Here is a 59,549-nt window from a genome sequence, read left to right on the forward strand (position 1 = left end):
CATATTGAATTAATAGGATTGTTTAAGTTCCTTAGCCTGAGAAGCTTGGCTACAATAGGCTCCAGTCCGATAAATGAGACTCAAACTTTTTCGAACTCTAAAGAAGAATTTCAAATAGGATTTAACGAAGTTCTTACAATGTTATAACTCCAATTACCTTTGTTAAACCTTGCTATGATTGTTTTCGTTGCATAAGTGCATCTCAATTTTGAATCATTATTGTCAGTGAGAGAAGATCTCTAGGACCTGGCACATTTTTACTCAGTTTCACACAGTATACACACTCACACTTGCACTTTTTAGTCAAGGAGAATTCTTTAAAATTCAAGGATCTGACACTGTCAGTGAAAGCTCACGCTTGAGGACCTGACAACCTTTTAGTTCGAGGAGAGTTTTACGCTCAAGGATCCGAACACCCTGACGAATTGCTAAATCAGGCTGCAAAATGAACTGTCACTAGCTTTGACATTCGGATATCGCACTATCTACCAAAATAGATTTGCTATCTAGTTTGCTTCAACCCTCTGCCAAAGAGGGGCATCTGTAGACACCCCATTTTTGCACTCGCCTGATTAATCAACTTGTCAACCCGATCGCAATGATTCCCAATGATGGATGTGTATTCCGTTACTTTATTTTGTTACCAGATATGTTTCAGAAATCCGGATGAAGTATCTCGAACTGACAAAACCTTAGAAACCACGCTACGCTAGGAAAATACAACCCTAGAAACATAGAAATCATCATCTTGCGGACCAAAAAGAAGCTTCACGATAAAAATCACTAAAATTGATCAAATTACTAAAATACCCCTAACCTCAAAACCACCTTAGAGCCTACGTTACGCTTAGGAAAACTCTCTCAAATACATAAAATAACAAATTGAAACCAAATAAATCATTTCACCAATTTTAACAGAATTCGACAAAATTACGAAAATACCCCTCATAAAGTTCACGACCATTTCACACAAAAAATTTCATAAATAACACAAACCAATATTTTCATTGAATTCCTTACGAAAAATCGATTCTAAAACATCCTAGAACATTAAAAACCGACTTAAAACGTGAAAAGTCCTCTTCGGGGGCAAAACGGTAATTTCACAATTTTCATAATTAAAAAATTCGAAATTAATAAATAAAACATTAAATAATTAAAGTGAAACATTAATGAAATTAATTTAAAATTTTGAACCTAAAAAATCGATCAATCGGACTCTCAGGCAAAATTGTTGAGGGTTCGTGGGATATTTCTTTAAGGACCCCTCCATTTGGGGGTCCAAAGAATTAAAGAAATAATGAAGGGGGTTCTCCAAAAATCAAAGTAAATCAAGCAAGACTAAGGTCAAGGTATTAAAGTCAATCAAGTGAGACTGAAGTCAAAATTAAAGTCAATTAAGCAAGACTGAAGTCAAGATATTAAAAGTCAATCAATTAAGACTGAAGTCAAAACATTAAAAGTCAATCAAATAAGACCAAAAGTCATAATAGAATTCTAATTAAATAATAACTCTATCTAATAGAGTTCTAACTTAAAAATAATTCTACCTAAAACAATTTGAATTAAAACACAATTCTACCTAAAACAATTTGAATTAAAACACAATTCTACCTGAAACAATTTTAACTAAAACACAACTCTAATTAAAAGATCTCTAATTAAACACTAACTCTACCCAAATCAACCCCTAAAAACATCTATAAATAGAGGTGCTCACACCCTATTTTCGTATCAAATTATAAACCCTAGGAGAAGTAGGTCTAGAAGCTCCCATAGCCCCCCATAAATCCTAGTTTTGGAGCCCCAACTCCTTAGCTAACATCCCTCCTTCAATTTTAGTCTAGAAAACGCCTAAAAGCCTTCTAAAAACACCCCCGAATCTTCAACGAACTTGAAGAGTTCAGATTCAAAAACAAGGAGATACCTTGCCTCGGAGATCCGAAGTCAAATCCGGAAACAGAACGAAGCAAGGGAGCACGATACAAGGAGTTCTTTTTGTCAGATCTGAGGGAACCAAGTCCTTGCCATCGGAAAGGTAAATTTTTATTTTTATTTATTTTTTTTATCTAGGTTTTAGCAATGTAATTTACTTGGGAATTTAGTAGAGACCGGCTTTGGCCGGGCGGGGTTGGTGCCTAACACCTTCCAACCCCGTAAGTTGATCCCCGAATTCAGATTTTTGTTGCTGAACGGGACCCTTGAAAAATAGTGGCTTTAAATAAAACCAACCTGATTGTAGTGGGTTTGATGACTGGACTAAAATTTTCATCAAATTAGATTCCTGGGACTTGTGTGAAACCTTTAACAGCTACACGAGCTTTGTATCTTTCAACTGAACCATCAGATTTAAGTTTATTCCACTTAGAACCAACAACATTCACATATTTGGGTCATTCTCATTTGATGGGTTGGAAGGGACTGTAGAAACAATACTTTCTTTATTTGAAGATGATGAGTTAATAGGCAAGTCCATAGTGATGGCACCAGGCAGCCCATTACCTAGCCAATCAACTTCTTCGCGTGTCAAGTTTGGTGATATTTGATCAAGGTTCATAGGAGACCGATCAGACATCTCTAAATTGAGCTCAATGGATGTGGCTGAAGCATTGATATTTGAGAAGTCTTCCATTATAAGAGGAGTTTATCTTCAATAGGAGATGTACAATAGGATTGCATGGTCCCATTGTTTGGTTGAAAATGAGATGTCCCTTGTGAAGAAGTGGTAGAGAAGACTTTGTTAATCTATTCATTGGCCTTTGGAAAAATAGTAATCTCTCTTTGAGGCTTAGTAAGCATGTAAAGAGTAGATGGATTAGCAAATGGCAATATGTCTTCATAAAAAAAACAACATATCAAGAGATATACACCCTATTAGAGGGAAGATGAAGACATCTATAGCCCTTGTGAAGTAGACTGGAACCAACAACAAACAACGATACTAATTTATGAGATGAGTAACCCCTAAGATAAGGAAAGCATCTGCAGCCAAAGACCCTCAATCCTGAATAATCAAGTTGTTGTCTATATAAACGAAAATACGATGTCTCAAATTTCAAGACTAAAGAGGGCAATCTATCAATTAAATAAACTATTGTCAAGAATGCATAAACCCAAAATGAAGAGGTATATTAGCATTCAACATCATGGTAAGACTTGCTTCAATTATATGCTTATGTTTTCTTTCTGAAATGTCATTTTGTTCAGGAGTACTTGGGCTTGGGATCTTGGATTTCGGAGAGATTTTAGCAATTTGGAACTCCAAGAAGTTGGTAGACTAGTTGACAACGCTTCACGTATTGAATTTCGCATGGGAAGGGAAGATGTGAGAGTTTGGACGGTAAATAAGGATGGAAGATTTTCGGTACGCTCTTTTTATATTTCCTTGTGCAATAATGGAGACTTGTTATTTCTTTATGTTTCAATTTGGGGTCCAAAAGTACCAAGTAAGGTCGCTTTCTTCACATGGACAATAGCTCTAGGAAGAATTCAAACGGTGGACTTTTTGATGCGGTGGGGTTGGTGCGGGGCAAGTTGCTGTGTGCTATACATGGATAATGGCGAATCATCGGATCATCGTCTTCTCCATTGTAAATTCACATATGAAATTTGGGCTCACTTTTTAAAGTTGTATAGGATCATAACATGTCTTCCCAATCAGTTAGGGACCTTTTTACTTGTTGGTCAACAATTGGCTACTCGTTTGGCGGTACAAAGAGGATGCTGTGGAGTATTACACCATTCGCAATCTGTTTGGGGATGTGGTTTGAAAGGAATAGGCGTATTTTTGAAGGAAAACAGAAAGATTGTCTGGATATAATTATTTTCATTTTGGGTCTTATCTTTTGTTGTTCAAAGTCTATAAGGAGTTTAGGGGATTGTTCTTTAAAGACTTTTTGTACAATTGGGATGGGATTTGTTGTTCTATGCGTGAATAGTGGTTGATTTGTAAGGTTTCGCCAGGTTGGTCTTCTTGATCAACTTGGTTTTGAGTTATGAATGAAGTGCTACTTATAAAAAAAAACAAGAGATATGTCTCTCTATTCCACAGAATTCTAAACGATTAATAAAAGAAAATGACTCAGTCATCTCCACCATCACACTGAAAGATTTCGATTCTTGTATCAAACTGATTCTCAACCATCCTTTGAAATTTAATGAAACACTCATAAAAATCTTATTTGAGCTATAGAGGATAAAATCATGTCAAGCAACTACAATCATCCACAAAGAGCACATGGTATCTAAATCTTTGGACAAATAATATTGGAAATGATCCCCACAAATCACAGTATATTTTCTGTAAGGGAAGTTGAGAAATTTTATTATTTAAGGAGAAAGGTAAATGACAACTCTTACACATGGTATTACCATTGTGTACTAAGATTCAAACCAAGACCGTGAACCAAACATCAAGTTAATTGACCAAAACTTTATCGCTGCGCCAGAATCAACGGCGACAGTGCGGTCAACAAAGAAGGTCAAGCTTTGAATTTTGTACTGAAGTTTGGCGGCTGAACACCATTCGTAATAGACTATTTTTATTATTTTTTGTAAATATGAGATGTCTTCAAAACCCTAATTCCCACAGAAAATCCTAGTCTGGTCTCTTTATAAATAAAAGACCAGACTAAGCGTTGATCAATCTAGATTTTAGAGAATTAGTTTAGTTTTATTTTCTTTTTTTCTTAGTTTTATGAAAGTTGTAAGGAGGCTCTGTCAGTTTCAAGTTAAGAAGCAATAAAGATCATTTCTTTATCTCATCTCTATTTTTCTTTTCATGTTTTCTTTTTTTATTTTTGCTTTATTATTTTTGTGATGACTATTGGCTAAATCTCCGGTAGATCGGTTGAGGAAGCCTGAGCAAGATTTGTCAGTGTTTTATTGTTCTCGTAATGATTTAATAATTTTATTGTGGTATCGTAGATATTTATTATTAGGCTGAATATTAAATGTTTTTAAAGTTTTGATGGTCTCTTTCTTTGATAAGTTCAAGAAGAACCATGTTCTACAGAGAATAGTTAATGTGTACCAAATAATCTCAACCTCTAAACTATTGCATACTTTTGATCTTGTTTATATTTTAACTGCTAGATTTTTCGATTCACAAACATTAGCTTTGTTTAGTGAATCGAGATAAATAAGAAACCATAATTCACTGATAAAGCTTGTAAAGGTGGATCCAATTGATCTACACTTCTCTCTCATATTCTTAAGTTTTTATTTTAGTAGTTTATCTTACATAAACCTCTCTCGCAACTATTTTTAAATCATTTGTTAAAATCGAATTGGATTGAAAATAAAAATACTTTGGATTAACGTTGTCTCTGTGATTCGACCCTTGCTTGCCAAGGTTTTCTTTTGTTATTTATTTTGTCATCATCTACAGTATCGAACAAATTGGCATCGTTGTTAGGGACAATGGTGTAATCCATTATTATTATTTTTTTAATCTAAAAATCCATTTGATTTTCTATCAATAAAAATTTGTATTTTAGAAAAATTAAAAAAAAAAAAATACTACTGGATTCCTGAAGTCAGCACGAACAAAATCCTAAAATTTGAGTCAATTTCATCAAAAAATTTCCGCGCCGCTTGGGTCAACTATGGCCCTGCGGTTAAACCTCGAGATTCGCACTTTAAATTTTTATAGAATATTTTTTAGACTTCTGATTTCAATGAACATTTAATTTTTCTAGAGTTTTAATTTTGATTTGTCTTTAGTTTTTAGCTGAAGGATTCGACGAAGAGCAACATGATTGGAAAATTTTATTCCATCACTCGGATCCGATTCTTTAATGATGAACCATGAATTTATTTTTGTTTAAAGTAGAACTATAGTAGGATTTTCTTTTAGAAGTTTTTAAATTATTTTTAGAATTTAATTTAATTATTCCGAGAAGGCTTGGATTGTAATAGAATTAAGGGAGGACGACAGTGGGATGTAATTGTCTCGACTTCTCGGGTTCGTACATCGAGTTTGGTGTCGAAGGTCCGAGTCGACTCAACTCGATCAACGCTCGTTTATAATGGGAGGTAAAATTCACAACCCCCATGCATCCCTTGCAAGTGAATTTCTGTATTGAATTTGAGTGAATTGACTGCACTCTTCTGATTACACATTTGTAAAAAGGACACCCTTACGAGGATGACACAAATAATATAAGAATCGAATTTCATCACCGCATTCTTGTCCTATTAGGAAATTAATTCACACAAGCCCAAATTTAATTAAAATCTTATTAGACTTGACTATAAGTCCAATCAAGCTCAATGGGCAAAGCAAGTTTGAGTTACACCAATTGCACTTCTTGATCGAAGTAAGTGCCTAAGCGTAATCCTGTCCCGCTGTACCCTACTGTACTAGGGGGATAGACTACGTTTATTCTAGATGAAGACATGACTTAAGAGTGCCTTTCTAAAATCCTGAGTTTTTGATTCGTATCTCGAGAAAAAAATAATTAAATTTTGAGAAAATCTTGAAAGAGGGACTTAGGGGTAAAATTTTAAGATATTTTTGATAATTTTTAATGAAATTTAATCTTACCATTGGATTCAAAATGATCAAAAAACATACTTTAGCCTGTAAGTACGCTCAAATGCGAGTCCGAACATAAAAGTTATAAAATCCTCGATTATCGAGTCGGACCAGACTAAAATAGTGACTTTTTGTTAGAGAAAGAATTATTAAGATTCAATTATATCATAGGATTAGTAACAAAAAATTATTGAACGTAAACTATTTACTTATCATTTTTGGAGTCCAAAAAATGGAATTATCGTCAAAAATGAAAACGACGTCAATTTTAAGGTCACATTGGGCCAAAAATGTAAATTTGTGTTAGAGATAGAATTTTTAAAAATTAACCACACCATTAGATTCAGAATGAAAAATTAAACAAAATAGAGTATTCATTCGTCACTTTTGGAGTCAAAACGGTAAAGTTATTGAAAGCGTCCTCGCTCTGCGGGGTACGCGGATCCGCTTTTGACCTTTGATGTTTGGGAGTTGCCACCTAGTTGTTACGGTCTAGGAACCGAATACTGACTCTAAACGGATAAAAAAAACTAATCTACTAAAGAAAAACTGAATCCGGGGATCACATTACGGGGTTGGAAGGTGTTAGCCACCAACCCGCCCGGCCAATGCCGGTCTCTACTTATCCCGAATAAGACTACATTGCTAACAACAAAACCTAGATAAAAAAATAATAAAAATTTTACCTTCGATACGTAAAGATTCTATTCCCTCAGATCTGATAAAACTGCTCCTTGTACTGTACTCCTTGCTTCGTTTTATCTTCGGATTTGATTTTTTTATTTCCGAGACAAGGTATCTATTTCTTGGGTCTGGATTCTTCGAATTTGTTATGAATTTTGAAGTGTAGGTTAATTGATGTAGGGTAGAATGAAAAATACATATATATCTCGAATTAGAGTTGATGGGATGTAAGATTTATCCCCTCGAGTAAGATTTTAAATTATAAAAGATTATGACAGAGGTTTTGAGGAAATATCACAATAAGTAGAAAATGTAATATTGAATTGAATATTAAGATAGTGCTGTGTTTGCTATAAGACTATGCATTGAGGAGTAATATTCATGACAAATATAAGTAAAATATAATAGACGATGTAATTAGTGAGATAAATAAATATAAAGAATAGAGAAGATGTGAAAGGATTGTTATTGATAGATATTGGTGGGGAAGTGAGATAATGTGAATTGATTGTTATCTTAAGATTATACAAATGATGGATTAGTTGGAATATAAGAGTGATTTGGAGTGATTAATTGATGGATGTATTGGGTTAATGAAAAATAAGGTGACATAAGGTTTATGAATTATAAATGAGATTGACTTGGGACTAAGAATAAAAGATAATTATACATGTCGTGTTAGTGGAATAGCAACAAAGCTTGATAAGGTATGATTTTAATTTCGAGGGCAAAATTTTTATTAAGAGGGGGGGGGGGGAAGAGAATGTAAAAGCCTGAGTTTTTTATTCGTATCTCGAGGAAAAAATAAATAATTGAATTTTAAGAAAATTTTGAAAGTGAGACTTAGGGATAAAAATTTAGGATATTCTAATCATTATTAATGAAATCTGATCTTACCATTGGATTCAAAATGATTGAAAAACATATTTTAGCCTATAAGCACGCTTAAATGTGAGTCCGAACATAAAAGTTACAAATCCTCGATTACTGAGTTAGACTAGGCTAAAATAGTGATTTTTTGCTAGAGTAAGAATTATTAAGATTCGATTATACCATAGGATTCGTAATGAAAAATTATTGAATGTGGATTATTTACTTGTCATTTTTGGAGTCCAAAAAGTTAAATTATCATCAAAAATGAAAACAACGTCAATTTTAGGGTCACATTGGGCTAAAAATGTAAATTTTTGTTAAAGATAGAATTTGTAGAAATTGACCACACTATCAGATCCGAAACAAAAAATTAGGTGAAATAGAGTATTCATTCGTTACTTTTGGAGTCTAGACGGTCAAGTTATCGTCGATCAAAACAATAGGTAAAATACCGATTTCGTCCTAAGATTTATATAAATAAATTTTTTAATTTTTTTTACTATTCACTTTCGTTTTAAACAACCCAAACCAACCAACAAAATTTAAAAAAAAATTATTTTTTTTCAAAATTCAAACTCAGGTCCCTCGTGAACGGGCCGTCGTTGACTTCTGCCGTAGAAGGGAAAAAAATCTGTAGCCTCGACATCTACAAAATTCACTTAAGATCTCTTCGTTTCATCTTCTTTTTCATCCTGTATCATCAAAAATCAGTCGTATATATATGCGGGGATTTCGAAACTTCGACCTCGGATTCGGCCTATTTCGGGGTGAAATCGTCCTCCGCCGCAGAATGAAGAAAAGATGACGGCGTTGAGATATTCAAAACCACCAGGTTAGATTAAAAAATTAGCCATCTCAAAGTTTCAATCATCTTAATTTATGCGTTGATCGCCTCGATTTTCGCACATGTGTTTTAATTCCGTTGCCTAGAGATAGTAAGGAACTTTCAATTTCTATTAGTAATCGCAGATTGTGATAATTGCATTTAGGATTTTATTAAAAATTTGTATTTTTAAAAATATAGAATTCAATTGATTTTTTTTCAAATTCACGCCAGAACTTGCATATTTGATATGTTTAATTGTATTTTATAACAAATTATACACGGGTAGGATATTTCACCGGGTTATTTCCATCAGTTGGGTCATGTGCACCGCTCGGACTCCGTTTTGATTTAAGTTTTGATACTTTTTCAATGTTATTAATAAAAATAAATTTCATAGTTGGAAAAATAATTTAATATTCAATGAACTTAAATTGAGTTGATGAATATCAGAAAATGGATATTTTATTTGAAAGATTGAAAAAGGTAAAAATCGAAAAAAGGGAAAAATGTATGAAAAGGTAAAATGTCAGAGTCACTCCCGAGGGGTGATGTCTGTATTTTACATTGTTGTGTTGTGTGTAGGTTGGTGAACGGATATCCAAGGATAATGTTACTGGTTGCATGTTTATTTACTTTCTATTAGCGCGATGCGCTATTTACTTTTCCGTTCAGTTATTTATTTTAGGCCGGGTAGCCATAGTTGCATGGTAGGAAACTGGATATCCATTCTCAACTTTGTATTGTTAATTTCTTTTTTATTTTCAAATGAATATATATATATATATATATATAGCTATTTTGCGAGTTGTTAAAGAGTTTGTGAATACTTGAAGGGATATATCATTTAGAGTGGTGTACTATCTTGAGATGTACAGTAGGGACCACCAAGCTCATACGTGATATGGGACGCATATGAGAGTGGAGTCACAACTAGAATCCGGGTTTATTCCTCTCTATCTTTACTAGTGAACTTGTAATGTAAAAGTGGTTGTATACGAATAGTTTGTATATTTGGGAATCACATGCACGCCTGATAGGCATAGACGAAGATGATTAGTCAGTGATCACTAACAATCTATAGTAGTCATATATTCTGACACATCGAAAAGAGACCCATTGCTTACGGTTACGTCAAACGGCCAGCCAGAGCCGGATAAATGGTCCTGCAAGTGTGGTAAACATCGATTAGCCACAAAATCAGGAACTAATACTTTATTATGAAACACCATATCCTGACTGGGAGCGATCCATTCGTGAATCCCAATTATCTAATTTCACTACTCTACCATTGTGTATTATATATATGTTACTATATATCTGTTACCTTATTTTGATATATAAAATGAAATGAATGTTTAATGTTTCCACTTGATTAATTAGATTTATATAAAAAGAAAATGTTATAGTGAGTACTGCTGATCGATGTAATGTGAGTTTTAAAATGTTTAGTTGCTCATCCCTGACTATATGTACCAGTTAATCGTATTTCTCTGTAAAACTTTGCATATTTTAAAATGATTCAGTATGTTTATTCGTTAATGTTAGGAGAGATTATTAGCAGAAATTGTTTACTTTCCTACTAGGTAACCATTGTTACTCACCATTTCCTTCTCCATTTTTTTAATTTCAGATTCAGAGCTTAGCGAGGCAGGTATAGAGTACGAATGAGGATCATCTGGTGGGTCAGATAGACAACCAAAGTTCGTCACCTGGTGAGTGTTGAGGCTATACCCCCTAATGGTGTCATATTCATCTAGGAGTATTATGGGATTTTTTTATCGAGTGTTAGGACTTTTGTTAGAGCAAGGAATTTCTATATAATCCTGTATATAAATTTTTTCTTCCTCACTTTGATCTATCGTACGTTATTAAATACATATAGGCTTCCACTAGTATTATATCTTGTATGTATATATGTAGGATTGTATGTCGTTTATCAGGTGCAGGTTTAACATCTTGGAATGTTAACATAAATAGAGGAGACCATGCCAAAATTTCGAAGCTCCACTTAGTGCCTCGAGATCTGACATGGGACTTTGTGTTAGCATTTGGGGGGGGCGTCACAGCCCTTGCTTAACATCGTGCACCACCTCTCATCTGGGGATTAAACTGGTTAATTTCGATTTCAGATAATTGAGTTAGAGACTCGAGCTATCCATTTAAAACAGTTAGGAGCAGTCTAATCTAGTAGGAACTCATTAAGCATGTGTAAAATTTCTCCCTACTATTTGTGTTCATCATTAGTGCATATTAGGTAGGAGATCTCAAAAAAATCCACTTGAACCATTCGATCTCAAGATCACAAGATCTCATCCACTTCAAGGGATTAGAAGAGAATTTGATTCCTCACCTATCTCTCAGCCACCTGAGATGGCTCAACCAATTGCCCCACCTCAAATGATCCAAGAAGATCAACGAACTCATTTTTAAATTTACTTCATTTTTTATTTTTAAAAATCTATGTCTCGGGCTCATTTTTTACAAACTTATAATTTATTTTTAATAATTTTTCGATATAAATCTAATGGTGCTCTTTGATTTTCAAAAATCATTTTCTAAGAAATTTTTTTATTTTTAAGTATCCAAACTTAATCATCAATCAGAATCCCTTGAGATACGTAATAGATTTCTACGACATTACAAACTTAACCCGAGAGGAGTGCATTTTAGAATCCTTCATGGGGCAATGAATGGGTCAACTAAGCTAGGTTGACCAAGCATTATTGGGTCAACTGAGCGTAATAATTTTTCATCTTCTTATCTGGTTTCACCACAAACTCGTCCACCATCCTTTCCAAAGTTCTCTTAATTGTTTATGATCGTAAAATCTAATAGATTTAATCTTTTTCTAACTTTTAGCACATGATTTACACATTAAAAACTAGATCAATGATTGAAACTATAAAATCATGCATGCTTTGAATAATGTGCCACTAGATTGAAACCCAAATCTAGTTCTTTAATGTAAAACGTTTTTTTACTAAAAATTTAGGAACTAAAGCGTAGAAGAAAAAGTTTCTATATGTTTAGCGTCTTCTACAATGCAATGGCTCCGAGATTAAGTCCCAATCTCCCTTTTTGTTCATTTTTTTTCCAACAAAATCATGATCTCCTTGGATCCACACGAAGTCCTTAACGAGAGAAAACTTTTCTTTTCTTTTCTTCCGTTGTGCCTTGAATCTCTCTCTATAGTACTTGAATTGATTTTTCTATCTCTAGGGAAACTAGGGTTAGGGTTGTCTTTGGAGAAGAGATAAAAGTCTGTAAATTCCTTATCAGTGTGGAATTTATAAAGACCTAAGGATGTAAAGATTATTTTTTGAATTTGTTATATTATATTTTATAAAGTAGATCTTACTAGCATGCGCCCTCCCATTCTCCCGAGTGCATAAAGCGGCATCGACTTTACTTGCATACCCTTCAAGTGCGTAAAGCGACCTCGGCCTTTCTCGCATTTTCTACTTATAAATACACTATCCGAGTTCAAAAATTAAACTCAGTGTACTACTTCTTTTTCTTCTTTATTCATTTTCTTTACATAGTACATGTGAGTCATTTTTACCTGAGTAGACTAGCCTCCCAAAATCAAAATCTTCCTTTACCTCCTCGTATATGTGGTCGCGCTTGTCACTCTTTAGCTTTAGGTGCAACTGAAATTATGTAATGATGAAGGTCTTTCTCTTTAAGCCTTGTGAGGGAGTGATTTGCCTTTTTCAATCTTCTTGAGGGAGTGATTCGCCTTGTCTAGGCCCATTATGCCGATTCGAAATGCCTTTGATTGGTTTTGGCAATGCTCATACTTATAAAATTGCTTTTTCTACATTTCTTGGGAAAAATTAAAAATGCATTTGTCTACTCTTTGTGGTTGGGTTATTCGTCTTGTCTGAGTAGGTTTTCCTTTTGTCCTTACGCACTACCATCTTGCCAACATGAATTTTCAAAGATGGGGACTCCACCAACCTTGGTTCTGCCACACGTTCTTGGTACCATGCTCTAGTTGCTAGCGCAATGGTATTGGGAGGTTCTGCTCATTTGTTTTGCGGCTAGTGATTTTGTTGAGACTTTAAACATTTGGTGAGGGTGTGGTTTTCACCTTGTCGAAGGTTATCCCTCTTATTCTTACGTACCACCCCATTGAGGGTGTGGTCTTTCTAAGACTAGAAACCTACCGACTCTAGCTTTATTGCTTGTTTTTAATGCCTTGCCATGATTACTGGCAAAGTAGTCTCCAAGGGTTCTATTGCCTAAGCTATCCCCTTGCATGGTTTCCTGAGTTTTACCACGTGGTTGTAGGTTTAACAAGAAATTCCCACGGACGACACCAAAAGTGTGGAGAGGTTTATTGTACCTTTCCAATTCCTCAAGATGTATTTTCCTTCAGATGGTATTGATGATCTTGATTTCATTATTGATTTCAATCAAGCTTCTTTCTAGTAACCTTCTCTTGTTCACAATGGATGAAGACGAAGGTTAAAGGCTCCCAGAGTAGGGTTTGCCAACATTCCTCTGACAATCTTGTTTGTATGATCATATATGAAAGAAGATAGAGAAGATGATGAATAATAGAGTTACAGAGAGTTTTACTGATGTTTTTCTTATATATTTCTTCCTCTTTTCCCATTATTTTCTCACCCGTCCCTTCTATTGTTTACGACTTGGCTTATATAGATGAAAACTTAGGGACAAGTATTGCCATGCAACTTATCCAGATGTTGTAGGTAAGTCACTTTATTTGGGGCTTACTCGATTGTTTCTGGAGACTGACCCATCACTTGTCAGTGGGATTGAACTTGATGTGTAAGTGTTGTAGTTTTATTAATTGTGAAGAGAAATATCTCTAACCTATAATGTCTTGTCAGTTGGATTCAAATCTTTCTTGAGCTTATCTTCAATATGCTCGATTTTGGATATTACTTCGAGCCTTGTTTTATGTATTTTGTGCCTAGTTGCTGGTGTGCTTGCCGTATGCAATCTGAGATTGATTTATGTAGAATGGCTTTTTAGTCTCTGTGTGTTGTTTTTATGTTCTCATCTACCTAAAGTTCTTTCTTAATATGCTATCTAGATGTTCTCAGTTGATACCGTGCTCTGTGCTCCAAGGATCGATCTACTACTCTTTCTATTTTTGTGTTACTTGTAGTTTTGGAGTCAAGTTTGATAACTTACTCTCCGGCCCATAGGTTTTTAAAAGAAAGATTTTCTAAGTGGGCCTTTAGTTTCTACTTTCATGGCACGTGTCCTTATCATATGGCGTGACTAAAATGACATCCACAATTTGTATTGATGAATGAATATTATGTGTGATTTTTTATTAATAAATATTATGATTACATATAATTTACAAATCCTTTCTAGAAAAAGCATATAACTTTTAGTTTTTTTTTTTTATAACATTTTGTAAATATTTTTTCCGAAAGAAAAAAGAAAGGAAATTCAGTCGAAGCTTATAATTTACCAAAATATTTTCCCCAGAATCTTCAATTTTTATATAAAGACTAAGCTTTGGGTAGTTTAAATTTATAAACCATCTTTTGTCCATCAAGAATCATTAGACTAATCTTTGGGCTCAGTGACAATTGAGATTTTAGAAAACTCAGATGAATCAATCGAATATTTAAGAGATCTTCTATTAACACACTAACTTTTACTTATAACACACCAATTTATCTACAAGCAATTGAATTATTTCAAAGGGATTTTTTTTCCAAACAGTGTGCAACATATGTCCAAATTTTAATTTTGGTACATTGCCACTTTAATTCTCAAAACATGTATTTCTAGTGAATTCTTTACTTTTATAATCAATGAATTCATTGGTATATTTACAAATTCCTAGATATTAAAAGTGACGAACTCATAAATTCGTCGGTTATAAAAATGATAAATGCATGTTTTGAGAATTAAAATAAACAGTGTACTGAATTCAGAATTTTATCATATTCATTGCACAAAATGGAGATTCAGCCTTATTTCAAAGAGTCATTATAATCTAACACCCCCTTGACATACTTGACTCGGATACGCAAGAAACAGATTTATGTGCATCAGGAGAAAAATAATCTACGTTTCTATGATTGGGGTGTATGTCAGATGGAGGCGTCAAAAAATCCTCGTTCTATTTCAAAAGTATTGGTTTATTGTAAGTAAAAGTTGGTGTGCCATTAGAGTATCTCATATTTAGACCGATTGGTGTATAATTAAAGTTCATCTATCATTGGGCCCATGCAGTGCACTTTTGTCATTAAGGTTGACTCTAGGAACAGGTTTGTCGGGCCAAATTCCACGGTGTATAGGATTTCTCCACTCAAAAGTTTCAAAATACATTTGCCACACGAGCTTCATGCTTGCAAGGGTCGAATACCGCCCACGAGATCCTCGTTTCCCCAGTGAACTTTTGTCTGTAAGGGAGATTCTATTACTCAAATGTGGCAAACCAATCTTTCAAAAAATATGGCATCCCAAAGCAAATCCTAGAATGCCACGTAGCATAAAGAACAGATGTACTTATTTGACTGCCAAAGTCCGTGGGTGTATAGGATTTCTCCATTCAGAAAATTCAAGATACACTTGTCCCACGGGCTTCTTGCTTGGAAGGGTCGAATACCTCCCACGTGATCCTCGTTTCCCCTTGAGAGGTCGACTAAGCGATTCTCATCAATGGTGGAACGTAATATATATTATATTTTTATTAGGTAATTTATTCGTTTTTGACTTTCAACTTCCGTTACATTCTCGTTGATATAAAAAAATTTAAATTATTATTATCTCTTTCAAAATTTAAAAACATTTTGCTAAAGGTCAAATTCCTTGATAATTTTAATTTGTTTTTAATTTATAAGTAACTCTTTCAAAGTTTACAAATTCTACGGGGGCAAAGTTTTTAAAGATCTTAAGATTTTTTAATTTAGAAGTAGCTCTATTGAAATTTCAAAATTTTTTTTGGGGGCAATTGTCCCTATTGTAAATCTACCCTGTATATTTGTATTATATTTTTTTTCTTTTCATTATATATGATTCAATCCATTTGGATAAATTCTCCGAATACATTTTTTATTCCAAGTGCTAGGTTTTAGAGTTGGCCCGTGCGGTAGGCATCCTCTTTAAAGGGATAAAAATGAAAAAAAATAAATAAATAAACAAAATTGAAGGGGTATTATTAAAAATCTTTGAGATTAAGAAGGTTAAAAAAAAAAATAAAAAAATTAGAGAAGTATTATTAAAAAGGGGGGAGATGAAGAAAAGACAATAAAGTGAGTTAAAGGGGAAAAAGAGAAAAGATAGAAAAATTAGATGGATATTATAAATGTAAAAATTTACACTACCTCGTGATTCTCACTAGTAAAAGAATTCCCGCCTTCCTATGTTTCTGGGTGTGCTTGTAACAACACCATTCCGACGCTTAAGTCAGGATTTTTAGTATAAGAAGTAGAGTAGGGTTACCTTTCAGTACCTTGCACCTACGTATTTATAGGAGTTTTCTCCTTTAGATCTTCCCAGATTTCTCCTTGATTTACATTTGAACAATTACATCCTTTTAAGGGTTTGCCTTGATTTCAACGAATGAAGTTGTACTCCTTATTTTATGGGGATTTGTGACTCTCGAAGTTTAATTACACATTATCGGAGCTCGATTAAAGGAAAACCTGACATTTCTTCTCCTTCTTTATTATTTTGGATGTTTGGCTGAATTCTCTTGTAAGTTTGACATTCAACTAAATTTTCTCGAGATTTTCACATGTTACTTTTTTGAAAAATATCCTTCACAAATATTATTGAATTATAGGGATACTATTGAAAAAATGATGGGGGAGAAGATGAAAGACAGTAAAGTTGAAGGGAACAAAGAGGAAGGAAAATATAGTGTGTAGAGTGGACGTACAAAACTGTAGTAAAGTGGGTCCTGTAGTTATGTTTCACTTTCATGACACTATGTCTTGTTGTGGATCCCATCATTCACTTTGCCTTATGTTTCGAATCGAAAATAGTTCGTGCAAAGAAAACTCGGCACTAAACTGATAAATCAATGGTATGATGCCACATGTATTGAAATGGAAGTGAAATCCAAGTACGAAATCATTGAGAAATTATCTCTTGCAGTTTTCTCACCGTTAGCCAATCACTATTTCTATTTTCATACATGTGACGTCATACCATTGGCTTATCAGTTTAGCACTGATTTTTCTTAACAATGAATTTTCATTCATTTTTTTTAATGTTTTAGGATTTTTTTTTATTAGCGTGACTAATAATAATTGTTGTGAGGGTGTGAAAAAAATTATTTTTTTATTTTTTGTACATGTGTTATCCTAAGAGGATAATGGACAATTATTAATGTTACTTCGACACCTCAAGATCATGAATGATGAACCATCTAAAAACCAAAAGAATTAAGGGTTATGTTGTTCCAACACCTCATAACACTAATTTCCTTATATTTTTATTATAAAGTATTGGTGTAGTACCTGTCCAAGAGATTCTGATGACAATGTTTTTTTTTTTTTTGATGGGTAAGCTGGAATGACAATGTTAGGTTTACACACAAAATAATGATTTTCTGATGCCCCTTCTGACATACGCCCTACCCCCATCATAGAACTGTAGATCATTTGCCTTAGGATATGCAGAACAATAAATCATTTTTTTTGTGTATCCCGAGGTAAATGATTTACGATTCTATGATAGGGGCGTATTCTCAGGGGGGGGGGGGAGTATTCGTACCTTTGTCTATCTATTTATTAAGAGGAAACCTTAGGATCCTTTTAGATCTTATTATCGATTTGACTCTTATTCGATTTAAAAGGTAGATTTTCACTAGTGATTCAGAATGTATCTAGTAAACATCCGGTTCCCATACATTCCTTCTTTTTCCAGACTTTCTCTCACCAGAATTTTAACCATTTTTTTATCTAATCCCTGATTTTCTCCAATTGAGATCGAACCTATAATTGGTTTGTGACCAAGCCATCAAACTTACCGTCGTATCTCCATACTAAACTTGAATCCTTAGGTGCCACGTGTTGTTCTTTGGAACCCATTGAGAAATATCCTCCACAGGTATCAATAGATGATCCCTCATTTATTTTTGCTAGATTTCTTTGTTTTGGGTTTAAGATTTTATATGAACAAAATCATAATTGTAAATAACCATTGAAATTGTTTGAACGATTGTTATAATGTTTTGTAATGTTGAAATTATAATTTCAGCCAAATATTTGTAATGTTTGAAGAGTGTGTTTAAATCTTTGTTTAGGGTGTGACAAATAATTTAAGAAATTAGGAAGTGTAATAAGTAACAGTTAGTGTACCAATAACATCACTAAAAAACAAACATGGATTAATCTAATTAATGGAGAATTCATAAATGAAAAGAAAAATAAACTCGTTAAAGATAGAGATTTATAAGAACTCTATAAGTAAGATATAGGATTATATATAAGTGATACCTCGAGTTTGTGCTTCAGAGATTGCCATGATATTTTAACTGATTCAACTGAGTTCTGGAATTGACTTGATGAGTTAGCAAGTTGAGTCAATGAGTTGGTTTCATTAAGTTCGTCGGCCAATTCGCCTCAAAATCCATTGATAAATCAAGTCAATTCGAAGAATAATAAAACTAGATTGTTGCTATTGGCACCCAAACTTTTACTTATTACACCTCCAATTTCTTAAATTATTTATTTATGAGTTGGTCCAGAGTGACAAGCTAGAACCTCATATCACATTTCTTATCTCGATAAAAAGCATCTATGGTGCCCATACACTTCCATGTCAAGAATTGCAATATGAGGTTCAGTTAGAGGTCACTTCAGCATTATTCTTTATTTATTTACATTATTCTTTATTTATTTATTACCCCTAATTAAATTTTAAAACTACACCATACCAATATTATAAAAGTTTCCTTCAAGTTATTAGCTCAACGTTGCTATTATGATTAGGCTTATACTAAAATAAAATAAAAAAAGAGAGAGTTCCTATGGCAATTCAACTCAAGTAAAAGTTGGGGTGGCAATAACAGCTCTGTAAAATTATTGTTTTTTCCATATTCGACAAAAGCATGTGTTTAGTCCTCTTAAATTCATTAATGGTTTACTGTAGAGTACAGAACCTATGCATCTGAGGTGGAGGAAAGAAACTCTTCTCCGCCACCTCAATACATGACACGTTAGACACATTTTAATTCCTTGTATTATAATTGACGTGGCATGCGTTGAGAAGTGGGAGGAGGGTTCCATTCCTCTAACCTGGGAGCACACAATCTGGATTCTTTATTTTATTCAAAAAAATGCGTTGTTTGAGTCTCCAACGATGAGGGTCTTATTGTGATTTCAGTTCACAAAATCTACTATAAAACCTCACCATCGCATCCACTATTGCAACACTGAACAATTGATACTTGGTTCACACTCACAAGTCTTTCTCTCTCTTCAAAGGAAAGGAGAAACAGATTGTTACAGTGTCGATGGACCAGTTCCATCCGCTTCTCTCAACCACCACCATTTACATCACCTCTGTTGCATTAATCGTCTCTTTCTTTCTCCTACGAAGTATCATCAACCATCGAAACTGGAGAAATGCTCCACCTGGGCCCACTGGATGGCCCATTCTTGGTTACCTTCCTTACCTATCTGATCGACTCCACGAAGATCTCTTCCACCTATCAAAGACCTATGGCCCACTCTTTAGCCTTCGAATGGGCCAGAAACCAGCCATTGTTGTATCCTCACCAGAGATCACACGTGAGATCTTAAAGCACAAGGACACAACGTTTTCTAGCCGTACGATCACTGAGGCTGTAAGATGTGTGACTTATGATGCGACGTCCCTCGTGTTTGTTCCATATAGTGCCAGGTGGCGGTTGCTACGTAAGATTCTGACTACTGAACTCTTCTCTTCTCGTGCTATCGAGCTCCTACAACCAGCACGCAAACAACAGGTTTGTTGAATGACCACTGACTTGTGATACAATGACGTTCTTGACGTGGCATCTGAACAAAACCATAGATCTTTTTTCTTGTGTATCTCGAAGAAAAAGATTTATGGTTCTTATAAGACACAAATATATATATAAACGTTGAAATAATTACAAAATGATGTTGTGCTGTAAGTAAAATTTGGCGTGCCAATAGAATCTCTTTTCTCTCAATTCTCAAGTAGTTCTAAGGGCGTTTGGGCCCACTAGATTGTCATATTAGCAATCCAATGCCGGAGCCTTCTAAGTTTTAATGAAAAACTCGAATTTAATAAAACATTTACAAAAACAATTGGGCAAAGTGTTGGAAATGGACGGCCAAACTCTCAAAATTTCATGTTGAAAAATAATTTTATTTTTTCTAATTTTTCTTTCTATAATAATTCTTAAAATAACTTATTATATTTCTGATACTAATTTCTAGAGATCAAAACAAGTTTTCTAGAGATCACTTTGCAGAGAATCTCGAGGAGCATACTATGGTGTTGACGAAAGGCTACAAATGTTTTGAGGCTCTTGTTTCTCTTTTTTTTCTCCCATCTAAGTTGAAGTTTGAGTCTGCTACGAAATTCCTAGAGATTCTTACAAATTTCCTAGGGATCAGTTTGGATCATGTCTCAGCAGTTGGTTGCACTAATAAAAAGGAGGCACGTTGGAAAAAAAAAGCCATATCTTGCATAATTTCCCCACGTGTCATTGAATTAGCGTATAAGACATCGATGCAGCATACACGATCCCGAGCAAAAATTTAGAGAATCTTCTCCAGATTGCGCAATTTTATTACGTACGGATGTATGACTAAATATTAGAAAGTTTTCACTCGGGTAATACTCGACAAACGGAACCATCTATATATCTTTTCATCGGGATACACAACAAAATTGTACAATTTAGGGAAGATTCTCGAAACTTTTACGCGCACTCGCAGTGCTGTTTCTTGGAGAAAAAGATTTGTCGTTATGTGCTCTTGCCACGTCATCTGCATACAGATCATGCTGTTTTGCAGGGTTGATTTTTCACGGTTATTTCCTTTTAGGTGTCCGTACGGAAACGCAGATAAAATTTCTCTCTACCATCCGCAGTTGATTGCAAGCCAGCTTACTGTCCACTCCTTTCGTGCCACGCATAATTCCTTTTTTTATTTTAGAGCCCACTTAACAAGAACATTTGACCTACCCACGTGGAATCACCAATCAATTTGATTTTAGATGTAATTGTTTTAAAAGTGGTGAGTGAAATACTGTCATGTTTGGTCCAATAAATTTTATTTGTTGATTAAATCAGAAAATCTTGAATGTTAAGGTGTAATGTGTAAATGAATTATTAATATTCGTCAATGACATCTGCTCCTTTTAAGATTTATGCAATTTTTTGTTATGTATTATTAGGTTCGAGGACTACTCACAACTCTGTACTCTGCTTGGAGGACTGAAACCCCAGTGAATATTGCAGACTCAACATATGTAGTGTCGGCGAACTTGGTAAGCAACCTAGTGTGCTCCAAGAGCTTATTCGATAACTCCAAGAAGGAAGGAAGAGAATTGAAGGAGATGGTGTGGGAGATATTGGAGGTAGTTGGTGCACCCAACCTCGCTGATTTGATCCCTTTCTTAAAGGTACTAGATCCACAAGGTTTGAAGAAGAGAGTTTGGAAAGTTGTGAAGAGATTCGACGAGTTCTTTGAGAAATTAATCGATGAGAGGTTGGAAGAAAGGAAGAAAGGTTTGAAGATGAATGAGAATGGGAGGTTGGACATGTTAGATGTGTTCTTGGATTATAAGAGTGAGAAGAAGGATGATGAGTTGAAGCAATTCTCTAGGGTTGACATCAAAGGGATGCTCTCTGTAAGTCTCTCCATACATACATACATGCATACATGCACAGGGGCAAAACCAGGATTTGGCTCATGTGGAGCAACCAAGAGTAGAAAAATAAATGTGGGGACAATTAAGAGTAATAAAAATAGTTGTGGGGATAACTAAGAGTGAATTTTTTTTTATTTTTTTGTGGGGGCAATAGTGGTAAATTTCTTTATTCGCCGCTAAAATCTGTCGCAATAGCACATTAATCCATAGAATTTGAATACTTTTGTGGGGGCAAGTGCCCCCATGGCCCCCACTCTAAATCTGCCCCTGCATACACACATATGCACATAGTCCAGACTATATAAGCACAACATCCACTGATTGTGAATTATCCTCGAGATAAATATAATTAGGATATGTATCATCAGGATATACATAAAATCCCAATCATATGTTGTGTTTACATGACGAGGATTGTTAGTTCTCGAGTCAATAGAACCAGCAGCCCCCCTCCCCTCTCCTTTCTCTATCTAGGATTTACTACTAACCCGAATCAAATGTCCCATCCAGTTTTTTTTGAAAGAGTCGTGATAATTTGACTCTCTTTTTTCTAGACGCCCCCATCACAAAATCATAGATCCTTTGCTTTGGAATACACAAGAAAAAGATATATGGTTCTGTGACTATCATGCCAGGGAGCATATGGTCTTTTTGAAATTTGACCTATGATCCTTCTAAGTTCCACGGGAATTTGTGATAAATTTGGTTCAATTTGTAACTAGTAAAACCGTCTTTGTGAGTGTTATCTTTTCTATGAAAATAAATGAAGGTAATTTCGAAAAAGACCGACCATGTGAACTTGCTAAGTTGGTTAAAGTTAGTAAGTGTTCATAGTTGACACCACGACTTGGGTATAGAACCAGCCTTCACCAATTAATTAGAGATAATAATTAAATTAAATTTTAAATAGACATTTATTTTTTAAAATTTGAGAAGAATTTGGGATTAAATTTTCAATTGAAAGATTATTGAATTAATCACGAATTTTGAAAAAATTGGCAACTTTGCTATGGTCCAACAAAGTTGAACCAAATCCCAATTGTGGTCAAACCAATTTAACAAATTTCAAATCCAATGATCGGTGAGATTTTAAAGCATTGCTCTCATTCGAACCAGCTACCATTTTACCACTAATAATGCAATTGGATTGGTTTTACAGGACATGTTCGTTGCAGGCACAGATACTTCTTCAAGCACTGTTGAATGGGGAATGACTGAAATCCTCAAAAAACCAGAAATCTATATGAAAATAATTGCCGAGTTGGACCAAGTGGTCGGAAAGAACCGATTTGTCGAAGAAACTGACATCCCTAAGCTAACCTACTTCCAAGCAGCTGTTAAAGAAGTCTTTAGGCTACACCCAGGCGTTCCACTCCTTATCCCTCGCCGCACGAATGAAGCATGTGAAGTGTACGGCTACCACGTGCCAAAGCATGCCATTGTCTTTGTGAATGTGTGGGGTATGGCCCGGGATCCCAATGTTTGGCCTGAACCATATGATTTCAAGCCCGAAAGGTTTCTTGGGTCTGATATTGATGTGAAGGGTCAAGATTTCGAGTTGTTGCCCTTCGGGACAGGAAGGAGATCGTGTGTTGGGATGCCACTTGGTCATCGTATGGTACATTATTCCTTAGCATCGTTACTTCATGCTTTTGAGTGGGATTTTTCCATGGATGTGTTGCAAGATACGAGTGAGAAGGTCGGGATTACTCTCCAAAAGGCCAAATCCTTGGTTGGAATTCCGAAACCTAGATTGTTGGATTCCCTATATTAATTAGAGTATTAGATTATGATGCATTGTAATAAAGTGTGTTGTGATACATCATATCAATATTCCACGTGCTGTTGGAAGGGTTTCCTATAGAAGGATGTTAAATGATAGTAGTTTTTTCTCACTATCTGCGAAGATGATAAAGAAATTAATATAGAACAATTGGTGACTTTTGGCCATTTCACCCATAAAAAGGAAAAGTAAGACTAGTCTTACTAACTAAGTTGGATTTGAAATCTTACTAAGGATCGTTGAATTCACCTTATGGCATCCAAATGCATGATTTGGTGCTATAGGGATGTAGCAAACAAATTTCTATGAACTTCGAAAAAAAAATTGTTTTTCACTATTGAATTTTAATTCTAAGTTTGGGAGGAGGATTGAAGTTCGGTAGTCATTCATTTTCAAAATCTTGGATCAAATCCTAAAAAAATTATTATTATTTATTTATTTTATTTGTTCCGAGCTTTTCTATGAAATTTAGAGAGCTATGGTGTTGGATTACAATTGTGGTAATTCATTTAAGCTCAATGACTCTTAGTAAGATTTGAAATCTTACTAAATTAGTTAGTAAGGAAAGTATTTAAAAAAAAAAAAAAAAAAAATCCTTTATGAAGTTTTCCATGTCTATGGAGCATCACCCACGGACATTATCATCTAAGTAAGCTGGTTAGCACCTTCATGACATGCCCCCACATTATGAGATGTGGTGCATGTTAACTAGTTGATATAAAATTATCAGTTTTAGTAAGTTAAATTGTTGTGTTCTAGGATTTCAAAATTGAGCAACTAATGACCAATAAACCACCTAATGGTAGAAAAATGATTATTCAAATAAAAAAATATTTATAATAATAATAAATAATAAAAAAAATCGATTTTAAAAGATTTGATTTGTGTTCGACGAGATGACTCCAACAAGTCAACTCGGTCACGAGGGTGTCCCTATGAGAGAGATGTGATTTAAAACCATGTTCACACATAAATTGGTTTTAAAACAAAAAAAATACAAAGAGATCCAAATTGAACCGGTTTCGAATCTATTCCAAATCAACAAGAATGATTTATGACTAAAAGAAAAAGTTCAATGTACGAACATGTTCAAACAATACAATTCAACAAGAGACCATGTATCTGCTAGAAATATTCTTACATGCCGTGTAGTCTTCTGACTCTAGAATCTCCATATCGATCAATACTTCAAAGAGTGTGTGACGATCTATAATGGCTGGTTTTGTACATTTGTACATGAGCTCTATAACAGTCTTAACCAAAAGGCTTTCATCGACATATCCAACACTCTTGCGTAGCTACAAACATAAGAACAAAGATGGGGTGAGTTACAAAAATATTACAAAGTCATTATACCATACCCATTAGAGGGTTAGTCCCGATCCCAGATTGTGTAGTATCAAGTCATTTAAAATCATTACAAAGCTGGAAATGTTGTCCTACTCAAAAGCTTTATCTGTCAAAACAAGATCAATGAAAGAGTACTTCGAGACCAGTTTACCCTCTTCAATTGATGGATAAAATTCTGTTATCCCATTTAGAGAGATTTTGGGTTTCAAATGTTTGTTTAGCAGTATGTTAGACGAATTTAATTCCTTGTAAAATATCGGTGTTTCTGTGTCATCAAGAAAATACTTCAACTCTCGAACAATGCCAATGCGGTTCCCATCCTAGTTTTCCAGGGTTCCCCCTAATCACTGTAATACATATAGATTATACTGTAGAGGGGAGAGAAAGCTGCATCTCTCTGAGGGAATATTGAGAGAGAGTATGACAACTCAAAATCCGAGTCTACAACCCGACTCATAACCTGTAAATCAGGATATAGATCTGAATATTGAAGGTCAGAAAATTATAAATCCTTTACAATATAAAATATGTGTGTGTGCGTGTGTGTGTTTTTTTTTTTTTTGTAAAAGTATTTCATAGTTAACACTTTAAAAATTAATTCTATATAATAGTCCATTCTAATAGTAAACATCAACAATCCAAAATGTATGATTTTATTCAATTACCGAGACACCTTGAAATGATGCATTCAATAAATCGTTAGATTCTCAACTGAAGAAAATATGAGAGAGAATTTTAGAAAATGTTGGCAAATATGTGTTGTCCAATTGTGGACAGACAAACCCATTTTAAATATATGATTACTGCGGATTACACGTTTAGTATTTTCACGAACGGTCAGTGGACTTGGAAAGCTAACACATAAACTTAAAAGTTTAGTGTTTTGACAATTTCTATAAAAGGAATATTTCTGAGAGAAAAAAAGGTTAAAACATAATCCATTTGCAAAGATAACAAAAATTTAGATTCTAATGGTTTATTTCAAAAAAACATCTAAAATTTAATACTTATCCAATTTTGATGATTTCTCTCATTTTAAAAAGATATTTTTTCAACCTCTATCAAATCACAATGATGGAATATTGTACAATTAATAGTTTATTTAATAAAATTTAATTTATATATGATATATTCCAAACTTGAAAATAAATAACAATTAAATATAATCTCAATCCATTAATTAAAGAAGTTAATAAGATCAATATTGTAATACCCCAAGTTTTAAATTTGTATCTCGAGGAAATAAAATAATAAAATTTTGAGAAAATTCTAAAAAAGGGACTTAGGGTTAAATACTCAAATTTTTTTCTATTTATTTTTAATAAAATCATATTTTTCAATTGGATTTAAAATGGCTAAAAACATACTTTAGCCTGTAAGCACAGTTGAATTCAAGTTCGGAGGGAAAAGTTATAAATCCTTGATTTTCGTGCTGAATAGGATCTAAAATGGTGAATTTTTGTTAGAGTGAGAATTTATAAAATCTAACTGCACCATTAGGTTCACAATGAAAAATTATAATGAATGGAGTACTCATTCCCCAATTTTCAAGTTTGAAAAGTCGAAATATCGCCAATAATATAAAAGAAAATGCCCATTTTGCCCTCAAGCGATTATAAATTAAAAAAACTTAAAGTTATTTTATTTCACTCTTTTTCTCCAATGACCCAAACCCCTAGCCGATTGAGAATCAAGGGTTTCATCACTCTTCTCTTTTAGATTCATCGAGAAAGAGCCATCGTTGAGCCTCGCCGAAGAAGAAGAAGTTGTTAGCGTCGACGTGCTCTATGTTCCTACCACCTTTGATCTTCGTTTCCTTTCTTCTTCCCCATTCTCCATCGAAAAACCATCCGCATACTTCGAGTTGATTCCTTCACATTCTATTTAAGGGTTTCATAGAACTAAAATTAGACTCATCTTCCATCGAAGAAGGGAAGGAAAACGTCATTTCCAAGATCTTTGCAAAATAATTACAACCAAACACACCCAACCTCGAATTTCGCATATCTAACTTTGACTTTTATTCTAACTCATCATTTTCAACAATCACAAACTTCGGTAAGGGACTCTCGATTCCTATTGGTAATCGTAGATTTCGAAAATTGCATTTAAGGTTTTTAACTAAACTTGTGATATGCTTTAAATTGTAGAATTCTTTGCGTTTATTTTCAAATCCGTGTGAGACCTATGTGTTGATGTGTTTTAATCGCATTTTACAACAAATTATACGTGGGTAGGATTATGTATCGAAGAACTATCGAAAATACCTGAAAAATTGGATGAAAATCCAATTTTGGCGAAATTGTACAGCTTGTTGTTGACGCCGCTGTCAAAATTTTTTTTGAACAGAAATGAAATGTTGTTTTTGTTTTGTTCTCCCCACAGCTTATATGTATTTTTTCAACTTTATTTTAATTAAAAATATTTAAGTAACAATTACTCTAAGTTTTTAATGAAATTAAGGGATTACCCCCCATTTGGAAACAATGGGAATGGTTTAAAAATCCAAGTCTCAAAGGATAAAAATCTAATTTTTTTGTTTTAAGAACAAAACGTAAATTTCAATGTTTTCATCAGATTTTGAAATCCGAATATATTTTACGTTACTTTGAATTAAACTATAAAAATTATGTGATGGCAATGCTTTTATTTAAGGCTTTCATTTTCAAAAATCCGTTTTCAATTTAAAGAACTTTGAAAAATCACTTTTCTGATAGTTAGCCAAATTTCCACCAAATTTTCATAGTTTTGACAGTTTGGTTTCCTATATTTGTCGGAATCCCGTTTAGATTAAATTATGATAGTTTCTCAGTTGAATTGTTGAAGGAATTTCAAAGTATGGAAAATTATTTCATATTCAATAAATTCATATTGACTTGATGAATACCGGAAGAGGAATTTTATGTTCAAAAAGTCAAAAAGTAAAAATACTAAAAAAAAAGGGATGGACTGGTAAAATGTAAGAATCACACTCGAGGGATGATGTTTATATTTTATATTGTTGTACTATGTGTCGATTGAAGAACATATATCCATAGGTAATTTACTTTCGGGTGCATATTTATTTACTTTTTGTTAGCGTTAATTTAATTTTTGTACTGTTATTTATTTTAGACCAGTGGGCCACAATTGCATGGTAGGAAATTAGATATCCATTCTCAACTCTGTAATATTAATTTATCTTTCGTTTTCAAAAAAAATGATATACATATATAATTATTTTGTGAACTGTTAAAGAGCTTGTAAATACTTGAAGAGATAGTCTGGCATATCACCCGAAGTGATATACTATCTTGGGATATATGATAGGGACAACTAAGCTCATATGTGGTATGGGACGTGTATAAAAGTGGAATCCAAGTTTATTCTTCTCTATCTTTACCGGTGAACTTGCAATGTAAAAATGGTCGTACTCGAATGAGAATGTATAATGAGAATCACATGCACACTTGATAAGCATAGACGAAGATGATTGGTCAATGATCACTAACAATCTATAGTAGTCAAACGTCTTGACGTATCGAAAAGAAACCCATTACTTACGATCTCATCAAACAACCACGTAGAAGGCTTGCAAATTATTTTTGCTGCCATATAGGACCAATTTTTCACTTCCTTCTCTCAATTTGTACTCACTAATAAGGGTTAAATTTTTGCAAAATTTCATAAGAAAATTTTCATAGAAAATTTATTTTTCAAAGATTTTCCCATTCAGAGAATTTAACACCTTTTAAAGAACCCTAAACCTAATCCCTTTTTCATTTTTTTATCTTCTCCAAGCCTCTATTTAAATTTTCCATTTCACTCATTACTCAAAGTTTCGATCGAACCAAATCCAATCGTTAAAAACCAAATTCAATTGATTTATTTTCTTTTCCAACTAGCAGTAACCACCTTCTATCAATCATGCCACCCAACTCCCAACTGCTCCACCCAACTCAGTCACGGTGCATCGGTTGCCTTAGGTCTCACTATGCCCAATTGTTCGAAAACTCTTTCATTTCCTTCACCCTTTCGAATCATGGCTCCAAAAACTTGATCAATATTTTTCTAAGAGGCATATTTGGATGCCTTCGATATTTCCCAAGGCCCATGGTTTCGCGATGAACTCTTCGCACATGGTTGGAGTCGTTTATTTTATCAAGGGATGAAACATTTGTCGATGAACTAGTCCAAGAATTTTATGATTCTTATATATTCGCCGATTCATCCGCTCTTTTGATCACCATCAATTTTTGTGGAATCATGATCACAATTGACGCTTTAGTTATTCACATGATTTTAGGAATCAGACTTGTGGAAAATGGTATGTGTGAGCCTGATTTTGGTTTCGATTACTATATCACATGCCTCGACCTCTCCAAGAAAAATATTCACATAAAAAATGACAGGTTGAAATCCAAGTGCCTTTATGAAAATCAATATCTCTGTTGGAGTTGGATCACAACCAATGTGCTCGGTATATAACATTCGACGGAGATGTATACCAAGCATCTCTACATCTTGCACACCATTCAGACACGTGACCCGACCTTTTGTCTAGTTCATTTTCTTATGGAGACACTGATCAATGTCATGACCAACTAAAGTCGATCATTTGCGTTACCTCATCTCGTCTATCTCATTCCTCAACGATAGATGGGTGTCCCGATGTTTGGTTTGATCACATATGGTAGCCTAAAGTGAATTATACTTGAAAGGGAAAAAAGGCTCTAAAGACTTGTATGTAGGGTTTCTGGGCCTTCGACATCAATGAGGATGAAAACAAAAGCCCCTATGGCTATAGACCCCCTAGAAGAAGAATTTGTTGAATAGCAACCTGAGGAGGACCAAACACCAAACCCAAACTTCGAGGATATTTCATGACTTGATTAGATGCCTCAAAAAGGGTACTGCAATGCCTTTGAAATTTTTTTTAAGGGACTTAAGAAGGTCGACCAACGCTATAAAGATCTGTAAATCGATCAACACTTGTTCATTGAGCAATAGAAATAGATAATAACCTATATTGAAGAATAGAAGGCATATGCGAGTGCACAAGTTGTTACGAGTTCAGGTTCAGATTATGGTGTATTTTCTTAGATTAGTTTTGTTTTCCTAGTTAGGATACTTTCTCTTTCATTGTTAGGTTTTCTATTCCTGTAAAACCTATCGATCATATGTATGTTATAAATTGTTCAATCCTTACAGATAAATTGTAACATCAATGCCAATTAATACCAAATTTATTTAAGGTTTGATCTAAACTTTTTTTTTTATTTTTATTGTTTCATATTGAGGACGGGGGTATTAGGGTTAGCTCATAATTGTATTGCATATTTTTCATCACAATTGCATTGTAATTTATTTTCAAGTTTTGAAAAAAGATGACTATTTAAAAAAATTATCACTTTTGAAATATTATCTTCAAACTCCTTGTATGTATTGTTGCCATGTGAATTTCAAAATTCAAGCTCATGTCCTAAATTTTTTTATCACACGTTCTTTTTATCCCTCATTAAGAAAATCATAAGATTAGTTTGAAAAATTCACGACACTTTTGATGGAATTACTGGAAAAATAAGATTTTAAAAAATAAGAGTTGACCCTCTTCTCTGTCTAAAGTTTTAGGAGAAATCGAGTTTAGTGAACTATGACTTTCTTGTCCTTTGATTGACAGGTTAGAAGAAAAATAGAACTGAGGTTAATATGACTTAGACAACAACCGTAAGATTAGATTTGGTACATTGAAAATGACTACCTATTTTTTTTATAAAGAACACAAAAAAATGGTGATTTATGAAAAAAGTTGAAAAATGTGAAAAAGAGCAAATCAAAACAAAAATACTTGAACTGAAAAAGTACAAAAATGAAAATAGCCCAATGAGATTAAATAAAGAGTCTCAGTAGGGTGAAAGTCATCAATAGTAAAGTTGTGAGTAAGTTGGAATATCACAGATAAAGTCCTTTAGAGGTATTAAAGTGAACATCCACACCTCTCACAATCTTAGACAATATGCTTAGTTTCTAGTTAGAACTTAGATAGAACTGATCATTTTTAGCAGTTAGGAGGTGAAATCTTGTTCTTGAAAAAGATATTACTTTAAAAATCAGAAAATTGCACAGGTACTCAAGTTATTTTTTTTATAAATTTTTTGCACTGAGGAATGGAAACTTAGAATTTTGCTCAAACATAAAGAACCTTTGACTGATTTCTGAAATGTTGTTATGTTCGCCTTACATAGTTTGATTTTGATTTTGGTACTTGCCTAAAGTGTTGGAATTTTGTGGGTATATTCACTACAAACCCTTACGAGTCATACTCGATTTCTAGGGGTAACCTAGGGGGTTTAAAGGCTTACTGCAATTGTTAAATGCAGTCGTGTAACCTACGAAGTAGTTTGTAATTTACTTTTTACTTAGTTTTTGCTCTAGATTAGCAAAATCTGGGTTTGGGGTGTGATTTGGGTCTAGAAAGTGGTTTCTTGAGCTCTAATTACATAGACTTTACGAGTAAATTATACACTAAATACCCTTATTAAATATAATTCATTGTTAGTCCATAATAATTATTGATTTCAATAAAATGATGTATTTTAAAACTACTTATGGTTATTTTCGTGTAATAGGAAAAAGTCGTAAATTATTGAAAATAAATTAGAAAAATCCGATTCATTCACTATGATCACGAATCGGAACAAAGTCAATTGACCAAGACCCAGACCAATTGGGCCCATATGGACTGCGGCACCTAGGTTGGGTACGGCGACGAGGTGAACATAGCATGTAATTCCTCGAGATTTGTAGAATACGTTGGCAACTAAAGATACTTCGTATTGATGTAGGATTTTGAAGTTATTGTGTTTACAAAAGGTTTTCAAACCCTAGAAACCCTAATATGATCTATATAAATAGGAGACCAGACCCGAGCTTAAAGATATCTAGAAAATTAGGAAATTTCTTTATCTTATGTTGTTTTTTAGTTTTTGCTTTTAGTAGCAACTTTGTAATCAAGGAGAATTCCACCGGTTTCAGAAGCAAAATCTATAAAGAAGATTTTTCTATTTTCTCATCTTAATTCTCCATTTTACTTTTATTTTATTTACTGTTTCTTGCGATGACCATCGGCTAGACCTCTATTAGAAAGGTCAATGAAGCTTGAACAAGATATTTTTGATTAATTTTAACTTGTTTTACATCACACATTATTGATTGATTGTGATATTTTCTTAAATAGGGATTATTAGATTTAATATTTAATCCTCTGATTTTAATGGTTTAAACTTAGATAAGTTCAAGCTAAACCATGCTTCATCAAGAAAGTTAAATATAATCTTCTAATTTTATCTTATTAAATTTATTCATAAATACCGGGATCATTATTTGGATTTAATAGTTTAGATTTTCCGATTCAACAATATTAGTTTTGTTGAGTGGATCGAGATAAAGAAAACAAGTTAAAATAATGAGATGGTTTGTTATGGTGGATTTGATTGATCTAATATTTATATTGCAATTATATTTCTTATTTTTCTCGTTATTACTAGTTAGCAATATTATTTCTGGAATTGTTTTAAATTGGTTACTTTGAATCCTGATCTATTGCAAGTTAAAAAGTAATCAGATTAACGTTGTCTCTTTGGATCGATCCTTGTTTGCCAAGGTTATTTAATTTTTTTTGCTATTTTCTATAGATTTAATTCCCAACGAACAAAAATCATAATCCTTGAGGAATTCCATCCATCTCCTATGTATCTAATTCAAGTCCCTTTCAATGAAAATATATTTCAAGCTCTTGTAATCAAAGGAAAACTCAAACTGCTCCCCATAAAGATAATGCCTCCAGATTTTTAATGCAAACACAATTGCAGCTAATTCTAGGTTGTGAGTGGGGTAATTCTACTCATGAGGTTTCAATTGACATGATGCATAAGCCACCACTTTACCTTGCCACATTAAGACACATCCTAGACCCTTCATCAAGGGATCGCTATGAATGGTAAATTCTTGCCCACTCAGTGGAGTAATCAACATTGGAGTTGATGTCAACCTTCTCTTCAATTCCTAAAATGATTCTTCCCATTGTGCATCCCATTCAAACTTTACTCATTTCCTAGTCAACTTAGTCAAAGGACCTTCAAGTCATGAGAATCCTTCCACAAACTAGCGATAATACCCTGCCAATCCCAAAAAGCATCGAATCTCAAACATGCTCTTCAATTGCTCCCATTTCATTATTGCTTATCTTTGCTGCGTCGATCGAAATACCTTTTTTTAGAAACGTAGCCAATAAACTTTACTTCTGACAGCCAGAATTCGCATTTATCGTGTTTTGTATACAAATGGTGTATCTCAAAGTTTGCAAAGTGATGCACATGTGCTCTTCATGTTCTTCCTTTGTGGTAGAGTCGATTGAAATGTCATCTATAAAGACCACCATGAAACGATCTAAGTAAGGTCAGAAGATCCGATTCATTAGGTCCATAAATGCTGCTAGAGCATTAATCAACCCAAAATGCACCACTAGAAATTCGTAATGCCCATAACGAGTTCTAAATGTGGTTTTTAAAATATCAGAATCCCTTACTCTCAATTGGGGATACCCTGTCCTTAGGTCCATCTTTGAGAAGTATTTTGTTCCCTTCAGTTGATCAAACAAATCTTTTATTCGCGGCAGTGGGTATTTATTCGTTATTGTTACCCAATTTAACTACCTATAATCAATGTAGAGACACAATGACCCATCTTTCTTCTTGACAAATAAAACTGGTGTTCCCCAAGGCGATACGCTAGGGCGAATGAACCCCTTCTCTTGAAGCTCTTTCAATTGACTATCCAACTCTCTTAACTCCAACAGAGCCATATGATAGGGAGAGATCAATATTGGGCTTATTCCTGGATATAAGTCAATATAGAATTTTATTTCTCTTTTTGGGGTTAATCTAGGAAGTTCCTTTAGAAAAAATCTGGAAAGTCTCTCTCTATAGATAGATCCTCCCTTTGACTACTTGGCTCTTCTTCTATAGATATACGGGCCATGATACTCAATAAGGTCTTGGTTCTCAATTGATTTGTTGGCTTGTGGGAGAAAGAAGCTTCTTTATCTCCAATGAAATGAAAAGTTGGATCATCCGGCACATGGAAGGTCATTTTCTTCTTAAAATAGTCCATCGAGACATGATGGGCTGCCAAGCAGTCCATGCCAAGGATAATATCACACTCACCTATATATAATAGAATCAGGTCAACTTCTAACTCTTGATCCATGATTTTAAGCAAACAAGATCGACATATTCTATTTGTCTCTACTCCACTTCCCATTGGAGTGCTACACACAAGACATATATTAAGGGTTATCATTCCAAGCCCAAAATATTAATATATGTTTTGGGACCCCAAGTTATTTGACTTAGAAAACTTCCTTCCACTCGAGGGAAAATCGACCAACTTGTAATTTTGAACAAACTCCCTAAATCTCCTCATTTTCGTTGTTAACCTTGATCCACTAAACTTTTCAAATGAAAAACGGATGACATTGAAATCTCCCCCAAGACAGCATGACTTTCCTCAAAATGCATTCACACCACTTAACTCCTCCCAAAATTGAGATTTTTTCTAATTCTTGGAGGGACCATAGACTCTTGAAAAGATCCATTAATAATCACTATCCACAACACTGCAAATAATGGAAGACAAAAAAATTCTAAAAACGTTCCCTCCACGAGGACACAACCCCTATCCCAAAGCACAATAATACTCCTTGCTATCCCATTTAATGGAATAAAACACCAACTATTCTCCCCACTGCCTCAAATCTTACTAAGCAACTTCTGGTCAACCTACTCTAATTTTGATTCCTGGAAGGTAACTATTTGAGGTTTCACAATATGAATCATAGATTTTATCACCAACCTTTTCCTTCTATCATTTAAGCCCCTAACATTCCATGATGAAATCTTAAACGTCATTAAAAACCAATTTTCTTCTCCCTTGTCCATTTTCTATGGAAGCCCTTGACTCCACAAGCAATTGGATAAGGAAAAGAATATATAATAATAGTAAATTAAAAAATAAATAATAATAATAATAATAATAATAATAATAAAACTTATATTACTATTTTATTATAGTAATGAGAAAAGAATATATAATAATAAAATGCATAATAATAAATACTTATAAAATTAAAAATAATTAAACCTATATTATTATACAATAAATAATAATAATAATAAAAGAACTTATATTACTATTTTATTATAGTAATCAAAAAAGAAAATATAATAAACATAAATAAATAAAAATAATTATTAATAATAATAAAATCTATATTATTATTTTATTACAATAATAAGAAAAGAACAGGTAATAAAAAAATAATAATAAAACCTATTTTTCTAATTCTTTTAACAATGAGAAAAATAATTAATAATTAATAAATAATTAAAATTTGAAAAAAAAAAGAATTTATCTTCAACCTCAAGTAGAAAATATGTGTTTGTTTGATTATTAATGTACATGGTAATATGATATTTAGAGGTTTATCTATAAAATTTTATTAATAATTTTTTACTTAATTAATATTATTGGAATATGGTGATCCTCATATGACAAAAAATATCATTTGACAATTTTTATATATGTAAGAGTAATTTAGTCAATTTGTTAGAATCCAACAATTATAAACTATCATGTAACGAACAAGTTTCTATTGGAAATAGTTTCCCTGGCTCTAGGCTTATGCTTTTCCTAAAAGACAAAGCCTGAAGTTGGAATTGGAAGCTGCATAGAAGAGACCCTTAGATAGTGATTGGATATAATGGTATTTATATCAATTTATATTAGGTCGTGTTTGTTTGCGTTATTTTTTAGTGCTTATTGCTGAAAAAAATTAAATTCAACACTTTTTGTTAAAATAGCACGTTTGTTTACTCTATATTTTCAGCGTTTATTGCTGAAAATAAGTGAAAAAAATTCAGCACTATTTTGATGCTGAAAAAAAATGCTGAAGCAGTAAGCACTTCGTTTTTTTCGACACGGACAAGTATGCCTTTCATTTTTTTGAGCATGGACAAGTATGCCCTTATTCTTAAAAGGATATTACCTCTTATATCCCATGGATAAGTATATAAGCACCCCACAAATTAATAAACCCACACCATGGCTAAATTATTTTGTCTTATATGAGTTAAAAGTTTTGGAATAAGTTGATTTTTGATGAAGATGATCTCTACAATGAGGAGATCATCCTCACAAAAAATCAGCACATCCTGAAACTTCTAACCCTGTCAAAACAAGTTTAATAATGTAAATCGTCTATTTTTTTTAAAAAACTATTTTCGACGAGTTAAAAGTTTTAAAATGGACTAATTTTTTGTGAGGATGATCTCTAGACCATATAGACCATCCTCACTAAAAATTTGCTCATTCCAAAAATTTTAACCCATATAAAACAAAAAAAAATTGGCTATGGTGTGGGTTGCCCTTATTAATTCATAGAGTGCTTTTATAATTACACATCCTTCATTTCCATCGAAAATTATTCATCCAAAATTAAGTTCTTTTAATGTTGATTTTAAATTTTGGTGACTTGTATAACATTATTATTTTTAATTTGAATTTGTGGGCTTTTATAAATAGAAATTATTATTTATAAATTGAAGATTTGAGTATTATTTATTATTTAAAAATGAATTGTATTTTAATTTTATAAGAAATAATATATTTTATTGTGTTTGATAAGAAATAGGCATTTGAAACATACAAGTAATGTATAATATGATTGTAAGGGTAACAAAGATAATTTACCAGCTTCAGTAATGTGTAACAAACATGATTCAACATCTAAACAAACAACTTTTTCAGCACTTAAATTCAGTGCTTAATGCTATTCAGCACTTATTTTTTTCAGTTTAACAAACAACACCTTAGTTTCACACAAAACCTTGCTCAAAGGGGGCATGTCATCAGTTTGAAAATATAAGAACATCTAGAATATCAATCTAAAAGGGGGGGGGGGGATCTAAATCTTCTTTCTTTTTTATTTAAGGTAACATATCTAAATCACCCATTTAAATATTAATCCTCACACTACAACCTTTTATTATAGAGTATAGATACGATCAGAGATATTTCTAGGTGGTGGTACATCAAGGTGCACCAAGTCATTCTCTAACTAACTAGACCGTTTACGCTTCAAGTTATAGATTAAGTGTACTTTTAAATTCTTTAAAGCAGTGTTGGGCTAAAGCAAAAGCAAAAGCAATTTGGTTTTGGTTGCCAAATTGGTTGAGGCTATTAGATGACAATGCAACTCAATCATAAAACATTTTGAACCTTAAGATTCTATCTTCAACATTTAAAGGCAGAAATATGAATAGGATTGTAACGACAGGATGCAAAAATACAATTACTGATGAGGGAAAATGAATAGTTACGTCAGCAGGGAGCAAAAGGAACAAAGGGTGTAAGAGACCGGGATGCTAAGGAGAGGATACCTCAAATTAATGGGTCTGAATAGATAAATCAAAGATTGTGGACTCGAGAAGAACTACAGTTGCTTGAGGAAATGTCATAGCTAGGGAACCTATGACCAGGGAAGAAGTAGAAGATTTTCTACGCAAAAGAATTGATGAGAATATTTGCAAAGGGAATACTGGTAACATTTCCTAGAATGTAATTCGAGAACCTAGAGGAACCTTGTTTTCATAAGCAATCATGACAACCGATCCCCCGAGAGTTTTCCATCTTTCGAAGTTCAAAGTGTTTGAGGGCACCAAAGATTCATTGGAACATGTACTCTACTATAAGAATCAGATGGTCTTCTACCACAGAGATGATGTTTTGATGTGCAAAATCTTCCCATCCACTCTAAGACAAGGCACGATCATATGGTTCCAAGGAGTCCCCTTTGACTAGGTTAGAAATTTCTTCGAGCTCGAGGAACTCTTCATTTCACAACACAACCACAATAGGAAGCGGAAGGTCGAAGTAAATATTCTTTTCACCTAAGACAAGAGCATGGGGAAATTATTCAAGTATTCACGGCCCGATTTAAGGTAAAGCTTTTGGTTGTCCAGGAACCATATGATATGTCGGTTTGCATAGCGTTTATGATAGTTGTAGTCCTAAGGGCTCCATGAGTGCCTGATAAAAACATGACCCATGAGGTTGGAAGATCTCTATGTGAAGGTGGAGAGATACATTTTGGTGGAGGAGTCTATGAAGGTGCAAAGCCAAACAATAAAGACCGTTATTATTAACACAGTTGAGCTTAAGCCTAAGGCAGAGAAAAGGCCGATTCACACATAGATAACTGGGGAGCCCTAGTTATTCAACTAAGTAAACTTCCTTCCACACGAGGGAAAATCAACCAACTTGTTATTTTGAACAAACTCCCTAAATCTCCTCATTTTCATTGTTAACCTTGATTTACTAAACTTTTCAAATGAAAAACGGATGATATTGAAATCTCCCCCAAGACACCATGGCTTTCCTCGGAATGCATGTAACTCCTCCCAAAATTGAGTTTTTTTTTCAATTCTTGAAGGGACCATAGACTCCTGAAAAGATCCATTAATAGTCACTATCTACAGCCCTGTAAATAATGGAAGACGAAAAAACTCTAACAACGTTCCCTCCACGAAGACACAACCCCTATCCCAAAGCACAATAATACTCCTTGCTATCCCATTTAACGGAATAAAACACCATCTATTCTCCCTACTACGCCAAATCTTACTAAGCAACTTTTGGTCGACCTACTTTAATTTTGATTCCTAGAAGGTAACTATTTGAGGTTTCACAGTATGAACCATAGATTTTATCACCAACCTTTTCCTTCTATCATTCAAGTCCCTAACATTCCATGATGAAATCTTAAACGTCATTAACAACCAATTTTCTTCTCCCTTGTCCATTTCCTATAGAAGCCCTTGACTTCACAAGCGACTGAATAAGGAAAAGAATATATAATAAAAATAAATTAAAAACTAAATAATAACAATAAAACTTATATTACTATTTTATTATAGTAATGAGAAAAGAATATATAATAATAAATTATTATAAAATTAAAAATAATTAAACCTATATTATTATAAAATAAATAATCATAAATTAAAATCTCAATAATAATAATAAAAGAACTTATATTATTATTTTATTATAGTAATCAAAAAAGAAATTTTAATAAACATAAATAAATAAAAATATTTATTAATAATAATGAAATCTATATTATTATTTTATTACAATAATAAGAAAAGAAAAGGTAATAAAGATAATAATTATAAAACCTATATTTCTAATTCTTTTAACAATGAGAAAATAATTAATAATTAATAAATAATTACTTAATAATTAAAATTTGAAAAAAAAAAAAAGAATTTATCTTCAACCTCAATTAGGAAATATGTGTTTGCTTGATTGTAAATGTAGATGGTAATATGATATTTAGAGGTTTATCTAAAAAAATTGATTAATAATTTTTTACTTAATTAATATTATTTGGATATGGTGATCCTCATATGTCAAAAAATATCATTTGACAATTTTTATATATGCTGGGTAATTTGGACAATTTGTTAGAATCCAGCAATTATAAGCTGTCATATAATGAACAAGTTTATGTTGGAAGTAGCTTCCCTAGCTCTAGGCTTATGCTTTTCCTAGAAGACAAAGCCTGAAGTTGGAGTTGGAAGCTGCAAAAAGACCCTTAGATAGTGATTGGATACGAGGGTATTTATATCAATTTATATTAGTCTCACACAAAACCTTGCTCAAAGGGGCATGTCATCAGTTTGAAAATATAGGGACATCTCGAATATCAATCTAAAGGGGGAGGTCTCTAAATATATATATATATTTTTAAGGTAACATATCTAAATCACCTATTTAAATATTAATCCTCACGCTACAACCTTTTATTATAGAGTATAGATACGATCAGAGATATTCTTAGGTGGCGGTACATCAAGGTGCACCAAGTCATTCTCTAACTAACTAGGCCATTTATGCTTCAAGTAATAGATTAAGTGTATTTTTAAATTCTTTAAAGCAGTGTTAGGCTAAAGCAAAAGCAATTTAGTTTTTGTTGCCAAATTGGTTGAGGCTATAAGATGACAATGCAACTCAATCATAAAACATTTGAAACGTTAAGATTCTATCTTCAACATTTAAATCTCAAGAACAAGATATGACTTTTAGGGAGGTTAAAGTCAAGGCGTTTATGGGAAGAAACCTAGAAATACATTGTGTATAATCCCTTAATGTTTGTGATTTGTTTTCCCCAAAAATTTCCCACATTTATCGAAATTAAACCGAATTGACCCCCAACCTGTCCACCCGTCTAGAATTTCCAAATCCAATTTTATTACAATTCTTCATACCATGACTCAACCTACATCCACAAGGGACCAATGGTTGAAACAATTCCTATGATTGTTTCTTCAATCAAAACACCTAGACAACATCAAGCCTTCAATGTCACATTGGGTTAAAGAAATAAAAATTATGGGGGTTGTTAGAATTGAACAGGTTCAAGAAAGGATTGTAGAACATGAAGTCTTATAGGTTAGAGCATCTCTCCATACATAAATCCTTCTCAAGAACTACAACTTTTATCGATTAGGGAAGGAACCAATTGAAATGCCAAGACTCTTGATAAGGGACCTCAAACCCAGACATTTATATAGTTGATGCACAGAGTAAAAGAAAGTTTCGATAAAACATTCATTCTTTTTATGGCTTAAATCTTTAGATGTGCTCATAAGTCTCCTCTGTTTTTTTTTTTTTGTTTATTTATTTATTTTATATTATAAATGTTAATATAATAAGAACAAGTTATTTCTTGGATACCCAACATTCAATAAGCCATAAAATAAAATAAAAGATTCCAAATATAATTATATCAACATCCTCCTCTATCTTTTCATCCTTACGGATGATAGAATCGAAGAGTGACATTTGGGCTGTTCATAGCAACTTTTCCTTCTTTTTTTCCCATTAATTTTATGGATGACAAACAACAAATCCTACAAATCCCTGTCCTTGTTAAGCTGCCATCCTTTTTTTCAATTTGATCCATTGTTTTGTGTTCCTTCGTGTTTGTCTAAAAGAAGTGACTAATCATTCCCCACGACTAATTGACTGAGAGAGAGACCAATCTGTCTATAACCAAATATAATTAAATTAAGTCATAGATTATGACTTCTAACATCTTCAATGTAGGTTGCTAAATTGTTCTCCAACCTTATGTTCAGAACAATTTACCCAAAAGACTGATCCGATGGGGAAGGGGCAATTATGATTATAAGAGGGTCATGGGTTGAATTGGGGCACGATACGTGGGCATGTAACAACGCTCAACACCTTATTTGTGTAAAAGAAGCATTAACACAAACTGGTAAACATGGTTCACATTTAAGGGCGGTGTAACCATCATCATTATAATATAAAAAAAGACATACCATCCCTTCACCAATCTATCAATCCTGACCATTTGTACTCAAGATGCCAACCATCTCAACTGCACATCTTACTTGTGCAAGGTCACCATGCATGAAAATCTCCTACTAAACATGTATAAAGCAATTAAACAAAACAATAAAAATTTGAAATTAATTAAACCCATTATTCATCAAAATGGTGAAATATTCTGTATGTTTTTTGAAATTCGCTTATAACATCTCAGCATCCAATTATATTGAGGCAACAAACGGCAAATATTTTTTACTTCTTCTAATCCTTTAACTATTTTCGACTGTTGTCTTATGCACTATATCTTTTAAATTGTCATTTGGGTTTCTTATACAAGACTTTAACAATATATTTAATTAATTTTGAAGTGTGTTAACTGGATTACAAACCTAACATTTGACATCTTCATCAAGTTTTCTCTAACATTTAGGGTGGACTATCAAAAGCTAGAAATGGTCCCAAATTTATATTGGTCCACTTTTTATGGCATTATGAGTATGATGCTTTCGATGCAGTGATACTTGTTGCAAGGGCTTTTCTTGTTATTCGATACTTGTTTAATCATCTTTATCACACTTTATATCAACTCTTTTGGAAACCAACATGAATAAAAAAAATTTCCAATCAACTCTATTTAAAGTCTGATGAAGAATACATTTTCGGAAATTAATGGGAAAACTCACATATTGCAAGAAGTGAATTACCATATCTTCTACTTTAGATAAATGAAAATGTCTCTTACCGAGCCTCAGTTCCTCTATATTCTTATATTTTAGCATTGAACAATTTCCTCTAAGTAAATTACAATTACATTGACAGTTTCTCTTCTTAGAATTTCAAACTTAGAAAGTGTTTCACTACGTCACAAACAGTTAAAAACGACTAAATAGTGCGGAAAAAACGACGGACTAAAGCCGTCGTTTATATACGACGGCTTTCACCAATTGTTTAACCGTTAATGACGATTATAATAATCGTTTATTAACAACTAATTTAATCCGTCTTTTAATTAGTAAAAGAATCACTATTGCCACACCAAAGTTTACTAATGTTACACCGATTGGTGTGGCGTAAATAAAATTTGATTATCACTATTGCCGCACCAACCTTACCAAATCTGATATTCGATTTCTTCTATTCGAGTTCTTCTCTGTATCTTCTTCCTTTCTTCTTTGTATCTTCTTCCACTATAACTCACATAAATTTGAGTATCACTCGACTTCTTCCTCTCGTTTGTTTCTTCTTCCCCTAAAAGAAGCCCTAGAGTTTTAAATCTCTAAAGAAAAAAATCTGATTTCGATTTCTTCTCGGTTTCTCCTCTCACGATTTTGAGTTTCGGACTTACGAAATCAGGCGAGGTTCGTGCAATAATGCTCACTCTCTTTCTCTATCTCTCTCTCTCTCTCTCAGGCATAATGTTTTCTACATCCATTTGAGAATGATCTCTATCTATTTATTGAATTTAAGCTAGGTTTTCCTTGAATAATGGAGGTTTCTAATGGTGAATAGATTTTTATTCCATAGATGTTGATTGATCACTTCTTAACCTTTATTTATTCGCAGATCTCAAAGTTCTGTTATGGATTCTGCGATTCCTGTATTGATTTGAAGATTCACTCATCGTTGGTTCTACTCATCAACTCGATTTTTGGTATGATTTTAACGATCCTCACTGATTTTTTTTAGTTTCTGGAATGAAATTCATTTATCTTCTTTAAGGAAATTTTATCCTTATCTGTGACATTTGCTGTTGATTTGAAATTATACATTTTTTTTTTCGTTGATTTTGTTCTCTCATGGAGAATTCAAGTTCCTGCGAGTCTGGTTCGAGTGAGAAGTTTTGTGATTCTCTTATGTTAATGGTCCATTGAACATATTGTCTGATATATATATTTCTCTTTTAAGGAGACAAAGGGACTTGTTTACACCAATGTAGCAAATTAAGAAATACATTGAGGGACAAAGCATGAAATTGTTTTTGGTATCTAAGATCATCATTAGGCATAACATGAGTAGGATAGAGCTTAATCCTACCACCTACCAGCATAACATGAGTAGGATAGAGCTTAATCCTACATTGAGGGTCACCCAACATATTGGTGAAAGTCTTGGATGAGATTCATGAGTAGTAGAATATAGGATCCAATGCAAAGAATCAATGAGAAAGTAACATTTAATTTAATTTAACTTAAGAAGAGAAATAGTTGTTAGTGTTACCTACTCAACTGATTCCTTTTTCTCTCTCTCCTTGTTTTCAAAAAGAACAATTAATGATAATGTGAGTGCATGTGTATTAGTTGGTATTTTGTGTTTCTTCTGCTCCTTTCCTTGTGTTTTGGCCTGTTTTGTTGAACATTATTGCAATGCAACTTTGAGTATATTAATTAAGTCTCAACCTTTAGGTACTTTTGTGATTAAATCAGAAAAGATAAAAGATGACAAAATCTTATTATCTTAGTAAGATAATGGTTTCACTAATTTATATTAGATTACAGGGGAAGAATTTAAACGTGATCCACATGATATAACAAATAGGGAATTGTTCCTCAATAGTAAGATAGCAGAAACTGTTACAAAGATGATTCGATAAGGTCCCGAAAATTAATATGAGTCAATGAGTTATTGTTGGGCCTTGGACTGCCAGCCAGCCTGCAATTTGATAACATGTGCATGTGCTGATCGAGCATCACTCACTGGTTTCGATAAAGACTTCAGTTACCTCTGTATTGCTTCAGTGAATTAAATATTAGTAAGGATGAACATGTTTCATTAATTTACTACTGCGCAAAAAAAATAAAAAAATGTTTCTTTAAATTACTTGCTTACCCAGTTAAAAATAGTTAATTAAATTATTTTATCATCATCGTTACAATCGTGTTTATTATTCAATTACATTGATTTTCATTAAGAAGTAGTGTAGGTAGGATGGACGTCCTTGTGTCCCATCCCTCCGTCTCTCCTCGCTATTTAAAAATCAGAAGAAAAAATATTATAAAAAAAAAAAAAATACAGTGTAAGTGGGATTCATCGAGTGTCAATCCCATTAATTTACATACATAATATGGTAGATAGTCCATAGTTCTAGCAAATTTGTCCTTCACTTTTTATTCTATTTTATTTATTTATTTATTTATTCCTTCTAAACTGACTTCCTTCACTTTTCATCATCGTTACCTTGACTGTGTTATATAGACATGTGGTTACTTGTAATTTAATATATGGTGATTAATTATTGTAATTTAACTTGATATTTGATTATGTAATATGAGAACACCACCTAGTAGGCACTAGGTTGATTTTTTCATGATTGTTTTCGATTTTATCGTATTTTTCCCTTGCCGACTTATTCCCAAACCCTGACTTGGTGACTGCTAGTTATAGAACAATGTCATAGTTTTGACTGTGCAGAGATATGGGCTGCAAAACACTACACTAGGACACTTATTTCACTTATGTACAGAACTTGATATGATCCATATTGATCTCTTTGTTGCAACTTGTTTACCGAAATAGCGACAAAAATATATCAGAGAAATAACTATAACTATAGGAGAAATGTTCTTGAAGACCTGACAAGTACCTACTGTTGGTACTTACCTCTATAATGATTCTGTTTTCTGTTCATTATTTTATATGTTTGTACATTGAAGGCCATTGTGCCTGTTTTTAAAATATCCAGCAATTAGTTTTGATCATTATTGACTCTTCCCATTCAATTAGTTTTGATCATTATGTTCAATTAAACTCACATGATTTAGTCATGTTGCATAAATATTCTACTCTCTTTATTTTGTTATTATTTGTGTGATTAATTCTTGTTAATTTCTACTTTTGTCATGGAAATTTTTGGTGATCAGCTTTTTTTTTTTTTTCCCTTTGTGAAGAAAGAAAAATAATGTCATTTGCTTTTGTTTATATTTTATTCTATTTGTTTATTAATAATTTACATACTTAGATATTTCCCCAAAATGTTAATACCTAGATGATCATGGATGATGCATGAACATTGATCCCATGTAGAGTTGGGAACCACCACTGATCTTGATTGAAAGGACATATGGGGAGGATATCATCATCTGTTGTGCTGGACCCAATCTTGGTTTTCTCTGTTTCTTACCTTGAGAAACAATCCAACTCAGTATTAGTTGGCAGTTTGTAATGGCTTCAACAATACATCTGACCAGGTCTATATGGGAACAATCTTATGATGCCATTATCAAATCAGCATATATAATCTCAATTTCGGATCCAAATCCAAATGGATGGTTGATCTCAAGCTGATCTGATAGCGGTAATAAATCGGAATTCAAATCCTTGATCCAGATCCAAAGTTATTTTATTAAAATGGATTGGATTTTGGGTCTGAAATGTTCCCAAGCAACTCAGGATCATCGATGCTTACTTAAGATTTGTAGTTTTGTTGCTCCCTTTTGTGTTATTTCAGAATGCAATGAGTTTGATTTTCAGTTCTACAATATACAAACAGTGCAATTTTAATAACCCAATTGAAAATGATGGGTATTTTTTTCTTTTTAAATAAATAATATTTTAAATGTGCTGGATATCTTTCTTGTTTTTTCGATAGAAATTATAATTATTGTTTTTTAGCTTATATTCAATTCTTGAAAATATGGAATGATCTCGTCGATAAAAAATTCACTCTGATATTTGGACTTCCCCACATTATTCTATAAAAGGTTCCAAATATTATATTGTGTTTGTTTCATCTTCTTTTAAGTTAAGGCCATTTAGTGATGCTTTATAAATATGGACAGCCTCAGGTATCTTCTGTTAGTGTCAATCTTGCAATAGAGACAACACTTGTATGGCCTGTATCTGAAGCCAAGGCTACACCAAATTAGGAGAGACAATTGCGAAGCACTTGACGAATTGTGGATTTAAATTTTGAGATTGGTTATCATACTTACAGATTTCTTTTTGGTTCATTGTTTTGATTGCAAACTATAGACTTATTTTTCAACAATAATAAATGGATGCTTACCAACGCAGCTAGCCGATCTCCACCACCTCCTCCGCTTCAATGTCTCACATAATGGACTAATTTTTTATTTATTTTTAATTTTGTTTAATTGTATGGAAGATGACCTGTTGGCTGTAGGAAATAACTTTTTCTTTCTGATGATTCGAAGAGAAAAAGTTATTTTTTCTATAAAATATTTTAAATGACAACATGAACCCATCATCATCAAAGCCTTATATCCAAAATTTGGGGCAGGATACAACATGAATGGAAAGTTGCTTGCTTGTGTTGAGACATGTAAGAAAAATCCAAATAATGGCTTCCTAGCTTCATGACCTGATACATTTTCTCATCAAAAAAAAAAAAAAAAAGGGATCTATTAAGTTCTTTTCAGCATGTTGTCTCAAAGTTCATCCCGGGGGATTTATTTAAAGTCTAACTGAATATAAAATATAGGGGTCATTTAGAAATGAGAGTTGCTATTGCCACACTAATTCCTACGTAAATCACCAAAGAATTGAACATAGCTGGTGTGGCATTAATGAAGGTTGGTGTGACAATAGTAACTCTCTTTAGAAATTCACCTTATTTGAGAGAGGAACCTCTTACTTCTTGAGGGACCCACAAACTCATTCCTACAAATTCCTATTTTCTTTCCAAGAGAAACCACATGAGGTCATAGTCAAGTATACAAAAATTATAAGATATAAAATAATTAGTTGAATCAAATGAAAACCAAGCATTCACTAAATATATCCAAGTAAAATACTCATTGGATCTTCCTTTTCCCTCTTCCTTTATCCGGGCTTGGAACCGGCAATGTAAAATTTTTTAATTTTACGTCGGCGGAGTTAAAAAGGGGTTAGTTAATAATAAAATAACAATTATTAGTTAAACAATATAAGAAGAAAAAAAAACTATATAAGTTAAAAAAACACACAGGTAAATAAGTCTAAAGTAGTAAAATTAAATGTATCTAGGTGACTCTCAAAGTCCCTGACTAGGAGGTTGACAAAAACAGGTAAAGAAGTCTTCCAAGGTAGTGGAACTACATGTATCTAGGTGTTTCTCAAAGTACCTGACTAGGAGGATGGCCATTAGGAAACATATTGCGGAAGAACTGAGTTATTTGGTCCTGCACTTCACTTTGGATTTCTCTCTACATATGCATCTCCTTTTATAGCTCGGTAATCTTTTCCTCATGTTCCCTATCATGTTTTGCAGATTAGTCAACTTGTACTTCTTGAAGAGTCCCTTTAGATGACAACCTGCAGAATTTATAAGTAACAATTACCAAAATAAAAACGATTGTGGCCCCTACTTCAAAATGGAACATATTCGACCAAACAAAGACACTAAATTTCATGAGTAAGAGCTGTCAAAAAATAATCAACGGATTTGTTCCCTTGATTTTTGCATCCGACTAGCAAACTTTTGGTGGCATTTTTCGACGGGGTGGACTGTCGAATATGTGGGAATTTGATGGTTTCAGTCTGTCAAATTTCGCGTTTTTCACATAGTAATGGATAAGATTGATTCGTCGGATTGGGTTGGATCAAAATTGCCATTTTGATAATGAACAAGCCAGGTTCAAGTTATGGGCGGACTTAATGAAGTTGGTCCGATTCAAATAAAATTTATAAAATTTTAAATTTCCTTTTCCAAATATGATTTTGGGAAAGAAAAATATATATTCATTAATGAAAATATCCTTTAATGATCCAACCACAATAATATATATTTAATACCATATTTTTAGGAGCATAAACAAAGATAAAATTTACACAAACTTTTTTCAATTTGTAATATATATGAATTGATCCACAAAAATTGAACCCGGGTACCATTGCTGCCAAAAATATATGAATTTTTTTTGTTGAATTCAGTACTGAAAACGTTGCTAGTATAGTCATATCCATAGTTTTAAAACTCAACTCCGATACAAATCTAGTCAATTTGATGATTTAGCGAGTCCGAGTCACCTTGAAATCCAAGTAATTGGTTGAGTTGACTAGGCCAATTTTCAAATCAACTCAACGAATTATAAAACTAAGGTTACAACTGAACAGTGGATGTCAGATCTGTTTTCAACCATACCTATTGAGAACCACTTGCACCAATGCTTGAAGAGAACTCCCAAAAGTCCTGAAAAAGAAAATTATTAACTTCCATTGTAGCAACTGAAACACGAACACTAGAAAAATTAAAAGATTAATGATATATGCAACTCAAGACTGTAGCCCCATTTTTAGTTTAAATATGTAAAAAAAAATAAAAATTGAAAATTGAAATGTTAAAGAATGGAAAATATTATAATTTAATTTAAAACTCAATATTATTGGAAAAAATTTCATAATATTTTAAAATAAATAAAACATTTTATTTTAGTTTTTCCTAAGTAAATCAATGTATTTTCATTCTGAAATCGAAAAGTTTGGTGAGTCTTGCACGTTACCAAAAAATGGGATGAAATTATCTTGGGGACAACAAACGTTTCCAGCTATTTGCAAAATCCATAAAAAAAAGAAAAAAAAAGTAATTTTGATAAACAAGTTGTTTTATTTATTTATTATTATTATATATTTTATAACTTAAAAAACAGTCAAACTTCAAATTGTGATTAATTAAGGAGTATTTTGGGTATTTTAGTGTAAAAAGAACAAAGCATACCATCTTTAAGTTGGGGATGTGTGATATCTTGGGCCAATATTTGCCGCTCTCCTTCTTGCATTGTTCTGCTAGCAATGGACATCTGAACATCTGGAGAGTTTGAAGCGTGGTGGGCAGTCCCTCCTTTGGCAAAGTTGTTAGTCTTCCACAATTCTCGATTCTCAAGTATTTAAGGGAGATGAGGTTTTTCAATCCATCTGGCAAGGATGCCAGTTGAGGAAGATTCCGAATAATCAACCGTTGAAGGGATACTAGGTATTGTAGACCCTCATCTAGAGTAACCAACTCTTCACAATTATGGATTAAAAGCTGTTTGAGTGCTTTTAGGTTCTTTAACGACCCACTGGGTATGCCCTTTAGATTTTTAAATCTTTCTATCGTCAAGGAGGAGAGAGAGGTGAAGTAAGACAGAGAGCTTAATATCCTCTCATTGCAATCAACAATTTTAAGTGTATGGAGGCAAGGAAAATCACCTTTTTCTTTAGTGCCACTACTCCATTCTACTAAATTTTGGAATGAATCACCACCGCCTAGAATAATAAATCTCTTGAGGGAAGGTAGCTGCCAGAAAGGAGGGAGGGTTTGCCATGATTTACAATCCATTATCCGCACTTGCTCTAGTTTGGAGAAAGACGGATCCCCAATCCAGCTTGGAAATCTTTCACCATTGTAGCCTTTGATATTTAGGATTCTGAGATTAGGGTGAGGTTGGAACCTTTCAAGTATTTCCTCTGCAATACTTACACTCTGATAACCTTCCCATGATAAATCCAACTTCTCGTCAATATATTCTCTATTATCCCACACGACCTCTTCTGCATTGACCACATTTTGGAGCCCTGAAATCTGCAATTGACCTCTGAGGTTAATCAATTTCATCAATTGTCCTATCTCATGCCCACTATCTTTACCAACAACGAACTTTGACAGTGTCCGTAGACATGTTAATCTCCCAATTCCCTTTGGTGTCGAACTCATTAGAAATGTCTTAAAAATAAGATGTCGTAGGTTAATCAGGTTTCTTGTGTCCTTGGGTAACTCAACCAATTTATAACAGCGTCTAAGATCTAATGTCTGCAGATTATAAATGCTGCTCACTGATTCAGGCAATCTTTTTATATAAAAAGATGAAAGGGCAAAGTGTCGTAGGTGTTTCAAATTGCCAATTGAATCAGGCAACTCTGTAATTTTATAACAAATCAATTCCAACACACGAAGGAATTTCATTTGTTGGAATAGATTAGTGGGGACACTTGTAGTTTCAAAATCCCGGAACACTAGTAAAGTGTGAAGCCTTTTGCATTTAAGAAACCGCTCAAACATTGTATGATCATTTCCTCTATGAGTGATGCGAGAAGCATACCGAGCCTTTTCAGGAAAATCAATTAATATTTTGTCTTCCATTCTAAAACATTCACCTTCCGAAAGTGATTGTGCTAGATCATGAATCAGATCATGCATCTTGTACACCAATCTGTTATACTTATCTTTCTCACACTGGAAGAACGACCTCCATAGCAAATCATCAAAGTAATCACAACCCACAACTTCCATTTCCGTTTGCCCCACATTGGATCTAATAAAACCTTCCCCCATCCACAATTTCACCAATTTCTCTTTGTCAAATTCATAGTCCTTGGGAAATATGCTACAATACAGAAAGCACTGCTTTAGATGTGAGGGCAAATGATGATAACTCAATCTTAGAGAATTTAAGATATCATCTTCTCCTCCTTGTGGCAATTTCCACATTTCACTGTTCAAAATGTCTTTCCATTTTCTTTCTTGTTTCGTACCTTGTAAGACGCCTCCGAGTGCCTTTGCAGCCAAAGGTATACCCCTGCACTTTTTTGCTATTTTCTTGCCAAACACCACCAGATCTGGATGCTCATCCCAGCTCTCACTTGGAAATGCCCGTTTTCCTAGCAATAACCAACAATCTTCATCTGACAAAATTCCCAAGGGATAACCATGAATAGTGCCCATGATCCGTGAAACTTTTTCACTTCGAGTGGTGACAAGAATTTTACTCCCCTTTGCTCCACATCGCAAGGGAGCTCTTAGGACTTCCCACTTTTTAGAATCTTCATTCCAGACATCATCTAAAACGAGTAGAAATTTCTTCCCACTCACTATTTTCTGAATTTCTTCCGCAAGTGGGGATAATTCCTCATAATTAGATGATTGCTGTTTGGAAATACTTTCTATAATTGCCTTTGTGAGTCTCTTTAAATTAAAATCTTCAGATACACAAACCCAACCTTGCATGTCGAAATGCTTCACAACCCTCTTGTCATTGTAAATTAGCTGAGCAATAGTCGTCTTACCGACTCCACCCATACCGACTATGGGAATAACAGAGGGTTCCTTTGCAACAGACCCATCCGATACCAACAAATTTATTAACTTCTCTTTATCATTTTCTCTACCGAAAACATCTGATTCATGTATCAAAGAGATGGCTTCCAGTCTCGTCCTGACTTCAGGTAGCCTTAATCCTCCATCTCCATCACGAAGATGAAGATCATTCCTTTCCTTTGCAATTCTTTCTAATTTCTCATTGATGTCCTTTATCTTATGACTTATCTCATATCGAAATTGAAGCGACTTTAAACCGAAACAGGAAAGGAAGAAATTGCATACCTGCTTCCACTTGCTAGTTTCCACTTTGGATCGTAAAGCTTCAGTTGCAAACTCATCCAATATGTCTTCGGAATCGTAAGCGACATCTTTAAGCTTTGTCATCCAATCTCTCACCTGCTTCGAATGAATTTGCTTTTCCTCAGCATCCTGAAGAACCGATTGAATTGCTGACATTAAACTAGACAATTTGTCCAACTCCTCCTGAACACCCCATAACAATCCAAACTCTGTTACAATTGAAGAGCCAAGCTGCTCCAATACAGGCTTAAGAAAAGCATATGCAACTGATTTTGCCATGCTTATTATATAAATCTCTTAAGAAGACTATGAAACAGAAAGAGAATTGCAATTGATGAATGAAATTGTTGATGTTGAAGAAGAAGAAGAAGAAACAGCAACAACAGCAACAGCTTTTGACTTGTTTTGGGTGGTGCATGTGCTTACTCAATAATTGATGGTAGTAGGATCAGCAATCAATTATTAAGGGTAATTCTATTGGCACCCCGAATATTACTTAATACACCTCAACTAAATTAAATAAATAAGGTGAGTAGATTAATTCTCATTTTAAGAGAGAACAACATCAACACTAAGTTGTCGGAGTAAATGATTGTCGATGGTTCATGTTCTCTCTTATGGATTTTTAAAGAAACAAATCAGTGTACAATTTTTATTAGTGTATTATGGGAAAATTCTGTTATGGAAATTTATGCTAGTTATGATTCTAAATAGTGTGTTAGTTTTAACTGGATATGATTAAATAATTTAAATAATTGGAATGTAACAAGTAAAAGTTGGTTTGCCAAGAGAAGTTCACGCCACTCGATTGGATTTAAAGTTCACTAGATTTAACAAATTTTATGAGTCAACTCCATAATAATCAGTTCAACTTGTTAACAGAGCTGACTGAGTTGTGAAATCACCAAAATCAGGTCATGAGATAAGATTAAAGCCCTTATATTAGTTTTAATCAATTACAAGTTTGAAAATAGTTTTAATACTTTATAATTAACAGTTGTGTATTTTTTTAAATAATCATTAAAGAGAAATTTACCAACTCATGAAGAAGAGATCTCCAAATTACCATGACAGTACATAATCCAAAATAGTTACCAAATCGTGGTTATTACTCTGGTGGTGATTTTTCTTTTAAGCATCTCCAATTAAACCTTACATCTTGAAATATGGAGATCGTTTTGCAAAATTAAACTCCAATAATCTTCAATTTTGCCAGAGATCTCTATATCACTATTCGCTTTCTCTAATTTCCTTTTCTTTCCATTCAACGTTTTAAATGTTTTCTGTCCTTCAAAATTTTCAAAACAATCCACCAACATATTTTAAAATCCTTTTTATGTCAAAAGTTCAAAATTTTAAATCAACCCACCAACAAAAGTAAAGCAGATGTTTTTTTTAAGATGTCTTTTTTTAAAGGGGCTGGTTAGAGTTCAACACTGTCTAAACTTTGTCGAAGATGCTGTTTTGAAGAGATTTTTTTGAACGGGTTGGTTAGAGATCCCCTAAAATGATAATATAGTAGGGGTAAAAATGGTTTTTCACCAAATTAATATTAGGGGCATTCATGGTATTTATAAAAAAGTGAAATAATTATTTTTTTTTAACTAACTTTGTAAATAGTTTGGAATGTGTACTTTCCTATTAAATAAGATATCATTTCACAACATGTTTAGGGTAACCCACCCTTAAGTATAACTGTAAACTCAGTTCGATTTTTATCGGAGGAGTCGGTGCATTTTCAATTTGAGTTGACAAATTGGTTATTCACCTAAAAAATTCAATTGAGTCAACCAAGTTTTGTTTTGAATCCATTTAAGATCCTCCAAACTTTGGGAGGAACCTTGGTATCCTCAAAAATGAGTTCCTTGATGAATTGCACTATGATTCTAGAGTGGGGCCTAATTCTAATGTTGATGCCCTTATCAGTGGAGGGGAGCGAAGGACTGAAAACTCTCAACTGGTTGAAGGACTGGAGGGTTGTTGACAACGCAGTCTGTTGCCTTTGTAGAGATTAGGAAGAAGACTTGAACCACTTGTTTATTAAGTGTATATTCGTGTGCGATCAGTCTAGGCAGGGCTATTGAGAAGATGTTTGGACTATTGGCAACCTGGGAGCTGATGTAAAAATCATTGTAAAAGAATTCATGAAACATTTGGATCTCCAAACGTCTAAGCATAAGGCCGAAGCCCACGGATCTCAAGGGGCGACGAAATAAGAATAATCCGAGAAGATCGACTCTTGAATGGAAACATTGAGATCTTCAAGATCAATTTCTTTGCAATTGAGTTTTCATTTTTAAACCCGATTCATTCGTTTACCTTGATTGTTAGACATTTTTACTATTTTTGCAATTACTTGCAATTACTTGGTGTGTGAATCAAAGTTTCTGATACCTAATTGTTCAGTATTCTTTTGAGAATTAAGGACCAATTGGAAAATTGTTATTCGCATTGCATCAAGAGCCTACCTTGAAAATATTTTAATTATTAGTTTCAAAATTTTGAATTTTAGGATTAGAAAATTATCATTTTACCCTCAAATAGGACTTTTGCGTTGAAATGTTATTTTTTTATGTTTTGGGATGTTTTGAAATTAATTTTTCGTAAGAAATTCAATGAGAGTATCGATTTGTATCACTTATGAGTTTTTGACATGAAATGATTATGGACCCTATGAGGGCGTTTTCGTAATTTTGTCGAATTTGATAGAAATTTGCGAAATAGTTTGTTTGATTTAAATTCATTGTCTTATGTATTTAAAAGGATTTTCCTAAGCATAATGTAGGCTCTAGAGATGTTTTAATGTCTAGGGTATTTTAGTAATTTAATCATTTTTTTAATGATTTTTCTCCTGAAGTTTCTTTTTGTCCCAAGAACTAGTTATGCTTATTTATTTGTAGGGTTGGTCAATATATATATTGGTAGGCTATTACTGATATACTCAGTTGAGTTGACTATTATAATTTGCCCCCCTGGAAGAAAATCCTAGCTCCCCCTGGTTCAAACCCCCATAATCGCTATTTCATTTGCTAATCACTAACTCTTTATCTATCAATAAACAAAAACGACTCTGCAGGAAGCATTCTTTGTATGATGGGTTTTATGTTTCTTTTTAAGGCTTCTCTTATGAGGATTGTTTGTATCATGGGTTTTATGTTTCTTTTTAAACAAAATCCCAGCCAAGAGGTGGCATATCTGAGCCGATTATTTGGTCTTGGCAATGCATAGTAGGGAAGTTGAGTCCTCTCAGAACTAAGAACCTATGATTTGTCACATAGTTCTCAAGTGTTGTGTACTATCTTTGTTGTGTATAATTTTAAAATGTTTCATTTATTTGTTACCCTTGCTTTTTAAGACTTACATTACATACTACCATTGGATTCAATGTAAATTTTACATTTGTAGTTTTTTATCAATCAAGTCTGCTGCTTAATAAATACTGAAGATATGTTTACTACATGTGATTTCCATTATGAATGTCCAATTGATAGGCCATATCTGATATTGTACACACTTACCAGACTTGCATTGTCTTATCAATTGCATTAGTAATTTATTAACTTGAACTATTACTTATGAAATGAAGCCATTTAAAATGGCTTATGTTGGTTATGTCTTCTATTCTTGTATGTGGAGGGTTGTTGTGGATTCAACCCGGATCTTTTGAGATCCGTTAACGACCCGCATGACCTGTTTAATGGGTAATGTGTGGGGTTTCCCCATCATTACCGGGGGTCCGGGGGCGAAGCCCCCAGGCAAAATATTGGGCCCATTTGGTTTGGTTTTGGATCCAACCCATTTAGCCTCTTTGTAACCCTAAGTATATAAAGGGTAAGAGATGAAACCCTAAAGGGAGTGTGAAAGATACGAGAGACAGAGAGAAATTGTAACTGCGTTCTTCTTTGGTTGATATAGTGAAATCGTCGTTTTCGCCCGTGGACGTAGGTCGATTCTTTGATCGAACCACGTATATTTTGTGTTGTGTGAGATTTTTGTGTTCTTGCTTGATTTATACTTCGGATCATAGGGTTAAGTCTAACAAACTGGTATCAGAGCTATGGCTACGAAGTATGATGTTGAGAAGTTCGATGGAAGGAACGATTTTAATCTATGGCGGGTTTGGATGAAAGCTTTGCTCGTTCAGCAAGGTTTATCGAAGGCGTTGTTGGGAAGCGATAATTTGCCTGAATCGTTGAAACCAGAACAGAAAGAGGAGATCATGGAGAAGGCACACAGTGCGATTCTGTTGTCTTTGAGGAATGAGGTCCTGCGCGAGGTTGGTGATTCAGACACGGCAGATCTACTATGGACAAAGTTGGAAACTCGATACATGATAAAATCTCTCACAAATCGGTGGTATCTAAAGAAACGATTTTACACCCTGCGGATGCGAGAAGGTACTTCTATCCCTGATCATCTTGATGAATATAATAGTATTCTTATGGATTTAAAGAATGTTGGTGTTAAAATTGATAAAGAAGATCAGGCAATACTTTTGGTTTGTTCCTTACCACCCTCATATGAAAATTTTGTTGATACCCTAATGTATGGAAAAACTACTGTTTTGGTTGAGGATATTAAGTCTGCTTTGAATTCTAAGGAATTGAAGAAGAAAGTAGATGGAATTACAGAAAGCTCAGGCGAAGGTTTGTTTGTTAGGGGGAGATCAAATCATAAAGGGAACCATAACGGAAAAAGACGATTTAGATCAAAATCAAATACTAGAAAGTTAAAGTGTTTCAATTGTCATCAAGAAGGACACTTTAAAAGAGATTGTCCGGAACGTAAAGGGAAGGGAAAACAAAATTATAATGACCATGATGCTGGTGATGCAGCAGTGGCAGATGGAAATAGTGATAACGGTGATGTACTTTCAGTTTCTACAAATTTCTCCAGTGAGGAATGGATTCTTGATTCGGCGTGCACTTATCATATATGTCTCAATAAAGACTGGTTCACAACCTATCGACCTTTTGATGGGGGTGAAGTTCTTATGGGAAATAATGCTGCTTGTAAGGTAGTGGGGATAGGCACAGTTCGGGTGAAGATGTTTGACGGTATTGTGAGGACATTATCAGATGCCAGGCACGTTCCAGATTTGAAGAAAAATTTGATTTCTTTGGGTATGCTAGATTCAAATAGTTGTTGTTACAAGGCAGGGGATGGAGTAATTCGGGTTTCTAAGGGTGCTCTAGTGGTAATGAAAGGGCTGAAGAAAAATGGATTGTATGTGCTGCAAGGACAAACAATTACAGGTACGGCATCGGTATCAACAACAGATTTAGACACCACCAGATTGTGGCATATGCGCCTCGGGCATATGAGTGAGAGAGGGATGACAGTATTGAGCAAACAGGGATTGCTTGATGGAAAGAAAATTGGAAAATTGGACTTTTGTGAGCATTGTGTCTTTGGGAAGCAGTGCAGAGTAAAGTTCAGTACGGGTATTCACAGAACTAAGGGTACTGTGGATTATATCCATTCTGATTTATGGGATCCATCTCCGGTTGCATCACATGGTGGAAGCAGATACATGTTGACGTTCATAGATGATTTTTCGAGGAAAGTCTGGATATTTATTTTGAAGAGCAAAGATGAAGTTTTTCTCAAATTCAAGCAGTGGAAGACATTGATAGAAAAACAAACTGGAAAATAGATCAAGAGATTGAGGACTGATAACGGTTTGGAATTTTGCTCTGGAGAATTCGATGAGTTCTGTAAGAATGAGGGTATTGTGCGGCATCACACACTACGGAAGACACCACAACAGAATGGGGTTGCAGAACGAATGAACAGGACTTTATTGGAAAGGGCGCGGTGCATGCAATCAAATTCTGGTTTGCCAAAGCAGTTTTGGGCTGAAGCTGTTAACACAGTTGTTATCTGGTGAACAGGTCTCCTAATAGTGCCATTGAGTTCAAAACTCCAGATGAGGTGTGGTCGGGGTCTCCTGCTACATATTCTGGGTTGAGGATATTTGGGTGTCCGGCATATGCTCACGTAAACGATGGTAAGCTTGAACCGAGGGCAAAGAAATGCATTTTTCTTGGATATCAAGCTGGAGTGAAAGGTTACAGATTGTGGTGTCCAGATGCGATAGGGAAAAAGTTTCTTATCAGTAGGGATGTAACATTCGATGAGTCTGTTATGTTCAGTGCGAAGGAGATACTCGATACTGAGAGACCTCGTGGTGTCATTGAACAGGTGGAGCTAGAGGCTTCTATTTTGAAAAATAATAGTACAGATGATTTAGATCAAGAGGATGAAGAACCACAACAAGATCCTATTATTGAGGACGAGGTTCAGTTACAACAATACAGTTTGGCTAGAGACAAACAAAGGAGGCAGCTTAGACCACCTCAGAGATTTGCTCATGCAGATTTGGTGGCTTATGCACTTAGTGTGGTAGAAACTATGGATTATGAGGAGCCATCTACCTATCAGGAGACCATTACATGTGAGGAGTCAACACAGTGGTGTGTTGCCATGAGTGAGGAGATCGAGTCTCTTTACAAGAACCAAACATGGGAGATTGTTGAGAAGCCAAAGAGTCAGAAGATTATGGGATGCAAATGGGTCTTCAAGATGCTAGGTTCAAAGCAAGATTGGTGGCAAAGGGGTATACGCAGCGGGAAGGTGTGGATTTCACCGAGGTATTCTCGCCTGTGGTAAAACATACTTCTATCAGGGTGCTCCTTGCTATGGTTGCCTTATACAATTTAGAGCTTGAACAACTTGATGTAATGACTACTTTTCTACATGGTGAGTTAGAAGAACAGATTTATATGCATCAACCAGAGGGATTCATTATTCAAGGGAAGGAAGATCGTGCGTGTTTGCTGAAAAAGTCTTTATATGGCCTGAAGCAGTCCCCTAAACAGTGGTATAAGAGGTTTGATACCTTTATGGTAGGAAACAACTATACCAGAAGTAAGTATGACAGTTGTGTTTATCATCGGAGGCTCACAGATGGTTCGTTTATGTACTTACTATTATATGTAGATGATATGTTGATTGCATGCAGAGATACATCTGAGATTAGGAGGCTGAAAGCTCAACTCAGTAGTGAGTTTGAGATGAAAGACTTAGGGGCTGCAAAGAAGATTTTGGGTATGGAGATTCATAGGGACAGAAAAGTAGGTAGATTGTATGTATCACAAAGGAAATACATTGAGAGGGTGTTGGATCGCTTTGGGATGCAAGAATCTAAATCTGTGAGTACTCCTCTAGCAGCTCACTTTAGACTCTCAGCTCAGATGTCCCGGCAGACAGAGGAGGAGGTGGAGCACATGTCTCATGTTCCTTATGCTAGTGCTGTTGGCAGTCTTATGTATGCCATGGTTTGTACTAGGCCTGACATTTCACATGCACTTAGTGTAGTCAGCAGATACATGGATAAACCTGGGAAGATCCATTGGCAAGCAGTTAAATGGATACTTAAAGGGTACTGCAGGAGTTGGTTTGTTATATGATAGAAGCAGTGACACTTCTGATAGTGTTGTTGGGTATGTTGATTCGGATTATGCTGGTGATTTAGACAGGAGGAGATCTTTGACGGGTTATGTTTTTACTCTTTGCGGTAGCACTATCAGTTGGAAGGCAACTTTGCAGTCAACAGTTGCATTGTCTACCACAGAGGCAGAGTATATGGCAGCTACAGAGGCAGTGAAGGAGGCAATATGGTTGCAGGGCTTGGTTACTAATTTGGGTTTGGAACAAGGTGTTACTACAATATTTTGTGACAGCCAAAGTGCCATACATCTAACAAAAAATCATATGTATCACGAGAGGACCAAGCATATTGATGTTAGACTGCACTTCATTCGAGATGTGGTTGCTCAGGGTGCTATTGTACTGAAAAAGATTGATACAGCGAAGAATCCAGCAA

General features: G+C 33.9%; 2 protein-coding genes across 2 annotated transcripts; one reads left to right on the forward strand and one right to left on the reverse strand.

Moving 5' to 3' along the window:
• The first annotated feature begins 19,283 nt into the window (after positions 1–19,283).
• Positions 19,284–23,656, forward strand: LOC147410070 (geraniol 8-hydroxylase-like). The gene is made up of 3 exons (XM_086432261.1): positions 19,284–19,857; positions 21,282–21,737; positions 22,918–23,656. The coding sequence occupies exons 1-3, from the start codon at positions 19,384–19,386 to the stop codon at positions 23,530–23,532; spliced, it is 1,545 nt and encodes a 514-aa protein (XP_086288387.1). The 5' UTR covers positions 19,284–19,383; the 3' UTR covers positions 23,533–23,656.
• A 23,596-nt stretch (positions 23,657–47,252) lies between these two features.
• Positions 47,253–52,071, reverse strand: LOC147410071 (putative disease resistance protein RGA4). The gene is made up of 3 exons (XM_086432263.1): positions 49,001–52,071; positions 48,428–48,475; positions 47,253–47,598 (listed from the first exon to the last, which is right to left on the reverse strand). The coding sequence occupies exons 1-2, from the start codon at positions 51,938–51,940 to the stop codon at positions 48,428–48,430; spliced, it is 2,988 nt and encodes a 995-aa protein (XP_086288389.1). The 5' UTR covers positions 51,941–52,071; the 3' UTR covers positions 47,253–47,598.
• Positions 52,072–59,549: the final 7,478 nt, after the last annotated feature.

This window comes from Akebia trifoliata, chromosome 2 (assembly GCF_017979445.1).
Source record: "Akebia trifoliata isolate Shusen 1 chromosome 2, ASM1797944v1, whole genome shotgun sequence".
Classification (NCBI taxonomy): domain Eukaryota; kingdom Viridiplantae; phylum Streptophyta; class Magnoliopsida; order Ranunculales; family Lardizabalaceae; genus Akebia; species Akebia trifoliata.

Excerpts from the sequence above, each read along its gene's own strand:
- LOC147410070 (XM_086432261.1), top strand. The coding sequence starts at position 19,384 with ATGGACCAGTTCCATCCGCTTCTCTCAACCACCACCATTTACATCACC. Across the intron at positions 19,858-21,281 it reads AACCAGCACGCAAACAACAG|GTTCGAGGACTACTCACAAC; the intron begins GTTTGTTGAATG and ends ATGTATTATTAG. Across the intron at positions 21,738-22,917 it reads ACATCAAAGGGATGCTCTCT|GACATGTTCGTTGCAGGCAC; the intron begins GTAAGTCTCTCC and ends TTGGTTTTACAG.
- LOC147410071 (XM_086432263.1), bottom strand. The coding sequence starts at position 51,940 with ATGGCAAAATCAGTTGCATATGCTTTTCTTAAGCCTGTATTGGAGCAG. Across the intron at positions 48,476-49,000 it reads ACATCCCCAACTTAAAGATG|GACTTTTGGGAGTTCTCTTC; the intron begins GTATGCTTTGTT and ends TTTCTTTTTCAG.